Genomic DNA, 72089 nt, shown 5'->3' with positions numbered 1-72089 from the left:
TGTTGTTTACTCATGTTTACTTACGCGACAATAGCCAACAACACAGACATTTGAAGCACTTTTACTCACCGCCTGCTTCCAAAGCAGGACCGTAAACCTTTATTGTTGGGACCGTTCCATCAAAAACACACTTCTTTGGTGACATTGTTGATTGCCATTTATGGGTGTCCGTTTGCTCTCTTGCTCAGGTCGCTCTCACCCTTCCGGGAGAAGAGCCCGTACGGCCCATACAAGGACATTCCGCCCCATCTACGTCACACAGACCCATACTCTGAAAAAAACTTTACGAAACTTGTGAGAAACTGGAAGGAGTATTTTTGACACAGAAAAACTCCATCAAGCGTCCAACTTATTTTTTGAAACGTTGTCTATGTTTAGGATGGGAATCCAAGTCTCCCCGACCCCCCCAATCTATATAATCAACCAATCACATGGCAATTGCTTCAATGCATTTAGGGCTGTGGTCCTGGTCAAGACAACCTCCTGAACTCCAAACTGAATGTCAGAATGGGAAAGGTTGTTGGTGCCAGACGGGCCAGTCTGAGTATTTCACAATCTGCTCAGTAACTGGGATTTTCATGCACAACCATTTCTAGGGTTTACAAAGAATGGTGTGAAAAGGGAAAAACATCCAGTATGCGGCAGTCCTGTAGGCGAAAATGCCTTTTTGATGCGAAAGGTCAGAGGAGAATGGGCCGACTGATTCAAGCTGATAGAAGAGCAACTTTGACTGAAATAACCACTCGTTACAACCGAGGTATGCAGCAAAGCATTTGTGAAGCCACAACACACACAACCTTGAGGCGGATGGGCTACAACAGCAGAAGACCCCACCGGGTACCACTCATCTCCACTACAAATAGGAAAAAGAGGCTACAATTTGCACGAGCTCACCAAAACTGGACAGTGACTGGAAGACTGGAAAAATGTTGCCTGGTCTGAGGACTCTCGATTTCTGTTGAGACATTCAGATGGTAGAGTCAGAATTTGGCACAAACAGAATGAGAAAATGGATCAATCATGCCTTGTTACCACTGTGCAGGCTGGTGGTGGTGGTGCAATGGTGTGGGGGATGTTTTCTTGTCACACTTTAGGCCCCTTAGTGCCAATTGGGCATTGTTTAAATGCCACGGCTCGAATCATTTCAAATTGGTTTCTTGAACATGACAATGAGTTGACTGTACTAAAATGGCCCCCACAGTCACCAGATCTCAACCCAATAGAGCATCTTTGGCATGTGGTTGAATGGGAGCTTCGTGCCCACGATGTGTATCCCACAAATATCCATCAACTGCAAGAAGCTCTCCTATCAATATGGGCCAACATTTCTAAAGAATGCTTTCAGCACCTTGTTGAATTAAAGCCACATGAAGACGAAAGGGGATCAAACACAGTATTAGTGGTGTTCCTAATAATCCTTTTGGTGAGTGTATATACGTATATATATGACATTTTCTGGCAGTGTATTTTGCACAGTAAACAGTGTGCTAGTACACCATTCTTAACACAGACACATTTTCTATGTTATTAAATGGATATTGGACAAATCAAACACCAGAGTCTAACACATTATATATCTGACTGCTGGTGGCCCTGCAGCGAAGGCGTGAAACATATATGCGAGTGAGTGTTTGTTGATTGATCTGACCTCTCGCGCTAGCTTTAGAATTTGCTCTAGCAGAGAAATTGGACACAACCCACTTTACTCTTCACGCCTGTGAATTCAGGAACTGGATCAGGCAACAAATACACACAGATGGACAGATAGAGGCACAGAACACCCAAACACTTGAAACTGCACACAGGTCATGACTGGACCACACACACAGCACATGATGAACTGCAACAGGATGGACGGTCATAGATGGCTCACATGACTCAAACACAACTGGATGACAGACATGTTCAATTAATGATCCGAATAAAGTAATTATTATTGGGTATGGCGTTAGGTGGAAATTTCATCATGCACACAGATCTCCTTATAGATATCAGGAGCAAAGAGGGGGTAGTGGTTTAAACAGCACGATTTCTTCTATGTCACTGTATTTCCTGAGCCATCCGACCAACAGCTGTTTCCTCCAGAACTTCACCTCTGTCTCTCTTTTTCTCTCTGCCACTCTTTCTCCACCTGTAAAAGTGTGAGCACCCTTCATCATCACGTCTGGCTTCCTGTTCACACACACACACACACACACACACACACACACACACACACACACAGCCCCTGCCACTAAACCTACCCATTACAGGAAATATTCTGCATTTTTACTTTCTAAAAAAAACCTCATTCTGTGTGATTTATAAGCATTTTAAAATGTGGGGATATGGCCAATGTCCTCATATCTCACCCTCTTCTTGTAATACCTGTGTCATACCCATGTCATTATACACATTTGTGTCCTCATATGTCACAAAAACACAGAGTAAGTGAATAGTGACTGAAGCCTTCGGTCTCTTTTGTATTTCACAAAGAGTTTGATGTATGAGTTTGGAACGACGTGAGGGTGAGTAAATGATGACAGATTTAGGATGAACTGTTTCTTTAAGGACACAAACTGCAAAACCGTAATGGTTTTAAGTCCGTGGTTTTGCTTAAATACACATTCAGTGGGAAATCGTTTTTTAAGGAGGCAAACGGTCTGATTTGTTGGCACACTATACTTGAATGTATCCACCTGCACACTGCGTTTCAACACCTGCTCAACACGCCGGAGAAATGTAAGGACACTTCTCTCCTCCTTCTAATGCCACTGGGCAGTAACATTTACTCATTTTTACTTTTGTAAGTTTTTGCACACAGATAAATCTATAAAATCATATCAAATAAGTAAAATATACACTTTAAAAAAATTGTGGTGGTTTTTGTTGGTTTAACTTTAAAAAGTAAGTATCCTGGTTGCCTTAAAATTTTGAGTTTATTGAAATTAAAAATTTGAGTTGATACAATGAAGGAAATGAGTTTAATAACTAGAAACTCAAAATATTTTTGTATCTGAACCACATAAAAAATGTGATAAATCATGAAAATAACACAATTTGGCATGCTTCACTGTGTCATCAATATACACACAGATAATTACCCAATATGCTTACAAAATCTTTTAATAATCTTTTAATAAAGGTTGTCGAATCTCAAAAAATGTTCATTGTATTAACTAAAAAATTTAATTTCAATGAACTCAAAATTTTAAGGCAACCAGGTAACTTTTTTTCTAAATAATCTTTTACAGTGTACTTAACCAACAAAAATTGTCCATAAAGTTCAAATAATTTTGACTAAGTTGAAGTTTACCTTGTAATAATCTGTTTCAAGCACATTTTATTTGCTGAATTAAGCCATGCTTTTAAAGTTTATGCTTTGCTTATAATATAAGTAAATAAAACAGTGAATATTGTGTAGACTACATATCTATAAAATAGAAGTAATGTACTTGCTCAAACAGAGACCTCAATGCTAGGTACACAATACACAAAAACACTTAATAGCAACATCCGTCGGACCATTTCTGAGATTGAATGTGTCATTTTGAGCAGAAAATGAACTCCAGATGCCACGAAATAGCAAGTTACTAAACCTAACAAAAAATGCAATAATAAAACAATAAATACAGCTGCACTGTAAACACTAACGCTCAAAATAATGAACTGGTTTCAGTAGAGCCAACTCAAATAAAACAAATTGGTTCAAACAAATGATCTTTTATGAGTATTTAATCTGACTTTAATTTGAACTGTTTCATTGTTTTGAGTTTTATGAACTTTTTTCTTTCCATTTAGACAAACTTACATTTATCTAAAACTGTGCTGAGATTTCTATCTCCCAGCATGCTTTGCCGTGACATTCAAAAGGGACGGTAAATGCCGAAATTAAAGTGGGTTGTTTTTGTAGTTATTTACTTGACCACAGAATCAACCATCATGTTATTTCTGTACAGTATCAGATGACCTATAGACTTGTAAAGCATGGAAGTAAGCTATTTCTTGTGAATGTGCAAGTCTTCACATTGAAAAACTAGAGTAGTATTGCATCCTTCATATCTCCGAAAAGTCTTTAGTTTTATTATATGTATAAAAGAAAGATAGGCTGTACCGAGTCTTTCCGAAAAAAACGAGCGGATGGAGGCGTATCTTGTGGGCGGAGCTAAAGAATCACGAGGCGTGTCGTGTGGCGGGGCTAAAGAATCACGAGGCGTGTTGTGTGGCGGGGCTAAAGAATCACGAGGCGTGTCGTGTGGCGGGGCTAAAGAATCACGAGGCGTGTCGTGTGGCGGGGCTAAAGAATCACGAGGCGTGTCGTGTGGCGGGGCTAAAGAATCACGAGGCGTGTCGTGTGGGCGGAGCTAAAGAATCACGAGGCGTGTCGTGAGGGCGGAGCTAAAGAATCACGAGGCGTGTCGTGAGGGCGGAGCTAAAGAATCACGAGGCGTGTCGTGTGGCGGGGCTAAAGAATCACGAGGCGTGTCGTGTGGCGGGGCTAAAGAATCACGAGGCGTGTCGTGTGGGCGGAGCTAAAGAATCACGAGGCGTGTCGTGTGGGCGGAGCTAAAGAATCACGAGGCGTGTCGTGTGGCGGGGCTAAAGAATCACGAGGCGTGTTGTGTGGGCGGAGCTAAAGAATCACGAGGCGTGTCGTGTGACGGGGCTAAAGAATCACGAGGCGTGTCGTGAGGGCGGAGCTAAAGAATCACGAGGCGTGTCGTGTGGCGGGGCTAAAGAATCACGAGGCATGTTGTGTGGCGGGGCTAAAGAATCACGAGCCGTGTCGTGTGGCGGGGCTAAAGAATCACGAGGCGTGTCGTGTGGCGGGGCTAAAGAATCACGAGGCGTGTCGTGAGGGCGGAGCTAAAGAATCACGAGGCGTGTCGTGTGGCGGGGCTAAAGAATCACGAGGCGTGTCGTGTGGCGGGGCTAAAGAATCACGAGGCGTGTCGTGTGGCGGGGCTAAAGAATCACGAGGCGTGTTGTGTGGGCGGAGCTAAAGAATCACGAGGCGTGTCGTGTGGGCGGAGCTAAAGAATCACGAGGCTTGTTGTGTGGCGGGGCTAAAGAATCACGAGGCGTGTCGTGTGGCAGGGCTAAAGAATCACGAGGCGTGTCGTGTGGGCGGAGCTAAAGAATCACGAGGCGTGTCGTGTGGGCGGACCTAAAGAATCACGAGGCGTGTCGTGTGGGCGGAGCTAAAGAATCACAAGGCGTGTCGTGTGGCGGGGCTAAAGAATCACGAGGCATGTCGTGTGGGCGGAGCTAAAGAATCACGAGGCGTGTCGTGTGGGCGGAGCTAAAGAATCACGAGGCGTGTCGTGTGGCGGGGCTAAAGAATCACGAGGCGTGTTGTGTGGGCGGAGCTAAAGAATCACGAGGCGTGTCGTGTGACGGGGCTAAAGAATCACGAGGCGTGTCGTGAGGGCGGAGCTAAAGAATCACGAGGCGTGTCGTGTGGCGGGGCTAAAGAATCACGAGGCATGTTGTGTGGCGGGGCTAAAGAATCACGAGCCGTGTCGTGTGGCGGGGCTAAAGAATCACGAGGCGTGTCGTGTGGCGGGGCTAAAGAATCACGAGGCGTGTCGTGAGGGCGGAGCTAAAGAATCACGAGGCGTGTCGTGTGGCGGGGCTAAAGAATCACGAGGCGTGTCGTGTGGCGGGGCTAAAGAATCACGAGGCGTGTCGTGTGGCGGGGCTAAAGAATCACGAGGCGTGTTGTGTGGGCGGAGCTAAAGAATCACGAGGCGTGTCGTGTGGGCGGAGCTAAAGAATCACGAGGCTTGTTGTGTGGCGGGGCTAAAGAATCACGAGGCGTGTCGTGTGGCAGGGCTAAAGAATCACGAGGCGTGTCGTGTGGGCGGAGCTAAAGAATCACGAGGCGTGTCGTGTGGGCGGACCTAAAGAATCACGAGGCGTGTCGTGTGGCGGGGCTAAAGAATCACGAGGCGTGTCGTGTGGGCGGAGCTAAAGAATCACGAGGCGTGTCGTGTGGGCGGAGCTAAAGAATCACAAGGCGTGTCGTGTGGCGGGGCTAAAGAATCACGAGGCATGTCGTGTGGCGGGGCTAAAGAATCACGAGGCGTGTCGTGTGGGCGGAGCTAAAGAATCACGAGGTGTATCACAAGCGCGCGCAGCTGTTGCATGAGAGCGTCTGAAAGCTGACATCCTCAAGTGTGGAGTAGAAAACATTACCCTAATAAACCATGGCTATCAATCAGATTCAACTAATACAGATATGATCCAGAATCAGATCCGGAGGCTGAAATAAATTGAACAGGAGAAACAGCAGCAGCAGGACGTCCGTCTCGGTGGTATGTGCTGTATTTAGTGGCCTATCAACATTTATGTGTGTTTACTCGCAGTTTATGAGGACATGATTTGGTTTATGGACTATTTTATGCAAATAAACTTTAGCAGTAGCAAGCAAAACGGTTTTCCACGTCAGACTAGTGTAACGTTATACATAGAAAAACAATGGAGAAGTGCATTTGAATGAAGAAGCACGCTTTGTGTGAAAAATAGCCTAATGTGAACTAGGTTTATGTTTGGGTGGTTTTACAATAAACAAACTGACACCTATAGTGGTCAGCTAAACAAATGTATTTAAACACACACCGTAGATCGCATGCTCCACTGATAAATTAACTACACGATCGTGTTGTTTACTCATGTTTACTTACGCGACAATAGCCAACAACACAGACATTTGAAGCACTTTTACTCACCGCCTGCTTCCAAAGCAGGACCGTAAACCTTTATTGTTGGGACCGTTCCATCAAAAACACACTTCTTTGGTGACATTGTTGATTGCCATTTATGGGTGTCCGTTTGCTCTCTTGCTCAGGTCGCTCTCACCCTTCCGGGAGAAGAGCCCGTACGGCCCATACAAGGACATTCCGCCCCATCTACGTCACACAGACCCATACTCTGAAAAAAACTTTACGAAACTTGTGAGAAACTGGAAGGAGTATTTTTGACACAGAAAAACTCCATCAAGCGTCCAACTTATTTTTTGAAACGTTGTCTATGTTTAGGATGGGAATCCAAGTCTCCCCGACCCCCCCAATCTATATAATCAACCAATCACATGGCAATTGCTTCAATGCATTTAGGGCTGTGGTCCTGGTCAAGACAACCTCCTGAACTCCAAACTGAATGTCAGAATGGGAAAGGTTGTTGGTGCCAGACGGGCCAGTCTGAGTATTTCACAATCTGCTCAGTAACTGGGATTTTCATGCACAACCATTTCTAGGGTTTACAAAGAATGGTGTGAAAAGGGAAAAACATCCAGTATGCGGCAGTCCTGTAGGCGAAAATGCCTTTTTGATGCGAAAGGTCAGAGGAGAATGGGCCGACTGATTCAAGCTGATAGAAGAGCAACTTTGACTGAAATAACCACTCGTTACAACCGAGGTATGCAGCAAAGCATTTGTGAAGCCACAACACACACAACCTTGAGGCGGATGGGCTACAACAGCAGAAGACCCCACCGGGTACCACTCATCTCCACTACAAATAGGAAAAAGAGGCTACAATTTGCACGAGCTCACCAAAACTGGACAGTGACTGGAAGACTGGAAAAATGTTGCCTGGTCTGAGGACTCTCGATTTCTGTTGAGACATTCAGATGGTAGAGTCAGAATTTGGCACAAACAGAATGAGAAAATGGATCAATCATGCCTTGTTACCACTGTGCAGGCTGGTGGTGGTGGTGCAATGGTGTGGGGGATGTTTTCTTGTCACACTTTAGGCCCCTTAGTGCCAATTGGGCATTGTTTAAATGCCACGGCTCGAATCATTTCAAATTGGTTTCTTGAACATGACAATGAGTTGACTGTACTAAAATGGCCCCCACAGTCACCAGATCTCAACCCAATAGAGCATCTTTGGCATGTGGTTGAATGGGAGCTTCGTGCCCACGATGTGTATCCCACAAATATCCATCAACTGCAAGAAGCTCTCCTATCAATATGGGCCAACATTTCTAAAGAATGCTTTCAGCACCTTGTTGAATTAAAGCCACATGAAGACGAAAGGGGATCAAACACAGTATTAGTGGTGTTCCTAATAATCCTTTTGGTGAGTGTATATACGTATATATATGACATTTTCTGGCAGTGTATTTTGCACAGTAAACAGTGTGCTAGTACACCATTCTTAACACAGACACATTTTCTATGTTATTAAATGGATATTGGACAAATCAAACACCAGAGTCTAACACATTATATATCTGACTGCTGGTGGCCCTGCAGCGAAGGCGTGAAACATATATGCGAGTGAGTGTTTGTTGATTGATCTGACCTCTCGCGCTAGCTTTAGAATTTGCTCTAGCAGAGAAATTGGACACAACCCACTTTACTCTTCACGCCTGTGAATTCAGGAACTGGATCAGGCAACAAATACACACAGATGGACAGATAGAGGCACAGAACACCCAAACACTTGAAACTGCACACAGGTCATGACTGGACCACACACACAGCACATGATGAACTGCAACAGGATGGACGGTCATAGATGGCTCACATGACTCAAACACAACTGGATGACAGACATGTTCAATTAATGATCCGAATAAAGTAATTATTATTGGGTATGGCGTTAGGTGGAAATTTCATCATGCACACAGATCTCCTTATAGATATCAGGAGCAAAGAGGGGGTAGTGGTTTAAACAGCACGATTTCTTCTATGTCACTGTATTTCCTGAGCCATCCGACCAACAGCTGTTTCCTCCAGAACTTCACCTCTGTCTCTCTTTTTCTCTCTGCCACTCTTTCTCCACCTGTAAAAGTGTGAGCACCCTTCATCATCACGTCTGGCTTCCTGTTCTCATGCTGTCACATTGTGCTGCTGACTGCTATTTATCTCTAGAAAACCACTGAAATAGCTGTTTGAAACGTCTCCAGACCTCAACAACTTTTTTTTTACTGCGTATTATACTGTGAACACAACCCATTTACTGTAACAGAGCCCAGAGGAAAATTAAGCGGTCTCTTATGAAGCAAGCCGAGCGGTTACTGTCGCTGCGGCTGTCATATGCCCCTTGTCTGGCTATTTTACCAGACCAAGCTCAATTTAAGATTGATCATTGGTCTGGGGAGTCTGCTCTGTATTTTCTACTGCACAAGAGTATGCAATTGGATAATCCTTCAACCAATCAGACCACAAGAGGCATGATCAACGGGCAACGACACCTTGCTTCTCCATCTGTCATCGTTTTAAACCTGTCAATAGCGCACAAGGTGGATATGCCAGTCTGTGACTGATTCCCACAAAATTGTAACAGAAGCAGTAGAAATGAATGTACAGTTTCCAGACTGAGTTCCCGGGCGAAATCAAATCACCGGCAGATCAGGCTGGGTTTACCCAGTCTAATATGCCCCAAGCCGCCGTCCTGCCTGTGAATGTATTCAAGCAGTTCAGCACCAACTGAGAACGTGCCTCTGTGAGGAGTGCTGCCTGATCGACTGAATCCAACTCCAAACAGAGAAAAGAGATCCTCTGCAAAGAGGAGAGTTTGCTCTTTTCCTAATTGACCCGAAGACCCAATTGGCTGAAGTGGCTGAGCACCAGGTCCCAGTCTTCCCATAACTGATCCCTGGACTGTGCTAGTATGAGCTAGTCATTAAGATAGTTGAGAATGTGAACGCCGTGTTCTCTCATGAGAACAAGGGTCCTCTTGACAAGGGTAGACAGGGACAGCCAGAAAGGGCAGGACTTTGTACTGATATGCTTGTCCCTCGGATGCAAATTGCAAAGTGGCTCCAATCTCAGGGCAGGCTGCAGTCAAAAATGCGTTTTTTGTATGAGCATTTTGAACGGTAGCTTGTGAAGGCTCCAATTCACCAAGTGAACTGGATGCCCCTGAATTTGCAGGGATGGCGGGTGAACTGAATCACACAGTTGAGGCTCATGGTCCAAATGAGCCCGCAAGACGGACTGGGGAGCGCTAGCCAGACTTGCAGAGACCATGCAAGCAGGACCACAGGAGTACCAGATCAGTGGGACAGTGAGGTGGAATGCAGGGACCAGGCTCGCTATTGGAGGCAAGGTCTGAGTGTGCTGTGCAACACTTACCTGGTTCCACGGGTGGCCGAGATCAAAAATTATAAAGATAATCAGAATAGCAGCCCCGCCCATCTCTGGGTTGCCATCTCAGGAGTGATGTTTCACCGACCGCTTAAAAAGCAGGACATGGGTGGTGTCATCTTCCTGCAGTGGACACAGTACAGCAGGCTGTGCCAGAGTTATTTTTTTTCCGCTGGGGGCGACGAGCAGAGGGGCGGCCCATGATGGACTCTGACGGTACGTCAGGCTAAGCGCTTGATTACCTCTGCTACTGACTGCGGGGAACTGCTGGGCCCAGTTCTCAACAGTGTTGCCGAAAAGGCCACCTTGTGAGATGGAAGCGTACTTTGACGACTACTCGCACCTCTGCAAGGCAAGCCTAGCCAGAAGGCGTTTCTGGACCACCGAGCTAGACATCACCTGGCCGAGGTCCTGTGCCGTCACTTGGATCACTGTAGGTTAACATGCGTAGCACAAGTCCTGGCTCAGAACTACCCTCGTGCATTAAAGGGTTACTCCACCGTTTTTTTTTCACTTTAAACCATGTTATTCCCTTAACTAAAACGAGTTGATGCATCCCTCTCTAGTCTCAGTGCGTGCACTTAATCGCTCTGAAGCGCGGTGGCATTTTGATAGCACTTAGCTTAGCCCACTAAGCCCAGTTCATTCATTAGGTACCAAACAGAGATCAAGTCAGATATTTCACACCTGAAAAATCCTCCCTCACATCCAGCTCACTCTCTCAGTTTCGTCAATAGGGGGAGATAATTTTTCAGGTGTGACTTTTTACTGTGCTGAGTCGAAGTACTCTCAAAAGTGCTATTCCTCCATACATTATAGTTATCCTTTTTAAGATAAGCGCCACCTTTTATTTTGTGTTATACTTGGCCGTTCAACTATTTGTGTAACTTTATTTGAATAGGGAAACGTGGAGGTGTTTGGTCGCTTCTAATTTGATCTCTGTTTGGTACCATAGTGAATGAACTGGGCTTAGTGGGCTAAGCTAAGTGCTATCAAAATGTCACCGCGCATCAGTGCAATTAAGTGCATGCACTGAGATGAGAAAGGTATGTATCAAATCGTGTTAGTTAAGGGAATAACATAGTTTAATATGAAAAAAACGGTGGAGTATCTCTTTAAGAGGGCTCCTCACACGCAGGGCGGAGGTGGCCATCCAGTTGTTAAGTCACACGGCAGTGCTTCCGGGTCCAAACACTCTCATACCACAAGAAAAACAACAAACGGAACTAATAAACACACACAATGTGGTGTAATACTACAAAAAAATATTATTATCATAACCTTTATTTCCATACCAATATTCCAAATGGTCAGACAATGATTCATATTTTATAAATCATTAAGATATTAATGTCTGTGACGCTGTGAGCACAGACACTGTTGTGTAGACTGTAAGTATTTCAAATATTTAACGTATTAAAATATTTGATGTTTAATATGAATAAATAGCTCTCATAAAACGGCCGTCGATGGCATTTTCAAGTGAAACGAGGTGAGGCTTGGACCCAGAAACAGCGTTCCTTACATCCCAACTTAACAAGCGAATAGCAACCGTCGAGGATAGTGAAAGAGTAAAAACCTTGTTATTCAGATTTTGGCACTTTTGGTGATCCACATTTTGACACCAATATAGCTCCATACTGCCAAGTTTTCCATGCACATCTGGGAGAGTATGGCTGTTAACTCTGAATCTGATTCAGCATAAGCACACACCATTACCGTGTGCTCAGCATCATACTCATTTCCAGAGCACAACAGCGCTCTCTCCGATGCAGCGAATGACATCTGATCCTCAGCTGGAGCCCCGAACTAAATGCTAGGTTCCCAAATAAGAAAAAACAGCAATTCCATCCGGAAGCTGCAGAGCTTGCGATGCTCTAGAGGGGGAGCAGCCCTAGGGGGGGTTGGTTCCCCCAAAGAAAAAGCCCTCCCCTTCTCAGGCATAATAATAACCTAGGAGCGAGAGGTCCGTCCGGGTTTTGCCCGGTGGAAAGTTCTCACTGATCTTTTTGTTCTCCCAGAGTGTCGAGCAGACCGGCGGCTGTGCTTTTACACACAAGCGGCGGCTGGCCAACAGCAGAAGCGACTCAAGCTTGCTATAGAAAGAGGAGTCGACCGACATGCCGATGTGGTTTATGTTCTCATGCGAAAACATGAACCACCCATGAACCTTCTCAGCATGCTTTTGCCCAGGCATGTGAGACCGTGATCGTGGCCGTTGATGAGGACAGCAGACAACTGCATCCAGAAACACACAGGTGAAATGTCATCTTTAAAAAGACTCTACCTGTGTAAGCTCTTTTAGGGAACTGCTCTCACTGGTGCTGAAGCACACATGGGGAATGGTTGAGGCAACACTGACAGGAAAATAGTGCAGCCATGTGCTCTCTCTCTCTCTCTCTCTCTCTCTCTCTCTCTCTCTCTCTCTCTCTCTCTCTCTCTCTCTCTCTCTCTCTCTTGAAGGCACCCTCTTATCCACTGTGAAAACAGCCTTTTTTGACAAAAATTATAGGGATGGTATATTTTAAACATACTCTATATATGAATATATATTAAAACTCAATATACAAAGTGTAAGCATCGCTAAGCAACTAATATCACCAGTGATAAATGGGGGGATGTATAAAACTTGTACAACAATTTACAATACAGGGAGTGCAGAATTATTAGGCAAGTTGTATTTTTGAGGATTCATTTTATTATTGAACAACAACCATGTTCTCAATGAACACAAAAAACTCATTAATATCAAAGCTGAATATTTTTGGAAGTTTTAGTTTTTAGTTTTTAGTTTTAGCTATTTTAGGGGGATATCTGTGTGTGCAGGTGACTATCACTGTGCATAATTATTAGGCAACTTAACAAAAAACAAATTTATACCCAATTATTTCAATTATTTATTTTTACCAGTGAAACCAATATAACATCTCAACATTCACAAATATACATTTCTGACATTCAAAAACCAAACAAAAACAAATCAGTGGCCAATATAGCCACCTTTCTTTGCAAGGACACTCAAAAGCCTGCCATCCATGGATTCTGTCAGTGTTTTGATCTGTTCACCATCAACATTGCGTGCAGCAGCAACCACAGCCTCCCAGACACTGTTCAGAGAGGTGTACTGTTTTCCCTCCTTGTAAATCGCACATTTGATGATGGACCACAGGTTCTCAATGGGGTTCAGATCAGGTGAACAAGGAGGCCATATCATTAGATTTTCTTCTTTTATACCCTTTCTTGCCAGCCACGCTGTGGAGTACTTGGACGCGTGTGATGGAGCATTGTCCTGCATGAAAATCATGTTTTTCTTGAAGGATGCAGACTTCTTCCTGTACCACTGCTTGAAGAAGGTGTCTTCCAGAAACTGGCAGTAGGACTGGGAGTTGAGCTTGACTCCATCCTCAACCCGAAAAGGCCCCACAAGCTCATCTTTGATGATACCAGCCCAAACCAGTACTCCACCTTGCTGGCTTCTGAGTCGGACTGGAGCTCTCTGGCCTTTACCAATCCAGCCACGGGCCCATCCATCTGGCCCATCAAGACTCACTCTCATTTCATCAGTCCATAAAACCTTAGAAAAATCAGTCTTGAGATATTTCTTGGCCCAGTCTTGACGTTTCAGCTTGTGTGTCTTGTTCAGTGGTGGTCGACTTTCTGCCTTTCTTACTTTGGCCATGTCTCTGAGTATTGCACACCTTGTGCTTTTGGGCACTCCAGTGATGTTGCAGCTCTGAAATATGGCCAAACTGGTGGCAAGTGGCATCTTGGCAGCTGCACGCTTGACTTTTCTCAGTTCACGGGCAGTTATTTTGCGCCTTGGTTTTTCCACACGCTTCTTGCGACCCTGTTGACTATTTTGAATGAAACGCTTGATTGTTCGATGATCACGCTTCAGAAGCTTGGCTATTTTAAGACTGCTGCATCCCTCTGCAATATATCTCACTATTTTTCATCTCACTATGTCAAGTCCTTCTTTTGACCCATTTTGCCAAAGGAAAGGAAGTTGCCTAATAATTATGCACACCTGATATAGGGTGTTGATGTCATTAGACCACACCCCTTCTCATTACAGAGATGCACATCACCTAATATGCTTAATTGGTAGTAGGCTTTCCAGCCTATACAGCTTGGAGTAAGACAACATGCATAACGAGGATGATGTGGTCAAAATACTCATTTGCCTAATAATTCTGCACTCCCTGTATTTATAAGCAAGTAATAAGGCCTATGCAAAGGGATGGAAAGGCTGCTCATGTCAGCCTACCAGACATAAAGCTGACTAAACAGATTTAACAACTGGGTGGCTGGACATTTTCTTCTTCTCTCCAAGACAGTGACCTGAAAAAAAGCTTTATAATATCAACACTAAAACAAAACAAAAAGATGTGTGAACAAAAAGAAATGTGATTATTACCTTAAACTGAACACTTTAACCATGTGTTCTTTGATTAAAATCTAACTTTGTGACACAAGAAATTTGGGCCAGTCATTGTCGCTGATCCATGTTGTGGGCTGTTGGAAAATATCCAGGAGCACCTCTAGTGAAAACACTGTTGCGGGTTTCGCATGGTACCTGCCCGTGTCAAATTACTCTAGTTGGAGTACAGTCTTGTGCCTGGAGGAAAGAGATTTTGTCTGATGTTTATAACACAAGCATGTGACTGTACAGGATGCATCTGAGTGAGCAAATGAATGCATAATACATACCACAGTAGGACACAGAATCCTTCATGAGGTCCCCACAGCCGAAGTCGATTAATTTGACCTCCAGCGTGCTCGGGTTCACAAGCAGGTTGTCCTGCTGGATATCAAGATGGAAAACGCCACAGCAAACATTAGCAGCATAAATAACCTGCCGCATAATGTGCCGTGCTCCGTACTCGTCAAGGTACCCTCCGTTGAGTTTCAGAAATGTACTCATATTCATGCTAGGTAAGGGTCCTGCCAGACCAACACCTGAATTATATTGCGACAGCTGGCACCCCTATTGGTAATGAGTGCCAAGGCGATCTACAAAGGAAGAGGTTTGGGGTGAAAAGGCTAAAAGAAAGAAAATAGGATGTAGCCTACAAATTTTCAGTCAAAGACAGTTTGGGAGTTCTGTTGAACTTGAACCACGAATACACAAGAAAAGATTGACTGGATCGCGTGTCAAACTGCTGAAATCACGTGACAATGGCGATCCGAATTATGAATCAATAAGCTGATTCACGACCGCTTGAATCTTTATTTGAGGATTGAAAACAAAGCGGAAGAGAAGACAATGCTGAATAAAGTCGTAGTTTTTGTTATTTTTGGACCAAAATGTTTTGTCGACGCTTCAGAAGAGTCTGACTAACCAACTGATGTCACATATGGACTACTGTGATGATGTTTTCATTCCCTTTCTGGACATGGACAGCAAGTGGGCATACACTTACATTCAAAGGACAGAAAGGACTCGGACTTAATCCAAAATATATTAAACTGTGTCTAAAGATGAACGGAGGTCTTACGGGTGTGGAGTGACATTAGGGTGAGCCATTAATGAAAAAATGTTCATTTTTGGGTGAACTAACCCTTTAAGCATTAAGACACTACTCACAAAAAACAAGTAATCCCGCAAGTAAACTAGAGCGAGTAACCCAACGCAAATGTTCACTACACTTTTGGTTTCCACACTCCATTAGATTAAAGAGAGTGCTATCGTCCACTGGTGTGTACTAATATAGTTATCCTTCTTAATGTGAACAGGCCTTAAGAACGAGTCTGAGTGTGTGCGGCCCAGCCTGAGACATCAGCACCCTTATTCAACAGCCTGACAAATATATACAGAGATCTGACGGTGATCTGACACCCCATTGGTCCGCCTGTCTGCACAAGAAGGAAGTAGTAAACTGAAGAAGGTCCCAGAGCAGGAAGGGCCTGTCCAGAGAGGCCAAATCTCTCAGTGAAAACTCCCAAGCCGCAAACTACAGCCAAATGAAACACTGGGGTTTCCTTATGACCTCGCATCACTAAATCATAATCTCAAATAGACAAGAAGCAGCTCAGATCCCTTCATCCTGCCCTGAAACTGTCTGTCAGAAGGAGAACTGGTCATAAACAGATGGGGACATGCAATTATCAGAGTCTCAGATGAAGCTGTAACTGTTTTATTGTTTGATAAATAAGCAGTCTTTTTCAACAAGTCTTCTATTCACGTTAAACTATGTGTGTTCCCAGCTGGGAATCAAACCCATGACCTTGGAGTTGCCAGCGCCAGGCTCTAGCAGCTGAGCTACAAGAAAACAAAGAGATATACAGCAAATATACAATAAGCCCTCACAAACAGATACACACACAACCCCTCAGACGCACACACAAGTAGTGTGAAACTGGCTGCCTGTGGCTCTGTTTATGTCGGGCTGTAAAACCAGGGCTATAAAAGACCAGCAGAGAATGAGGCAGAAATCCGTCTAGACGGGACAATGCTTTCTGCAGAGGTGTAGTTCACCAGCATTCAGAACAACCCTAAAACCCCCACAAAGATACACACACAACACCCCCGCCATGTGTGTCTAAGACGCCTTTATTCAGATGCATACCTTCACGGTGCGCAAAAGGTTAGGCTAATAATCATTACAGATTATACACTGGTGAATTAGACCCACCGCAGGGACAGAGCTCCTTCATTAATAACAGAGCCAGCGAGTTCCTGCGCCGTAAACATTACCTGCTGTCACCAGCCAACACACCTCGATTATATCACACTGATCAGATACTCTACAGGGGGATTTATTTCCAAAGCAAACATGTTGAGCAGTCAAACAGTCATCTGTCTTTCTGCCATCGCGGAGCCACAGTCACCGTAATAAATGCAAGCGTTGCAGTCAAGTGCATTCACATAAAACAGGATAAATTCTCTCTTTTTTGGCATCTGTACTCATGACATTGTTATGGATTTCCTCACGCGGTCCCAGGGCAGAGGCCCTAGCCAGCCGTTTGATTGTTTGGGACGGAGGGGTGTGAAATACGGACCAGGAGAGGAAGGAAGAGGTGCAGGCTGGCTGACGAGAGAGAGAGAGAGAGAGAGAGAGAGAGAGAGAGAGAGAGAGAGAGAGAGAGAGAGAGAGAGAGAGAGAGAGAGAGAGAGAGAGAGAGAGAGAGAGAGAGAGAGAGAGAGAGAGAGGGATGAAAGAAGGGTGGAGGTCTCATTCTATTCTAGCTGATGGGTTTCACTGCCCCCCGCATTGTTCTGTCTCATTCCTGCCCCATCCCTTCGGAGAGCCCTACAGCAGTACACATCCTGTCGTTTTATCGCACATAGAGCACACACACACACACACACATGCAGTATGAGCGGGCAAGCTATTATCTTTGTTTGGCCATGAGGAGTCTTGCGTTGCACAGAGAAATCACCAGAGTCCTTGTGGCAGTAGGTAAAGCGGACTTGGGTAATGAGGAAACATAAAGCTGTAGGAGATTCCCAAGCTCAAATATATAAGGGCAGGATGTGTGAACACTGCAGGTTTAAAGGAACACACACACACCTCCCCCACAACCATCATCATCGTCACTAAAACTCTTCACACAGCACCATCTAGTGGTCACCGACGGTCATTCACTCTGCAATTACTGATGTGTGCCGGGAAAAGCTCAATAAAGGGCTTTGGTGCTTACAAACAATAATTATGGTATTATTAAATGTATATAATGTAAAAAAATATATATATATATATATAATACCATGGGAGTTGCTGATGTATCTTACAGAACCATTTAAATACCATGTCACAAGATGTCGCAATACAAATATGCAGCAATATGTATTGTGGATAGGTCACCCAAAGTGAAAACTACTATGTGAGGAAAAAATTCAAGTTTACTTGAATCGTCTTAGTATACATTAAACTACTATATATAATGTTGAATGTGTATAATGTATGATATTGCAATGGGGGGAATATTTGTGGGTCCTGTGTTATCAGTAAAAAGTGGCCTACATTATTTAAAAAAATAGTGCAAGCATATTCGTCTAAAATAAGTCTGTATTGGCAGTTGTACTGTATTGCAATAATATTGTACTGCGAGTTATGTCTCATGATACTTATCAAATCGTGACATGATCGTACTGAAATCATAAAGTACTATAAAGTACGTTCAAGAAAACCACAGTACTGAACAATGGCAATAGTGGATATTAGTGAGTGGATATTTTTTACAAATTTTTGCAAATATATCAGAAATGTTTCCATAATAAGTTATAGTGTAAGTCACTTTATTTTATCAAAGTCTTATCATAAAATCTTTAAAAAAAAAAAAAAAAGACATGTTTATCTTTACAGAACATGATGAAAATCACTGGTTTCTGTTGCTGCTGGTTGACCTCAGCTAAATTTGATAGATAGATAGATAGATAGATAGATAGATAGATAGATAGATAGATAGATAGATAGATAGATAGATAGATAGATGGATGGATGGATGGATGGATGGATGGATGGATGGATGGATGGATGGATGGATGGATGGATGGATGATGGATGGATGGATGGATGGATGGATGGATGGATAGATAGATAGATAGATAGATAGATAGATAGATAGATAGATAGATAGATAGATAGATAGATAGATAGATAGATAGATAGATAGATAGATAGATAGATAGATAGATAGATAGATATAGATAGTATACTGACTCCATATAGTTTTATTTGAGGTATTATAAAATACAGTAAGTATTGCCTACTGCAGTGCCGTGTTAATATGATATACTGTAGACTATAGCATGACACTGAAATGATTGGTATGCCTGTAGAAGACCATCGTAAACACCCAAACACATGGCAGTACCACTGTAGCTTTGGTGCGTTTTTGTAAGCTTGGTACTTTTTTGAATATGTCATGAATTAACAAAATTATGTAAATAGCATGGTAATTTTCGAAGGACCGTATAACATCATTAAAATGATGTATGAATATGGAAATCAAACAGCACCATAGTTAACATTCATCAGTCAAGCTAGTGTTTTTGCACTTTGGTCAATATTTGCCAAAGCCTTATCATAAAAATCTCAAGATAGAAGTTTCCATGGTTACATAATATAATGTAACTCATTGGTTTCCATCACTGCTCAATGAGCTAATGTAAATTACAGAGCGTGAGCGAAGAACTGCAGGCTTTCCCCCTCACTGCTCTTCACATACACCGGCTTTCTTTCAACTAATGATTGTGACAGACGGATACGTGTTTATGGGTTCATGGCGAATTAACACATTTATATTGCTATGAGATTTAGCTCAGCTGCCATACAGTATAAGTGTGTTTCAGTGCATGTGTAATTAGCAGAACTGCGCCCTCTGGTGGAAGGGGAATAATCATGTTGTTTGCATAGATGTCAATAACTGAATCATTGTTCATCAATTCAACAAGAGCAAATTTGAAATGTGTCATATAGCCTATATTCTGCCTGTAAATGTAGGCCTACAATCATATGCATGCAATGTGGAAGTGCTAAAGGATGAACATCCTCCTAAATTAAATGTCAAAAAACCAGCAACAGAAGAGACATAGTGTATTTCAAAGCGCCTGTGTTTAAGCTGACCACAACCCAGTAGCTGTTGGACTAATTCAGACATACCGAGGTAAAAACATCTCATAAATCATGGCTCGGTGGGCTGCTGGCCTCCACAGCCTTCAGATGTGGAATGAGATGCGTTATATGTGTGAGACGAAACCATTAAAGGTGTTTCTCACCTGAGCAAACCCCAGCGCGGAGGTCACGCGCGCCCACACAGTGTGTGTGTGTGTGTGTGTGTGTGTGTACACAGCGCGCGTGATAAATGTGTGTACATACATCCTTCATTTCACTACATTAATTCACAGAGAACTTCACCAGTTGCGGTAGCACACCGTCTGCAACTTAAACAGCGTGCGCCCAGTGGGAAAAGTGGAGACGGACGCTTTGAGTATCAGGTGAGCTATTTCGAAAACGGACACAATAAAAGCACGGTGGCATCGTTTTATTCACCAAAATACCGTGGCAACACCCTTTTTCTTAGAAATACCCTTCACCCTTAGAAATCCACTAAAGTCCCTATATGGAAACCCTCTGTGTGCACGTGCATGCGTGCGTGTGTGCGCGTGCGCGCGCCCGTAGAAGGTTAATAATGAGCTTGTGTACATTTCTTGTGAATAACAATTATGTGCTTAGGTTTGAACAGCATGTACACACACACACACACACACACACACACACACACTAGCAGAATATCACAAACAGTGGGGGTAAATTTGCCCCAAAATTTAACAAACATATTTTTTGAAGACAAGTTATTTTTATGCTTAAAACATCACATTAGGCTCTAGTCATCGAAATAGCTTTACAGAAGGAAGTCCTTTATTTATACAATTACGTAAATGTGTGTGTGTGTGTGTGTGTGTGTGTGTGTGTGTGTGTGTGTGTGTGTGTGTGTGTGTGTGTGTGTGTGTGTGTGTGTGTGTGTGTGTGTGTGTGTGTGTGTGTGTGTGTGTGTGTGATGGGTAGGTTTAGTGGCAGGAGCAGTGTAGGGGGATAGAAAATACAGTTTGTACAGTATAAAAACCATTACGCCTATGGAGTCCCCACAAAGTGAACCAGACATGTGTTTGTGTGTATATGTGTGTGTGTGTGTGTGTGTGCATGCACGCATGTGTGTTTTTGTGTGTGTGTGTGTGTGTGTGTTTGTGTGTGTGTGTTTGTGTTTGTGTGTGTGTGTGTGTGTGTGTGTGTGTGTGTGTGTGTCTGTGTGTGTGTGTGTGTGTGTGTTTGGAGGCAGGTCAATGCCCTGTGCTTGAGCTTATTAATAATGCAGCATTTGAATAGACATTAAAAGGCATTTATTGTAGGCAAGGAAAAGGCGAACGCGGGAGTTTGTCACATGCGTTTGCTTTTCATTAGTAAAGCAAATTTATGTTTTTCATCACATACGTGCAGAAAAGCTTCCATCATGAGGTCAACACATTAGCCTTCCACCCGCATCTGCAGCTGCATTTAACACAGAAACAGACAGAGTACCTATGTATGTGACGGTGTGTGTGTGTGTGTGTGTGTGTGTGTGTGTGTGTGTGTGTGTGTGTGTGTGTGTGTGTGTGTGTGTGTGTGTGTGTGTGTGTGTGTGTGTGTGTATGGAAGGTTTCACAGAAGGGGGTAAAGGAGGACTTCCTGTGAGAGGAATGATGTTTGTGTGGACCTCTGTGAATGTAGGTTTTGTTCAGTGCATGCAAGGCTAATGAGAGCCAGCTAAATGCAACAACACTGCAGTTATGCGAAGGTGTCTAGAAGGCTCCCAAATAAAGTCTCATTTGTAGGCAGTATTGTTGATTATGGTAGCATTCAAGATTTCTAGCTTAGCATGTTGCTTGCTTGAAAGTTATGCGTATGATTTGAAAGGAAGAAACACAACAAAGCTACGTTTGAATCAAATCTAAGTGGATTTTATGCATGGATGTGATCTGGTTTTGAACATGAAATTGATTTAAATGTTTCCCTGTCTGCTGCCTTTGTCATCTCAGGATAGTCTGATCAGCTTAATGACGCCATTTCCTGCGGCTCCAGAGTGGTTAGTCACATGACACGTACAGCTCAGGTTATTGGCTCAAAACAACAGCAGCAGAGCCAAGGACCCGTGAGCCAAGATGGCAGATGTCAAATCACGCACTTACACAGGTTTCTGCCAGCCAAGCAAGTGCCTTGGAGGTGAACGCGAATGCTGACAGAAAGCTTTCTCAATGTGTTTTAGACCTAATTGGTGTGGCTATGTTCACAAGTGTAAGCATTAATTATACTACTATTATGCACTAATTTATTTTTCTGACTTATGATTTTTTTATCATTTTCTTTTTTCAGTCAGAAGTATTTTTAACATTACAATAAATGGATATTGGTACTGTAACTCAACACTTTTGTTATTTATTAGGCGGAGTAAGAAGCCCCCCCCCCCCTTTATTTTTTAATTTATTAGATTTAAGATAATTTATTTTTGTCTCCTGACCATGGATGACACAAAACAAATTAATATTAATATCATAATATCAAAATTTGTGAGATTTGGTCAGTCAAAACAGTTTTGAGTCTCTCTAATTTTGTGTCTCTGGAAAATTGTAATCTACGACGTTGTATTATGTTGAACGTAAATGGATGTAGTGTCTGTTTGTTAATTAGGGATTTGTGGAGTAAAAATAAATTATTTAAAAGTAAAAAGATAAAATTAGACCCTAAGATGGGCCTCCAGAATTGGCACAGAAGGCCCTGAGTATCATGTTGTGTCATTATGTATCATATTATTTTTAAATTTACTTATTATTGTAATTAATGGAGTTATTATTCAGTTTTTCCATGAATTAGATTAGTACATTTCAGACATTTTTGTTTTCATTAAACCTACAGGATACAATATGTATTCATAGTGTTGCTATTATGAGATATATTCAGTTTAAACATGGGCGATTAAACATGGAAATATTAATATGCACATTTTAAACCACAGAATGATTTTAATTGAATGAATTAATGTCTTTTACTGCTTTGGATTCTGCTTTGTCTGTCCTTGTTATTCGATTATTCAACCAAATTGTCAAAATTACATTTTAATTAGAATAGTTTGATAGAATAGATAATTTTTACATTAATGAAACTTGTAATCATAAAAATTAAAATTAGAATGGTGAGAGAATATTTAGCTTGGTACGTTATAACCTGGGTCTTCAGCCAACAAAGTGTAAATCCGTCTGGCTACCGCTCTTCCCATAATGCATCATCGAATATGTTTTCCACTACCTCTGTAAGTAGTTGACAAGCTCAAACCTTTTAGACCCTGTTAACACCTGTATCCAGCAAAACTTATCTGATTAACAAATCTGATCCATGGAAGATCCGCCTTACAACCTGCAGGACTTGCATCTTCTGCTAATGTATTGGTGCCAGAAACCACAGGACAGCTTCAGAGGTTGACGCATCAGTTTTTGTGGCAGAATGAGGAGGATCTACACAATATTAGGCGGGTGGTTTTAATGCTGTGGCTTGATCAGAGTAAGCAGACAGCCCTAGAGGTTTGGCTCTATGCCCTGACTGAGACAAAGTCAAATAGCAGAAGTAGAAGTATAGCCCTGTTTACACCTGGTATTAAGATGGATTGATCAGATCACAAGTGGATGATGCTAAATACAGGTGTAAATGGGTCTAAAATGTTCTGAGCTTGTCCACTTTTGACCACTTCCAGAGGTAGTAAAACACATTCAGGATTGCTTTATTAGTGTAAACGCTCATGTGGTCGAATGCGTTCAAACAGCCACAAAAGACATTATGGTACACGCAGACGGATTTAAATGTTGTCGGCTGAAGACCCACATTTGGTTTGAAGATGAAAAACGTACCAACGAACGGCGGTCTTTCGAATCAGCTTTGACCGCGACTCTGAAGACTTGGAGTTAAGCTTTTCTCTAAAAAAAAGAACAAAGAACGGCACTGAAGTCATTCTTAAGAAGGGAAGATGTGTTCGGAGTTTAGCCGACCGGATACGGCGAATGTTTAATCTGTCAGCGAGCTCTGCTTCACCTTCGTTGCTCTGGTTGGTGTAGCGCTATCCTATCGCGTGCAGAGGGAGTTTGAAAGACAACCGTTTATCCCGCCCCTCGGATTGAGCTGTCAATGGTGAGTTTCCAGACCAAACATCTTGATGTGGGTCTGGCTTGTTAGGCTATGTTTTTCCATCATCTCCAGGCTCATTCATATGTAAATTGCATAAGCTTATTTTGTCCATTAGATCAGAAGATCTGAAAAAGCCTGTACAGTCACCCGCACATAGATCCTCTCCTTGAAAAAAATCAGGACAGAAGGGGTTGAAAGTGGACTAAAGAGACAGATTAAAACACCAGGTGTAAACGGGGATGTACAGGTGATCATATCGACCTAAACATATCTTAATACCAGCTGTGAACAGGGCCTGCAGACTACTAACATAAAATGCAGTGAAATATTAGCTGTCACTAAATATATCCTAATAACTTAATACAATGTAATTTTTACATGATGTAAAATGATGTATGGATTAATCAAAAGGAGACAACCCAAATATTAATCTGAAAATCATGTTAATTTTCAGCTTTTCACTCAATTTTTTTTTTTTTTTTTTTTTTGTGGTGATAATATAATTTGTGATGAAAAAGTGTTAAATTAAAAAATTAGAGGTATTTTCACTGGTGGTCTCAGACAAGCCCCACCCTATAAACAGGGCTGGAGTGTTTTTCCAGATCATCATTACACAACAAATCCATAAATGACAGACACGGACTCCATCTGAGGCTGTCTCCACATGGACCATCAAGTGTAAATGGGTTTGAAATGGAGCAGCGGTTAGCAGAAAACCTTCCAGATGATGGCATGACGTCTGTGAATGCGATGAACACAACTCTGCGGTTCTGGAAAACGACCGATTAAAATCACATTCGAGTTTACGTAAAAAGCTTCCAAATTAGCAGCTTTACATCATTACGACCGGTTGTCTGGAATGGAAACTGTTCCAAAGGTTACAGGAAAACACTCCTATGCAGAAAGTGTACCAAACTTTTGTGCAATAGGGTTGTTGTGAATGAGTCTGCCCCATTTATTGAAGGCATCTTCTGTGTATTTTGGTCCCCAGCACTGCAGCATACGGAGGAGCTGAAAGAGCAGGATTGTGTGGCCTCCTCTGGGGCTGCACACTCCAAACAATCCACCACGGACAGAGGAAACATATTAAGCTAAACTGCAGGAACAATGCATCCAGTTTAAAAGTGTTTTACTCAACAATATAACAGGCCACTGGAGACGGGGGATACGTGTTGGAGAGAGACAAGAGGAAGAGAGAAACTGAGAGAGCGAGAATGAAACAACTGATGATGAAATGAGAGATATTGGGATTTTCTTAGCGCCCTGAACATTTAATGAGAGCGAAGAACAGCTCTGATCTGAACATTTAACCACTGCATAGCATCAATACAGGCACAAATAATGATGGAGATGCTTTGATCATGCAAACATCAGCTGCACTCCAAAACCAAGTCTCTTGCCTAATCTTATCACACCTGTGGTCAGAGGAACTGTACTGGCCATAAAACATTCTTACCAGCCCTGAAACATGAAAATGTACACTGTAAAAATAAAAATTGTTGTTTTTTGTTGGTTTAACTTAAAAAGTAAGTAGGCCTAACCTGGTTGCCTTAAAATGTTGTGTTTATTGAAATAAAAAATTTGAGTTGATACAATTAAATTTGTTTAATAAATAGAAACTCAAAATATGATTGTATCTGAACCACATAAAAAAAAATTGATAAATCATGAAAATAGCACAATTTGGCATGCTTCAGTGCGTCGTCAGAAATAAAACACATCTTTTTATAGTATTGTAATAAAGGTTGTCGAATCTCAAAAAATGTTCATTGTATTAACTCAAAATTTTAATTTCAATGAACTAAAATTTTTAAGGCAACCAAGTAACTTAATTTCAAAGTAATTTTTTACAGTGTAGCATTATTTCGTTAAAAAAGGCACTCGTGGCAATTTGTCACTATTTAACTTTTTGACGAATTAGGGGTTAACTCGTATGATGTGTTTACGTCCTGACGGTTAGGTTTAGGGGTGGACCTTCATGTTTACTTTTCAAAAAGTCATACATTTATGTATGAATCATATTGTAAAAAATTAAGGTTGTACAACAACAAAAATCTCAGTACCAATTTCCACTGGCTTTTTTGTAAATCACAGTTATACGAAATGAAAATAAGTTGTCTGTTACATTTTTTCTTTAGTTGTGTCAACTAGACATTATTTGTTTTCTGGAGACATGCAACTATTCAGTGACAAATCTTTTGTAGTTGAGCCAATTCAAGAAATTTTGTCCATTGGAAATGTTGATTTTTAAATTGAAAATCATTTGGTCATCACCATTTTGGTGATGAGTGTTTCCTTTTGTTGGGCAGTTAGCCTCATTGTGTGAGTTTGTGGCCGCTGTAACGGTGTTTAGCAAAAAAGCATTATTTTTGCTAAGAAAGAAACCAAGATGATCAAGATTTCAGCCTCATAAACTCTAATAAATCAATAACCTGTTCAGTCTTAATAAGAACTTCTGTTTCCAAAAGACACAAAATGTTGAATTGGCTCAACTACAAAAGATTTGTTACGCATCTCTCCAGAAAACAAATAATGTCACGTTGACTCTACTGTTATACTCTAGTTATACTCTACACGTTGACTCTACTTGACATTGAACTAAACATTTTTTTGTGTGTCACAGACAACTTATTTTCAGTTCGTATAACTGTTATTTACAAAAGTTAGCTATAGGGGAAATTAGTACTAAGATTTTTTTTGTTGTACGAGATTTGTACAGTATGGATTTTTGCTGAACCAACAAATCAAAATCAGTCTTCTCAACTTTTTTCAAGTTGTGTTTTTTACAGTGCACCTTACAAAATAGTTCAGGTTGAGATCAGATTGAGGGTTAAAGGGTTAGTTCACCTGAAAAAATAAAAATTATGTCATTAATGACACCCGTAAGACACAAACACAGTTTAAGATATTTTATATTTAGTCCGAGAGCTTTTTGCCTCTCCATTGAAAATGTTTGTACGGTATACTGTCCCTTTTCAGAAAGGTAATGAATTAAAAACATAATCACAGTAGTCCATATGAGACATTAGTGGGTTAATTAGAATCTCTTGAAGCATCGAAAATACATTTTGGTCCAAAAATAACAAAAACTACGACTTTATTCAGCATTGTCTTCTCTTCGGGGTTCACACGCTGCTGACGTGTTATCTGGTGCGTGCGAGCTTCATTTATAGTCTGAGGGAGGCGCTGAACACAAAACAACCTTCGCAAACATGCGTCTTTCGTCAGCAGTGTCACTGCGGAGTCGTGAACGCGGATTGACAATCAAAGCATCTCTTGTTGACAACAGATTGATGAACCATTTTCATTGCCGTTAGAAGCTGGTTGGCAAGTGTTGCATTTTAAAAAGCATAAAGCAACCCAAAATCACAGCACTTGAAGAGATGAAGTTTGCATTTAATGCCAAACAAAAGAGACTGAATGCATGAGCTGCTCAAATGCAATTGAACACCGCTCCACGCTTTGCTCTGAAACACGCAGAGCACCATTCATCCCAGTGGCAGCTGCTCATTTAATTTTATCAGAATACAATGCTACTTATGAGTTGACTCTTTGTTTTTGCCACCTGAATGGTGTAGTTACGACATCTAGCAGTAGGGACTAAGTTCCCGCTTTCTTCATCTTCTCTCCCTCGTCCATAAATGCTGTTAATTGCACTTGCATGATTTATTATTAATGCATGTGTATTATTAATGCACCAAATTTTAATGACGGAAGGGAAGATTTTCAGTGCTCTTTGGTCTGTTACTCACGCAAAGCTATCAAATGACTTCAGAAGACTATGCAACACTAAGTTAGTACAGTTTGACTCTGGGCCTTGTTTATCCATTTCCTGAGCTGCCATGTTTCTTTCATTCCCAGTTTTACAATTGTCTTATAATTGTTACTGCCCCAGCTGGAGGGCAGGAAGCTGATCCAAGACCAGCTGTTATAAGCGGATTGCATGTGTGTGCGCGTGTGTGTTCGTATGTGTGTGTGTGTGTGTGTGTGTGTGTGTGTGTGTGTGTGTGTGTGTGTGTGTGTGTGAGTTGGTCCTCTCCTCCAGCCCTCTGCGGGAGAGGGGGCGAGTAAGTGGACCCACAATTGTATTTTCTCTCTTGCCAGGGGGTCTCAATCTGGCAACCTGAGTGAGAGCTGTGTCTTCTGCCCAGCAGGGCGTTTATGGTGCTCGATTATAATTAATACAGGAATCTAATTCCACCTACTCTGTGTCAGAGTAAGATAATTATAGAGACGCTGATGGACGTCATCTGGCTCACAGTGGGCTGCAGAGAGAGAGGGTCAAATCTGTACTGTAGAGGTGTGTGTGTGTGTGTGTGTGTGTGTGTGTGTGTGTGTGTGTGTGTGTGTGTGTGTGTGTGTGTGTGTGTGTGTGTGTGTGTGTGTGTGTGTGTGTGTGTGTGTGTGTGTGTGTGTGTGTGTGTGTGTGTGTGTGTGTGTGTGTGTGTGTGTGTGTGCGTGTGTGTGTGTGTAACAGGTACAGGTAGAGAAGGAACAGAACATAAATAAAAACTGAAACTCAAGCCTTATTCTGAACATGTGTGTATGCATGCATTCCTTATTAAAACACTTGCGCAAACGCACACCATCCAAGGTGCAGGCCTACGAAAATAAATCTGCATGAAGGAGATGTGACCGCACATTTACCTTATTTAACCACCGATGTTTCAGCAACAAGCCTTTGTCAAGGTGGGATCGAACACATGCATTCCTGCTGAGACTGTGTCAGCGTTTGATGGGTGCAACAAACTTATGTGAGTAAAACGTCTTTTTTATATGCAGGCCTAATAGTAGCCCCGGGGCTGTGTGTTTTCTAGACGGGCTACCAAAACGTACGCCCGTCGGCAGAAATTCTTTTTTGATCTGGGCGAGCACGTGTGTGTGTGTGTGTTTGTGTGTGTGTTCGTGCTTATATCGACCAATCATGCGGGCAATGTAATACAGAAATAATATTCCAATCAATCGCGTGTGGACAAGAAATAAATCATTGTGTTTGTTTGTATGAAGATGTTTATGAGCCCTGTGATCGAGAGAATCATTCCGGTTGCCACTTTCAAAACAATCCCTCCCTCATGTGAACTGGACGGGGAACTGAAGCTCATTTAATATGCAAATCTTCTCCAATCCTAGCCGTGGGCATTTACTTCCAAGTCTCCAGTGACACGCCCATCAAAACCCAGCGGTATGGGATCCGATTCCCGCCAATTGAATTGCGGTCACGCGTAAAAAAATAAGCGTGAATCAAAATTTTAAAAACATGGAAAATATAATGCGCAAAACTGAAAAATCAATACAAAGTTACCCAGAGTCACAAACAACGTGATCATAGAAATACAAATAATAAGCGTGAGTCAAACATTTAAACAAGTTTAAAATTATATTGCTCAAAACTGAATCATGAATTCAACATGATCTGAATCGCACACAAAACCATGTTTTCTGCTCTTATTTTCATTTTTTGTATGCCCATTCTCTTTTCTCCTTTGCTCTTGTTTCCACATTCTGCGCTTGCGTTTCCAAATGTTGCAGTTCGAGTTTCATGTAAATCAGGGACGGGTCTTAGCATCACCATTGGTCCACTAGTTCTAGATTGACAGCTCATCCCGTAGCCAATCAATCGAAGAGAGAAGCTGACGTCACCATTATTTTCACATGCCTTTTTAAAATTTAGATTCATGCTTATTATTTTTTTATGCGTGACCACAATTCAATTGGCGGGAATCTGATCCCATACCAGCGTTCAGAAGAGAAAGAGCCTCAAAACCAGTGTAGAAAATAGCCTATTACTTATTACTTATGATGTTTTCGAATGTAAAAACCACACAAACGTCCAGTGTTGGGCAAGCTACTTGTAAAATGTAGTGAGCTAAGCTACCAGTTACTCTACATTAAATTAAGCTTCACTACACTAAAGCAGCAAGCTAAGCTACAGCAACTTGACAAAAGTAGTTTACTACATCTAAGCTACTTTTTATTTATTTAATTTTATATTGAACCCACTTCACTCCAATCAATGCTATTTCAGTGATCAATAAAAGTCAAGCATATAGACACACATTTTTTTTAGTTATTCAAAAACTGTCCGAAATCAATTCGGCAACAAAAACATGTAATCCAAAATATTAACAAAACCAGGGGCCTATTGCACAAAACTAGGATACGGGATTAAGCCGGGATATCTTGGTGATCTTGTCATTTTTATGCAAAATTTAGTACACAGCTGTCATCTAAACATACCCTGATGGCAAACTCACACCAAGAACGATAACGATAATGAAAGATAACTGTATATTAGCGGATCAATTGAGCCAGGATCACCAAAATATCCCGGCTTAATCCCTTATCCTAGTATTGTGAAATAGGCCCCTGGTGTCGAGTGTGTGTGTGTGTGTGTGTGTGTGTGTGTGTGTGTGTGTGTGTGTGTGTGTGTGTGTGTGTGTGTGTGTGTGTGTGTGTGTGTGTGTGTGTGTGTGTGTGTGTGTGTGTGTGTGTGTGTGTGTGTGAGCCTGTTTATGTGGTTTATGAGGACACAAATTTGTATAACTACATGGGTATTACACTGGTATTACGCTATAAATGTGGTTTATGAGGACATATCAAATGTCCCCATAATTCAAATGGCCTTAAAAACATACTAAATGATGTTTTTTTGAGAAAGTAAAAATGCAGAATGTTTCCTGTGATGGGTAGGTTTAGGGGCAGGGACGATGCGCGTGCAACAGCGAATTGAGCGCTAGGAGAAAAAAAACCGTCAACTACATCCCCTATCCCGTCTTTACGCGCTCACTGCCAAAGGAGTACTTTGAAAGGCTCGCGCGTGCATCTGTGCGTGTCTTTGAAAGGCTTGCGCGCGCGTCTGCGCGGGGCAGAAAGGAACGTAGAAAGTGAAGTATATCGCGTTCTTATCAGTTGTGTTTCCAATTTGAGCTTGATCCTCAGAAATGCTTGGGAAAATGTAACGTTAGCTTGTGTGGACGCTACCGCACTACTCTATCAACAGAAGAGCTTCGCTACTGAAAAGCTATTTCATTGAGAAAACAGCGACGCTACCACCACGCTACTGAAAAATGTAGTTAAGCTAGTAGCGTCACTACTTGTAGCGACGCTACTGCCCAACACTGCAAACGTCATTAGTTGACCTCAGAACAGTATAACAAAATTAAAAAAAGCCAGTTCATGACACCTTTAAGTAGCCTAAAAGCAAATTTAGATACAACTCCTTTTTTTTACATAATAAATTGAATTGTAAAAATAATGAATATGGGATTATGAATTTGGTGATATTTTCAAATGAAATCAAACTAAAAATAAAAAAGTATGCTTTGAATGAATCTGTTTGCTTTACATATTACATACTTGAGACTACAGTTTCTTGAGAGGCCCGGGTGAAGGGGTTACACGTGATTTTACACACATGTTTAACAGGGGAAAGAGGGCCGATTCGGTCCTGAGAGGAACAATCAAAGGCCTGTGTGTGTTTCAGTCAGACGGCTCTGTCACCACTTGTATTACATCCAACACACGAGTGACAAGATGTCCTGTGGACCATGATATAGTATGTTGCATCTGTTAGTGTAAAGAACACACACACACACACACACACACACACACACACACACACAGACATCAGCTTTCATTTCCTGAGCTGGGCTGGGTCCAGATGAAGCGCTGTCATACTCTCTCTCTCTCTGATGGAGTGTTTTATTAAGTCACTGTCTGGTATGTGCTCTGCACCGGCTCTGCTGTGCAGGTCAGTATATTGTCCAGACAGGGATGTTACTGTAAGACTGATGTGCAGAATATTTCACTGTTATGGTCTTTTATTGTCATCCATTTGTTAAAGTGACTGCCCATGGGATAATGCATCTGTCTATATCCATCCACACAGACCTCAAACATCGCTTGGCTTACTTTTAAATATGGATTTTGAAAGTAGCTTTCAATAACTGACTTAAATATATGAAAGGTTGTTTTTGGTTTATTTGAGATCGATGAATTACAACTGCAGTTTGCCATTAAGTCCTGATGTCATAAGAGTCTTAAAGCGTAGAAACATAACATCAAACATCACATCAAAGTCAGTGTGATTTTTTTAATGGGTTTTTGGTTAAATGCCTAAAAGAAGGCCTGTGGTTAACACAACCTTAAAGGGTTAGTTCACCCAAAAATGAACATTATTTCATTAATTACTCACCCTCATGTCGTTGGACACCCGTAAGACCTTCGTTCATCTTCAGGACAAAAATTAAGATATTTTTGTTGAAAGCTGATGGCTGAGAAAGGCTTCAGATACATCCGCCGTGCTGTCATTATCAGTTGCATCGCTTCATCAAATCCTCTCCCGTTGCCTCATGGGATAGTAAAGTGTCCATCTTCAGAATCTTAACAGAAGTAGTAGGTCATCCGGGGATTTGTTTGCCTATACGGTTTTATGAGAACTGTGAATTCAGACATAATTCCGTTGTCACATACTGTATTTTGCCACTATAAAATAGGGAAGTATGCAATTTCGGATGCAGCAATTGTCTTGACTTATGTTACGCTGTTGTGTGTCGTCATTGCCATGTGGATTCGTCCTATTTTGCCTTACCTGTGTGGATCATCTGAGTATGGATACACTCTAAAAAATGCTGGACTAAAAACAACCCAAGTTGGGTTGAAAATGGACTAACCCAGCGATTGGGTTGTTTTAACCCAGCAATTGGGTTGTCTTAAGCAACATTTAACCCAACCATTGGGTTAAAACAACCCAATTGCAGGGTTAAAACAACTCAACCGTTGGGTTAAAACAACCCAATTGCAGGGTTAAAACAACTCAACCGTTGGGTTAAAACAACTCAATTGCAGGGTTAAAACAACTCAACCGTTGGGTTAAAACAACCCAATTGCTGGGTTAGTCCATTTTCAACTTGGGTTGTTTTTAGTCCAGCATTTTTTAGAGTGTATGAGTGAGTTGCTGTGTCCACCTATCTGCAGCTTTCACCACTCATCTATCAATAATGCCCCATTTTTATAATGTAATATATATATATATATTATTTTATTTTATTTTATTTTATTTTATTTTATTAAAGCGGTCACTACAAGTTTCTAAATGGGACTATGTCAAGCCCTTTTTACTTTTATTAATTCCCAGAATATTAATTATTGATATCAACACTTCAATTTTCACTAGTTAAAATAATAATTCTTGATATCAGGAATTACATTTCCAATTAAAATTATTATTATTGATATCAACAATCAAATATTACTGACCCCTTCACTCACAGAAATATGAATGCTTGATATAAAAATTTAATTTCAACTAGTACAAACTGAAATTATTGACAAATTATTGATATCAAAAATTACAATTTTTACTAGTAGCAATTAAATTGTTGATATTAAGAATAGACATTTGCATTGGTTGCCTTAAAATTCTGAGTTCTTTGAAATTAAAAATGTGAGTTAATACAAATACATTTTTCTAGAGAATCGCCTTTATTCAAATATTATTAAAAGATTTTGTAAGCTTATTGAGCATTTGTGCGTGTTTTATTTGTGACGACGCAGAAGAATGATTTATCAAATTTTTTTATGTGGTTCAGATACAATAATATTTTGAGTCTCTATTTATTAAACCAATTTTGATCATTGTATCATTGTAACTCAATTTTTTTATTTCAATAAACTCAAAATTTTAAGTCAACCAGGTTACGTACTTTTATTAAGTTAAACCAACAAAAAAAATTGTACAGTGTAGTAAAGAATTTAATCATTGAAATTAAAAATTCATATCTGTGAATGATTCAAAGTCAAAAAGGCCTGCCAAACTACATATTCAGGCGGGAACATTAAACAGCCCGCAAACAGGTAAACTGGTCTCTTTCACCTCATCGTGTTTATAATCACACTCTTGCAAACTAACTGTTTTCAAACTAAAAATGTTTTTAAAGACTGAAAGAGTTGTCGACTGAAAGATTTTTTCACGCTGTAAAAAATGATATGTTCAATAAGATATCCCAACATATGTTTTTACATTGTTTTAACTCATCAAAATAAGGTAAGAAATGTAAAACTTTTTTTATAAGTTATACAAGATTTTTAAAGGCAGTTCAACATAGTTGAAATAACTTAAACATCCAAGTCGATTGTACTTAAAAATGTCAGGCTTTGACCTTTTTTTACAGTGTACATTTAAATTTTTACTTCTGGTGATTGCATTTAGGATTTAAAATTCATAAGACTTGTGTTCATTTGTATCTATTATCATCATGATGAACAAAACGTGTAAGTATCATAAACTTTTGTCGGTCACAGAGATTATTTTCTCCAAAAACTCACAAGCCAATGGAAATATTTGATGTGATGTTTACGGGTTTGCCTATAAAATGCGCTGTTTGTTTTTTGCCCAAGAAAACACTTAAGAAAATATAAAAATCTAGTTTATCAGATGGTTAAGATGTTGGCCCTGATGTAGTAATGTATGTAAACTATTACAAAATGTATCAGATATAACGTCAGTACAACTCAGAGGATGAGATCAGAGTGTAAGAGTAAACATTTGGTCATTTATTATTGTGAGCGAGAGCCATGAGTTGTTGTTGATGGTGACGGTGTGTATGGTTGTTTAAATCATATGGTGTATGGATGTCACGTCATAGATCATCATGTACTTTAGTGCTTTATATAGTGATGTGAATGCACAGTGCAATGGTGAAAATGAGAATCCGCATCTTTGTTTGTTCTATATAGCCTGAGAAATGTGTTGGCTCAGCTCTTTACTGCGATCTGTACACATGGGCATTGAGCTCGCTGTAGAGGAGAAGGATGTCATGCTGATGGATGTCATGTGTTTGAGAAGAACCTCTCTCTCTCTCTCTCTCTCTCTCTCTCTCTCTCTCTCTCTCTCTCTCTCTCTCTCTCTCTCTCTCTCTCTCTCTCTCTCTCTCTCTCTCTCTCTCTCTCTCTCTCTCTCTCTCTCTCTCTCTCTCATTTGCAGTGTCCTTTGGTCAGTTGTCTAGTTTTCAGCCAATTGTGTATAATGGCAATTACTACACTGTAAAAAAATATTGTTGGTTTAACTTAAAAAAAAGTAAGTAACCTGGTTGCCTTAAAATGTTGAGTTCATTGAAATAAAAAATTTGAGTTAATACAATGAAGGAAATTTGTTTAAAGGTCCCGTTCTTCGCGATTCCATCTTTCAAACTTTAGTCAGTGTGTAATGTTGCTGTTAGAGCATAAATAATACCTGTAATATTATAAAGCTCAAAGTTCAATGCCAAGCGAGATATTTTATTTAACAGAAGTTCCCTTTCAAAGCCAACAGTGAACGGCCGGTTTGGTCTACACCGCTGCACTTCCTGCTGTAATGACGTTACTAGAACCGTTTGTTGACTAACCCTCCGCCCACAAGAACACGCAAAATAGGGGGCGTGGTCTCGTTGCTCTCCCGGGTGGAGAAGAGCGCGCATTCAGCGCTAGCATCTCCCCGTTATGGTAAGAGGCGGGACCTTTCCAGGCAAAGTGCGCTAAGCTGCTGTCCAATCACAACACGGGAAGCGCTGGCCCAATCAGAACTCGTTACGTGTTTCTGAAGGAGGGACTTCATAGAACAAGGAAATCATCAGGCCGTTTTTAGGACAGAGGAAACAGCGCTGTACAGATCAAGTCAATTGTGTGAAAAATACTGTGTTTTTTTACACGCGAAACATGAACTCATGTTATATTGCACACTGTAAACATAATCAAAGCTTCGAAAACACGCGAAAAATGGGACCTTAATATATAGAAACTCAAAATATTATTGTATCTGAATCACATAATTAAAAAAAAAAAAAAAGATAAATCATGTAAATCTGAGCCCGATCTCAAATGCGTATAAATAGTAAGAGTGTGCAATCTCGTGGAATGTATACGCCAAAATGAGTTTTGCTGTTCATTATATGCGCATTTTGGCGTATACATTCCATGACATTTCACTCTCGTAATATTGATACACATGTTTTTGAATTTGTTTTTAAATTTGGCATGAATTTGGCATGTTTTACTGCATTATTACAAATAAAACAATCACGCAAACTATGCTTAAAAAAATATTTGAATGCTATTTCAATAAAGGGTGATGTCAATTCTCTAAAATGTTTATTGTATTAACTAAAAAATTTAATTTCAATGAACTCAAAATTTGGCAACCAGGTAACTTACTTTTTAAATATTTCTGTACAGTGCACAGTATATATTGTATAATGGTAAAGCACCAGAGTAAAGAGAGGAAGCAGATGCAGGTTGCGCTCTGAGGACCATTTTCAACCTTGATGATTCATGAATCTGGAGTTTTAATTACTGTAAGATTCGCTTATAAGCAGATTTAACACTTAATATCAACAGCAAAATCAAGTCTAATTATGAGCTTGCACAGATACCTGCCTGCACCGCTATAGAGGCTAGTTTTATACTCACTAAGAAAGGCTTTAGAGAAATCCCAACTGCAAATAGCAATCCTCTTCATGGTTTTAATGCCTGCGGCTGTTGTAGGATTTTTATATTACAGATTTTGTTTTGTTTTTCAGTTGCTACCAATCATAGTTCAATACTAAAACCACATTTTCAAAACTCTTCATACAGTTGGCATTACCAGGATTCATTTTGGCCAAACAGTTAATCTAACCTCCAAAACTCACTCCAACCAACACAACACTTCATATATGTCTCAAAATAAGCTCGTTCCACCAATCACTGGACACAGATTCTCATTCAGAAAACGTGCTTGTCACTCGCAACACACTGACCTAAAAAACACTAGCAACAGGGAGCATTACATAAATGATTTTGACCTTCTATTTTTAATGTTTGAATGAATTTTCACATAAACAGTATTTCACTAAGAGATTTTTTATTTTTTTATTGAATTTGCTAATGATTACGTATGTAACAAGAATGAATCTGTTTTCTTTGAATATAGTAAAAAACAAACAAATCAACACTAATCACTCGTTGTAAAGCCCTGTGAAGGTTCCTCCGTCTCTCTTGCATTAGGCCACACGTTCTCATCAACATCACATATGATGCCTTGGTAACACTTTAGTTTAAGGTTCAGTTATTAACTATTAACTAATTGCTTATTAGCATGCATATTACTAGGATATTGGCTGTTTATTAGAACTTATAAAGCACATGTTAATGCCTTATTCTGCATGACCTTATTCTACATCCCTTGATCCTACCCAATACCTAAACTTAAATACTACAAAAACTACCTTATTAACTATTAATAAGCAGTAAATTAGAAGTTTATTGAGGCAAAAGTCGTAGTTAATAGTGAATATATGTTCCCTATACTAAAGTATTAACATTGTCTTCTCTGGCAATCTTGGAAAGTATCTTCTAGAATATCGAATCCACCCCTGTCAGTCTTCAGGAGAAATGCCTCCACACCCCGCATTCATTGCCTCCAGTAAAGTCATCTGGTCATGTGGATGGTGGTCATAAACCTTTCACCTCCATACAGAGAAATACTCCTCTGAGGTTTAAGAAGAGGGGGTATGGAGGCAGGAATAACACTGATATCCTGGGATGTGCTGCGAACCCGTCTGTGACTGCAGCGGAGTGGTGCAATGCCACATTATCCCACACAACAGCGAAGGTTGGGCAGTTTTATTCCCCCTCGCCTTCTCTCTGCTGGCACAAGTTGATTATGCAGGTCATTCGGAAAAGAAATAAGCCTCTCTGTATTGTAGGGGCCAGTGAGTGGTTTGTGTTACAGCAAACCATCACTGGAAAGTGCTGCACACACCATGTACATTTACATTTATGCATTTAGCAGACGCTTTTATCCAAAGCGACTTACAACTCAGGAGTACAGGAGCAATCTGTCAAGAAGAGGCAAAGAAACGCAAAAAGTGCCCTAAATACCAAGATTTGTGTAGTACTCAGAGTAGCAAAACCCAGAAAAAGGGAAGAAAAAATAAAAGTAGTGGAGGAATAGTTTTTTTTGTTTGTTTGTTTGTTTGTTTGTTTTTTACATCTAACATCATGATGTTAGCTTCTCTATGGCCTGGACCAGAGGTGGACAAAGTACACAACTTCATTACTTGAGTAAAAGTAAAAGTACTTGTAATACAGTTCGTAGATGGGAAGGAAGGAGGCGGGAACCGGCGAACATTCAACAACTTTATTCTAAATAAATAAACAAAACGAAAGTAAAACCGCGGGCAGCCCCTCACGGACTACTGCCCACAAACACATAAACAAAACATAACATAAAGTCCAGGCCTGGTCCTCTCTCGTTTTCCGCAGCCCTTGCTCCTCCTTATATGCTCCCGTCACATGGCCGCGAGACGAGACCGGTGTGCCACGCAGCTGGCACTCGTCAACATTAATCACCGGCCCGCTCTCGCGGTCCCTCGCCCCGCTGCCTGTCACACCACAGTACTGCTGGTCCAATATTACTACGTTACAAGTGAAAGTTGTAAAAAAAAAAATTACTTTATTAACAGTACAGAAGTATTTGTTTTCAGAAGAACTTAAGTATTAAAAGTAAATTTCCTTTATGTCAATGCCTTATTATTTTATTATTGTTGTATAAATGCACATTATGTGATGCTCCATCCAACATACGACTAACTTAAACTCATTTAAACACTTGAATATAAGTTATAAAGCTCTTTACAAAGCGGCACTTTAGGAACGAATGCACGGATCCAATACACTGATACACATCTGATATTCTCCAACTGTTCACCTTCACTTAAGACATAATCAACTTTGTTTATGTGAATACTCGACAAAATTAGCATTTTGACATCCGTCTTCTTCCATTTTGCTATTAACTGATCAGTGTTGAAAAAATGCTGTGAAATCATTGAACTTCACTTGAACCTACACAAATGATTCCTGAAAGGTTTTCTGCAAAAACCCAAACACCTTTTAAAGAAGGAAAAAAATCATCCACTGACGCAAAGCTGCTACAGAAACGACTTTCGACTTTGAGAACCTTGATAGAAAAATAGTGGAGTAAACAGTACGATATTTGTCTTTCAAATGTAGTGAAGTTAAAGTCATAAGTTTCCTAGTAAAGTTACATAAGTAAAGTACAGATACTCAAAAAGTGTACTAAAGAACAGTCCTCAAGCAAATGTGCTTAGTTACTGTCCACCTCTGCCTGGGACATCCACGCTTGGTCTCTGTCCAATCACATTTTTTCTCCTGCGTCGCGTTTTTGCCAAGTTGAATCCAGCTTCATCCACAGAGATAAAAGTATGTGGAGTTCGGCTGGCTTCCATCTCCATTACTCTCTAAATTACAGACAGTTCTACAATCATTTACAGTATGCATATGTTTGGTTACACTGAACAGACATCTTACCTGGACAGACTGATGCCGGAGTTCTTTCACTCGATCAAAGTTTCTCTCAAACGGTACAATTGCTTCATCCTTATTTTATGTTTCTCTAGGACTCTGGCCTTTGTCGTTGTGCTGCCCATATTCACATTACCAATAGTGGTATATCTGCCAGCACTCTATCCCGAATTTCCCGCAGTTTTATTGCATTGTTGGCAGCTACCATGATTCTGTCTCTCCCTCCTCTCTGAGGCAACCGTTGGATCCTAAAACACATCAATTACTGCATTGTAAAAGGTTTCGAAATTTGGACATATTATATTGTACTGTAATATTTGCTAATTCGTACTATTGACGCAATTGTTGAGCGGTACAGATTTGGTTGCACCCTAAGCCACTTAAACTCTTAAACTCCTGTAAAGCGTCATGTATACTTTCAATTTTAAATGTCTGTGGAGGAGCTGTGATGTCATATGAGGTACCATTTGAAAGCTTAGAGATTTGTTTTACACAAAGTAATGTATTTACACTAATTACTCTGGTGCCATTTCCGCCTGGATTTGGCCTATATTGGAAAGCCTCCTATACACACATACAGTGGTCTAAGTTCAAAATGTTGTTGTCATTTTACAGGAAACTCTTTTAAAGTTACATAAAACACTGCTAAAAGTCATACACATGTAAGTATATGTTGTCTAAGATGTTATAACATATAACATCCCCCCCCCCCCAAAAAAAATGGCGCTTTTTGATTTTTTATATATATATAAAGTCTTTTTTGAAAGTGTTTAACTCAGGCCCTGTGAGCTCTAGGACCCTGCAGACACTTTAGGTTGTTTCCAGCATGTATAATTAATTTAATGACACTGGAATATTGCATTTATATCACTGTATATGGTGGAGGGAGGGGGGTAGCAGGGTCGGGGGCGGGGGGTCATCCCTTCAGACCCATTTGATTAAATCTGTCAGACAACATGACACAGACAAACTTCTTTTTTCCACTGTTTTCTGTAATTTAGTGGAAGCAGCCCAAACTGTCTGCAGGGTCCTAGAGCACACAGGGCCTGAGTTACACACTTTCAAAAATGAATTTATAAAAAAAAAAAAAAATCAAAAGCGCCTACTTTTTGGGGGGCTTATAACAGCTTAAGCCGGGTGCAAACAGTGCAATTTTGCCCACAATTTGGCCATCTGAGACAGATTTAGCAAATCCTAAAAGATTCCTCTGATCCTTGGCTAAAATCTGAAGTCTTTGAACGTTAGATGGACATGTTTCCCGGCAGCCGATTAATGAGCGCAATCAAATTTGACCTCAGACGAAATTCTGGCCGTGTCAGAAGATTTGGCGCACAATCCTGCAGTGTGACTTCTCCTATGACGACAGTCAAGTATCTCGATTTTTCAATATAAACTATGACCAAAATGAGAGCTAGAGATTTCTTTGTGGCCGTCATTTCAGTCCCGCGTGTAATGCAGCTCACTGTCACCGAACACTTCATTCATTGATGATATAAATCTCCAGGCGAGTTTTCGCGCGCGCCTCCATTTTTATCGCGCCTTGACTATCGTGCAGTCTGACATTACAGCTGAGATCTTACAGTGTGACATGGCTTACATCAGGGATCATGTCCGTACAGTCTGACAGGGGACATTCACAAAGGATTTGCGCAGGACCCTTTAGACAACACATTCTTACGTGTTTCACTTTTAGCAGTGTTTTATATAACTTTAAAGGGTTTCCTGTAAAATTACACCAAAATTGCGAACTTAGACCACTATGTGTGTGTGGGAGGCTTTTCAATTTGGGTTGGCCAAATCCAGGCGGAAATCCCAAAAAATGATCCGGGAGTTTAAGCGGTTAGACCGGCCTCTCTCAAAGTGAGACCATGGCTCATGGTCAATAATTGTGGCCCTTATTTCATCAGATATCACCACTCTTGGTCTTCCCCCTCTCCCTCGTAAGATCCCTCGATCCTCTGGGATCCATATTTCCTTTTATAAGCTATCCCATTTTACTTAAACATGGTAATGCGGCTAAAGCAGGACACCTGGATTGGCTTTGAACTGAAATTGCAATTAGCTTGGAATGCTTATTATTTCAATTTTCTGCTAAGATTTTCTAGATTTCAAAATAATAACTGCAGAAATGCTTGAAATGTGCCATCATTCTGATTTAAATGTGCTTTTATCAGTTTTGAAAGCAGGGTGTTAGCATATGAAAAATATCCTGCAAATATATACCGTAGTTTTTTGCTTGCAGTCTGTGGAGCATGAATGACAAAAGTGTTGGTTCAATGACAAACAGTTTGGTCCCTAAACACTTGTGTGTCGCTGAATGTGTAAAGAGTCGTGAAAATGTGGTTTCAGTATTAAACAAAGCTTGTTAGTTATTGAAAAAAAACTGTAATGGCATGTGTGGCATTAAAATCTGTCCATCATAGAACATATCAAAACAAGCTAAGCCTAAGAATATCACATTACAGTATTTGAAGGAATTACTGTAATTTAACGCTTATAAAATATGAAAAACGCTAGAGGACTATCTGTAATATTGTGTGTGTGTGTGTGTGTGTGTGTGTGTGTGTGTGTGTGTGTGTGTGTGTGTGTGTGTGTGTGTGTGTGTGTGTGTGTGTGTGTGTGTGTGTGTGTGTGTGTGTGTGTGTGACCTGGTTCGTAACTGGTTCGGTTTAATAGCTTGTATAGTTGTTTTGCCTAATTTTTGTTACAATATATTTTCTATTTTTTTATGATTTTTGTTTTTTTTTCTTATTTGTTTATTATTTGAAGGATTTTTTTTGTACAGCATCTTCCAAAATACTTTTCCTTTTGGACACGCTTCTTTCTGATTTAAAATAAAAATAAAAAAATAAAACATACTCTAATGCTGATAAAATGCTTGTGGTCGTCCTCATTTCAATAAGAGTCCGCTTTGAATAAAGGTTTTTGACAGTTTAACAGATGAAATATAAATGTAAAACATATCTGGTGGTGACTCTTGTAATAATCACTGTGTAGCTTGTACAGTTTTTAAGAGTCTTATACAGTATATAGGACAACTAAACCGAAACAAGACAGAGTTAAAGTCATTACCGGGCCTCTGTTCGCTCCATACAGATGAAGTGCATTTGGCTGATCTGATCCTGTGGCGCGCTTTGATGTGTGTGTCCTGGTCTTCCTCATTTGCTCCTCATAAGGACAAGCTAATTTCCTTTCATGTGAGTGACTGTAATCTGTCACACACACACACACACACACACACACACACACACACACACACACACACACACACACACACACACACACACACACACACACACACACTTACACATACACACACACTCAGAGTGAGTTCTGATAGATGGCCTTTAGGCTCAGTGTCACACACTAAGGCAAGCCCCAAACCGCACTACTGTTGCTCATACTCAAGGCGAACTATTTCCAAATTCCAGACATGTCCAAAAATCAACCAACACTTTGCTTTTACACTGTAAAATTTCTTCTTTTTTTCTTCTTTATTTTCTAAATACAAGCTTATAATTGGAGTATGAGTAAGAACATACTTACAATGTTATGGGTTACGTGCCGTTTCTTTGTGATTATTTTCTGTGAAAATAGTTTCTACAGCATTGTCCCCCACTGTAACAAATACTCAAAGAAGAAGAAGATGGAAAATACCAATAAAAACAGCAGAAGACGAATGTGGAAACGACACACACACTACCATTCAAAAGATTGGGGTTGAAAAGATTTTTTAATATTTTTGAAAGAAGTCGCCTCTGCTCACCAAGACTGCGTTTATTTGATCAAAAATACAGTAAAATAGTAATACTGTTTTTTTTTAATTGTTTTTTTTTTAATTGCCCCAGTTATGCTATTTTAAAGGTTTGTTTTGGAGTCTCTTACAACAGGTTTATATGCATCCAAGATCAATAAACACTTGAACTTTCTCATAATAATATAATTAAACATAATAACTAATTTCTCAAAGAGTCTGAACCGGTTCATTCGAAGATTCAAGTCTCTCGAAACCCCGCCTTACAGAGAACCGACTCTGCTCTGATTGGTCAGATGGCCCAGTCTGTTGTGATTGGTCTACTCTGCTCTGATTGGTCAGATGGCCCAGTCTGTTGTGATTGGTCTACTCTGCTCTGATTGGTCAGATGGCCCAGTCTGTTGTGATTGGTCTACTCTGCTCTGATTGGTCAGATGGCCCAGTCTGTTGTGATTGGTCTACTCTGCTCTGATTGGTCAGATGGCCCAGTCTGTTGTGATTGGTCTACTCTGCTCTGATTGGTCAGATGGCCCAGTCTGTTGTGATTGGTCTACTCTGCTCTGATTGGTCAGACGGGCACATTTGTTACATTGCTGATTACTCGTTTCGGACAGTTTCTTTCCTTTAGGAGACATTAACCTTATTTGCCGTGCACATTGAACTTTAAAACTTTGCAGACCTTTTAGATTCACAAACCGCTATATTACACACTACATGAAAGATGATATCTGGAAAGCATAATAGCGGTACTTTAAAATAGCTTTTTTCTGTTTCAAAATATTTTAAAATGTAATTTATTCCTATGATGATAAATCTGAATTTGTCCAGGAGTAGCATAACTTTTTACGTGACAAGTTAACTAGAAACAAAGATTTTAGCGCATGATGAACATATACAGTTTGATTTATTATGCGCACAGTTCAAACACACAACATTGCACAAATGCATGTAGAACAACAACTGAATGACTATGAACACCCACTCCTAACACACACACACACACACTCTCTCTCTCTCTCTCAGTGGTGGGCCGTGTGTTAACGACTGATTCTCTTTCAGTAAGCCTACCGCCCGCAGGCCCCTGAAACGCTTCATTATTCTCTTCTCTTCTGTTTCCTGTTATTGATACACTCTAGATTTCTCCGCTCCATTGATCCCATGGAGCTCGCAGATTAAACGAAACAACAGTGTGTGATGAGAACAAACCAAGAGCTGCCTGAGGACCTCACCACCTAAATCAACACGATCAAACCATCTATTCAAATCTATAAATAAAATGACTAAGGCTTGGGCAAGAAGTTGATTTAGTGTACATCTGCCAATACTGCGAGAAGAAAGTGCCATGCCAGCGGGACTCGAGACCAAGCATATCTTCCGGATCATGCTGCATTCGGGCTGAATTCTGATGCGGTCATTGCCAGCCCATTTGGAGAGATGGCATCAACATTAGCCATTAGTCGTGCCCCATGGCAGGACAACAGCAGCCCCATTTTCAGAACGAGCGTCTCGCGGCCTCTCGGCTCTGTTCCTTCATAATGAGGATTTAGAGGTTTAGGTTAATGAAGGCCTGGGCTGGCAAAACTGAAGCCCTGAAGCTCGGCACTGCTGTTTAAAAACCTGCTTGCATGATCTGAGAACTCTTTCAGAGATAGTATCGCTGTTCTTCTCCGTCCCCCATCTCCTCTTGTTACACTTTTATTTTTCTCAGACTAAGTCTAAGTGTGAGAAGCTACAGTGGCAATATTAACAGAACTAGAAAGTGTATGTTATCAACTAGCTGATGGGCTGGTCCTGTCCTGCAGAGTTTAGCTCCAACCCGGATAAAAACTCAACTGCAAGTTTACATCTCACAATTATAATCATTGCAAAAAGTCAGAATTGTGAGATATATTAGATTATATTGTGAGGGTCTTATTTTAGCGATCTGAGCGTATGGTCTGAAGCACACGGCGCAGGTGCACTTAGGGTGTGTCCGAATCCACTTTTGCTAGTTTAACAAATCGGTTGGTGCTCCAGGCTCATGGTCTAAAGGGGTCGTCCCTAGTCTCTTAATGAGTCATGGGTGTGTTTTGAACGTAACATCCAATAAACCAATCAGAGTCTCATCTCCCATTCCCTTTAAAAGCCAGTTGTGCTCGCACCATGACGGATTACATGGAGGAATTTGCGAGCAGAAAAACTGATCACTTCTCTAGCGAGGAAACGGATCTGCTCATCATTACTGCAAATAGGAAATTCTCATACATGCGATGAGTATCCATTATGACATGTACAGTGCAAATAAATTATTTAGAAATCAGAAAACAAAGATGTGATTTTCTGGATTTCTTCTCATTCTGTCTCTCATAGTTGAAGTGTACCTATGAAAATTATAGGCTCTCATCTTTTCAATTGAGAGAACTTGCACAATTGGTGGCTGACTAAATACTTTTTTGCCCCACTGTAGGCATTTTTATATTTCTGTACGCAATAATAGTTTTACATTTTAATCCTTTAATTTTTAATATTTAAAAATGTGTGTGTGCTGCTGCGCCCGCTATAGGCTCATGTTAATAACACGGCCTTTAAATAACACTAAAAATACTGCGCTGTTGACTTTAGAGCAGGTTTGTGTTGGTCAATGGTCAGTCGTTTTCAGTTTCTCAGAATAGCAACACACCAACAGTGCTCCTGAACACACCTGGTGTTCAGACCAAACGCCCATGGCTGAGCAGATGAGAGAGTGCATTTGATATTTAAACAACGTGGAGCTGGACGTGAAAATGAGAACTGCGTCGAGCTGAAACTAGCAAAAAACGCCTGCCGTTACATTGCGCCGGGTGCATGATAAGGCCCATAAACTCACAATTGCAAGAGTAACTGACGTTAGAATTGCGACTTTCTCAGAATTGCAGGTTTATATCTCGTAATTCTCATTTTTCTCGCAATTGCGAATTTATATCTCACAATTCTGACATTATAACTTGCATTTGTGAGTTTATATCTCGTAATTCTACCTTTATTTGTTTTTAGTTCCATATTGCAATTCTAAAAGCTTCACAACCAGCTTTTTTATTTATTCCAGAATTTTTATTTTATTTTATTTACGACAGAAACAAACTTGCATAGCATGGCAGAAACAAGCTTGCTTAAAGCCTGGTTTATACTTCCCGTAAGAGCGCAAAAGTGAAAAAATATTATCACAGTGTGGGCGAGACCAACCCTTTCTTACGGGAAAACGTTGTAAAAGTATTTTACAAGGTGGTGGTTTTGTGTGAATTCCTACGATTTGATTTGTACAAAAAGTTCGATTATCACTAACCTTATCTAATTTTGAAGGACCGCGCCGAAATGCACCCGTCACTGGGGTTTAAACAGAACGTACGGAAACATACGAAAGAGATCGTATGAGTTTATACGAATTCACACCAATTCAGCAGAACGTAAAATAGTTACAAATTGCTGTGAGATTGTCTAAGTATAGACACGTATGGGGAAGAGAGCGTGCAGTCTGCCGGGGTCAGGCAAAAGTATCCTCTTAACACCACCTCAGATTTTCTTTACGATCAAGCTCAGTTTGATCAATCGAGATGTTTGCATGAAGGATTTTCAGTCTGATTGAGCCATCAGTCTGATTATAAACAGGTTATTTTGGTGTATGTAGCTACTGTAGCATAATATTTCTGCATGTGTTTATCATCTCCTGCAAAGTCATAGGGCCTGAGACTTTGTATGGGTGTGACTGTCCCGATGAGTCGGCTACAGCACAGAGGACCGTATGGACGCCCTCATCACGAGTCTGCGGAAGGCTAATGCTTCAGTTCTTCGCCCCGGTGTGGAGTAAGCACATTTTCTGTATGCATGGAATATCTAGATGATCTACTGCATTGCCAACATGTGCAGTATAAAACAGTGCACGTTGCATGAAATGCTGCAAACCACAATGCATTGCGCTCAACTTGACGAATGAACAGGAAGTAATATCAACCAACATTTCTTTGCTTCTTCTGATCCTTTCGAGGAAAAAACAAGAACTGTATTGAACGTGCACTTGCAATCTACCTAAAATCGTAAAATATATCTATTTTAAACACTGTTCTTGTAGATAATTTCATGTTAATGAAATAAAAGGTGACTTAAGTGTACTTAAAGAGATCTTGTTTCTCAGGCAGGGCTTAGATTAAGCCAGGATTACATTTAATTAAAGCTTTTATTCCTTTTTTAAGCTTTTATAGAGTATTTGCCTTTGCATGGTGTGCATCTTAAGGCAAAACAATGGCACTGATATATTTTAAGATACAGTTAAAACATCTCAAACTTGTAATTTAGTTTGGGACTAGCTTAAGGCTCGTCTGTGAACCCAGGGGTTAAAGTTGTATTTTAAAGTCATTTTTAAAATCATAATGTTGTGATAGTCTTTTGCTCTGAAGTGTCGACTACTAACATACTAAAGCACATGTAAAGTACTTGATCATAATTTTAACAGTAGTGTGTTATTGAATGTCACAATTAAAATTAATTTTAAGATTTTAAATGTAAGGAATTGCAACTTCATAGTTAGGAATGTGTAATTACAATACATAACGCACGTTTAAATAGAAATTACATTGAAGTATAGCCTGAATGCCAGCCGAACTTAGCCCCGCCCACAACATTTTTAGGTCGGGCAGTTCGGTATGGCCTTGCACCATAGAGGAGTGATTATCTCTGAACAGAAACTTTTCAGACCAATGAAATCATCAGGACGGGCTTTAGCCGATGATGGACAGATGATCAACAGTACCGTAATCATCACGTCATCAAAGGGGCTTGGGTTATATTTGTTCAAATCCTAAACGGAGAGCTTGTTTGTATCTGCATTCACCTTCACTATTTCTCTCAGTAATGATGATCATGTTGGGTAAGTACTCTGTGTATTATTATATTATTTTATTTTTTTACAACAATAAGCAAAAATCGTTTATTCCAGCGCGTGTGCAGACAGGGATGCCAAGTTTTTACAACAAAACCCGCCAACTACTAGCCCTAAACCATAGCTTCTCGGGGGATAAAAATTTTCGTTTGGGGGGTAAAATGTGTGTTATTTTGGCAAGGTTGCTGCTAAAATTCACACTCATGGGTCTATATATCACATAATAGTCGCTGCAGCCTGCGGACATAGAAAACACAGTGCAGTTGAGCTCTGTTGACGTCGCTCCGTTGCTCTGATTGGTTGTTAGTCTGTCCAATTGATGTCTTTCCTGGTTGGGTTGAAACACGCCCCATAATCACAGCCCAATGGAGCAGCAGACTCATATTCTGACTAGAACTGAGTGTGACCACGTCAGGCTAATTAAAGTACATTCTGCAGTAGACTTTAACCATATTTGAAAGACATAATGATGAAATAACATATAAAGATGCACTTGAGTCCTGCTTAAGGGTCAAAAAGCACTCTCGAGTTCAGCTAATTGCATTTAATAAAAATGTTATCTTAAATGTAATTGCAAATAACATGCAATTAAGTGTCAGAAAACATTCAGTTAACACTTAAAGGGTTAGTTCACCCAAAAATGAATTGATGTCATTAACTCCTCACCCTAATGTCGCTCCACACCCGTAAGACCTCCGTTCATCTTCACACACAGTTTAAGATATTTTATATTTAGTCCGAGAGCGTATACAACTGTATGCACACTATACTGTCCATGTCCAGAAAGGGAATAAAAACATCATCACAGTAGTCCATATGGGACATCAGTGGGTTAATCTGAGTCTCTTGAAGCGTCGAAAATACATTTTGGTCCAAAAATAACAAAAACTACAACTTTATTTAGCATTGTCTTCTCTTCTGTGTTTGTGTTCAAACCTCAAATAAAGATTCAAATGGTTGTGAATCAGTGAATCGATCAAAGATTCAGATCGCGTGTCAAACTGCTGAAATCACGTGACACTGGCGATCCGAATCATTGATCGATTCACTGATTCATGAACTGTTTGAATCTTTATTTGAGGTTTGAACAGAAGATGAACGGAGGTCTTACGGGTGTGGAACGACATTAGGGAGAGTCATTAATGACATCAATTTCATTTTTGGGTGAACTAACCCTTTAAATGTATTCTTTTAAAGTATATCATTTCTGTCTGACGTGCTAAAATGTGCTTGTTTTTCACAAGGGATTTTGCTCCTTTGCTCGCTATTTTGATCAGACTTTACTATGTCTGAAAAGAGTCAAAATAACAGTCCACAGAAATCTGCTGAATTTGTCATGCAGTGTACAGTACAGTCATGTGTGAGTGTTAATGATTTTGGATGTGTGTATACCATTAAAAAGAGAGGAGTGTTGCTTCATACATAGCAATACAATCTGCATAAATTATACTGTGCGTGTGTGTGTGTTTGTGTGTGTGTGTGTGTGTGTGTGTGTGTGTGTGTGTGTGTGTGTGTGTGTGTGTGTGTGTGTGTGTGTGTGTGTGTGTGTGTGTGTGTGTGTGTGTGTGTGTGTGTGTGTGTGTGTGGCGTGAGGGGTATCTTATGCAAATAAGGCTGTTGGTTTTTATCTTGTAAATTATGGGTTTGGTCCTCTTGTTTCCTTGCTTACATAAATCCCAGAGTGTTAAATCAATGCGAGCTCCAAACACAAAGCAGCGCGGAGGAGCTCATTAGAATTTTGCGTATGTGACAGTAATCAACTTTTTTTTGTTTTCTTACATGGCTTTTATTTTACATTTGCAAACCCGTCAGAGAAACGCAAACTCATCACATACAGCTGTTTATTGAGAACAGAATCATTCACACATTCACACACTTCTGACATGTGCAGAAAACGTGAACCGTAGAGCAACAGGATGAGAGCGAGCTCTTTGGTATCGATACGTTTCAGCTGGCTGGAATTTCCAGCTGCAGCCAATCAAAACAAGCAAATCACTCCAGCCCCGAGCAGCTTTACATCACACATAAATCATGTGCTGCATCCCATAAAGCCCTGGCACTTCTCCAGACCCAATCACCTCAAAGTTACAGTCGAACACGTGGGTGCTCTTCACATGTTACCCCTGGGTTTGTGACCGAGGATTTCCCCTTGCTCCTCAGTGATGAGAAAAGTGTGTGCCAAAGAGGCAATGGAAGGCCGCATTTAGGCCCCGTCCACACAGAGACACATTCAGCTGTATACAGTATTGTTCAAAATAATAGCAGTACAATGTGACTAAGCAGAATAATCAAGGTTTTTAGTATATTTTTTATTGCTACGTGGCAAACAAGTTACCAGTAGGTTCAGTAGATTCTCAGAAAACAAACAAGACCCAGCATTCATGATATGCACGCTCTTAAGGCTGTGCAATTGGGCCATTAGTTGAATTAGTTGAAAGGGGTGTGTTCAAAAAAATAGCAGTGTGGCATTCAATCACTGAGGTCATCAATTTTGTGAAGAAACAGGTGTGAATCAGGTGGCCCCTATTTAAGGATGAAGCCAACACTTGTTGAACATGCATTTGAAAGCTGAGGAAAATGGGTCGTTCAAGACATTGTTCAGAAGAACAGCGTACTTTGATTAAAAAGTTGATTAGAGAGGGGAAAACCTATAAAGAGGTGCAAAAAATGATAGGCTGTTCAGCTTAAATGATCTCCAATGCCTTAAAATGGAGAGCAAAACCAGAGAGACATGGAAGAAAACGGAAGACAACCATCAAAATGGATAGAAGAATAACCAGAATGGCAAAGGCTCAGCCAATGATCACCTCCAGGATGATCAAAGACAGTCTGGAGTTACCTGTAAGTACTGTGACAGTTAGAAGACGTCTGTGTGAAGCTAATCTATTTTCAAGAATCCCCCGCAAAGTCCCTCTGTTAAAAAAAAGGCATGTGCAGAAGAGGTTACAATTTGCCAAAGAACACATCAACTGGCCTAAAGAGAAATGGAGGAACATTTTGTGGACTGATGAGAGTAAAATTGTTCTTTTTGGGTCCAAGGGCCACAGGCAGTTTGTGAGACGACCCACAAACTCTGAATTCAAGCCACAGTACACAGTGAAGACAGTGAAGCATGGAGGTGCAAGCATCATGATATGGGCATGTTTCTCCTACTATGGTGTTGGGCCTATTTATCGCATACCAGGGATCATGGATCAGTTTGCATATGTTAAAATACTTGAAGAGGTCATGTTGCCCTATGCTGAAGAGGACATGCCCTTGAAACGGTTGTTTCAACAAGACAATGACCCAAAACACACTAGTAAACGGGCAAAGTCTTGGTTCCAAACCAACAAAATTAATGTTATGGAGTGGCCAGCCCAATCTCCAGACCTTAATCCAATTGAGAACTTGTGGGGTGATATCAAAAATGCTGTTTCTGAAGCAAAACCAAGAAATGTGAATGAATTGTGGAATGTTGTTAAAGAATCATGGAGTGGAATAACAGCTGAGAGGTGCCACAAGTTGGTTGACTCCATGCCACACAGATGTCAAGCAGTTTAAAAAAACTGTGGTCATACAACTAAATATTAGTTTAGTGATTCACAGGATTGCTAAATCCCAGAAAAAAAATGTTTGTACAAAATAGTTTTGAGTTTGTACAGTCAAAGGTAGACACTGCTATTTTTTTGAACACACCCCTTTCAACTAATTGCCCAATTGCACAGCCTTAAGAGCGTGCATATCATGAATGCTGGGTCTTGTTTGTTTTCTGACAATCTACTGAACCTACTGGTAACTTGTTTGCCACGTAGCAATAAAAAATAAACTAAAAACCTTGATTATTCTGGTTAGTCACATTGTACTGCTATTATTTTGAACAAGACGAAACGCGGATACGGTACAAAATGTATACGTATCCGCGTTTCGTCCACACGGATCCGGCGTTTTGGAAGCATGAGTCCCATATTTTCTGAAACCGGGTCCCAAAGAGGATAAATCTGAAATCGTTTTCATGTGTACAGCCAATCCGTATATTTTGTGAAACATGATGTCTTATGTCCAGCACGGTGAAAGAGTTAGGGATACAACTACGGGCACTGGGCATGCGTACATCAATATCGCGTCATTTAATTAGCGTATCTGCATTATTGTAAGGGTAGGTTTAGGGCTGGGGTAGGTGTAGGCGTTAATAAAACACATCGGTTAAGTAGCTAATTGATTTTTTGTTATTTTATCGTGAGATTTTGCCTCACCTCTCCTAACACTGCCATACCCCTTCTAGCCACAACTCTTCTTCTCTGTTTTTAGTGTGTTTCTGTGGCAGAATTACAGTGACACACACTGGCCTGGCATGTATACTACAATTGTTTGGGTCGGTTTCGGTGATCTCGTGTTTACGCAGATATTTCTTGAAACAAGGAGAAAAAAAAGATTGGATTGGGAAAGCTCTGGATTTGTGTGGACGGGGCCTTAGTTGCCAAGGTTTTGCTGGTCCTGGTTTCTGTAATTAATAAAATGTTAAATTCACAAATAAATACATGACATTAATTAAGCATTGCATATAGCAGGGCCGTAACCACCATAGACATTGAGGAGCCCAATAATCAATGAAATGGCCAAATATATGTTTTTAATTTTAGGATGGCAGACGGTTTAAAAATGTAAATTTTTTAAGATGGTCTGTCTAAGCGGCCTAACAGAGCTCGTCAGATGACAAAATGATGGCCAATCAGATCAAAGAAGGCGGGGCTTATGCTGCCTTCATGTGCTATCAGAAATTTTATCATTTCAACTTCTGAAGTCATGATTACGAGCTCATTGCATTCAAGTTTCTAAACGTGAGGGCGTCCATGTGCAATTTTTACCTTGGAAACTCATATTTACGATAATCCCGAGAGCATGTGAAGGCAGCATTAAAGGTCCCGTTCGCGTGTTTTCGAAGCTTTGATTATGTTTACAGTGTGCAATATAACATGAGTTCATGTTTCGCGTGTAAAAAAACACAGTATTTTTCACACAATTTTCTTATCTGTACAGCGCTGTTTCCTCTGTCCTAAAAACGGCCTGATGATTTCCTTGTTCTGTGAAGTCTCTCCTTCAGACACACGTAATGAGTTCTGATTGGGCCAGCGCTTCCCGTGTTGTGATTGGACAGCAGCTTAGCTTTGGAAAAGTCCCGCACTTTGCCCGGAAAGGTCCCGCCTCTTACCATAACGGGGAGATGCAAGCGCTGAATGCGCGCTCTTCTCCACGTGGGAGAGCAGCGAGACCACGCCGCTATTTTGCGCGTTCTTGTGGGCGGAGGGTTAGTCAACAAACGGTTCTAGTGACGTCATTACAGCAGGAAGTGCAGCGGTGTAGTCCAAACCGGCCGTTCGCTGTAGGCTTCGAAAGGGAACTTCTGTTAAATAAAATATCTCCCAATATAACTTTGAGCTTTATAATTTTACAGGTATTATTTATGCTCTAAGAGCAACATTACACACTAACTAAAGTTTGAAAGATGGAATCGCGAAGAACGGGACCTTTAATGTTCACTAAAGATGAATGTGAATCTCAACATGGCACGTTTAGTTTTTCCAGAGAAAGAGCAGATGCATGGAAAGATATAAGTAGCTAAACATTTAATATTTGACAACTGTTTTACGATGGATAGATTTAACGACCCACAGTATCTTAACATACAGTGATACAAAATACTCAACTATTTTATGTAATTTCGCCATTTTACATAGTAAACAAGAGTGAATGTGTCCATATTTTTAAATAAAATATTATTTGCAAAGAGTTGCAAACTATATTGGCTATAATAAGACCCAGAACTTATTTTACTGTTCTTATTTCTTCTTTATTCAATTACATCTCAAAGACATATCGTCTTTAAATAAAAGTCAACATGAAATGTGTAAAATTTTAAGGCAGCACTTACCTTTTTTTAAGTTGAAACAACAGATTTAGTTTTACAGTGTATTTCAGATGGACATTACTTTGATACACTCATCTTTGCAATAAGCATTTCTGTATAGCTGTTTGGAAACAACATGTATTGTAGAAAGCACTATTCAAATAAACTTTATTTACACTATTAAATAGGGGTGTCTCCGACTAAGGATTTACACATTCGAATCAGAATCGTCGAATCTTTCTATAGTCGACTGATGGTTGAATCATTTATGTGTGCGTGTGAATGGGTCGGGAGGGGCACGACACGAGTCAGCAGATTCTACAAGGTGTGTAAACTTTTTTTGTAAAAGAACATTTTAAAAATGCTCACACAAGATACAGGGTGATAGGGTTGAATGTTTTATTCGAGCTCCTGCAGCAAAAATTTAAGCAAATGTCTCTGTAATCTTGAATTATCTGACCACATCAGCATACAATCCATACAAACAGGACGCCTCTCATTCTAAACAACGGGCCACGGCAAATACACAGCCTTGATTAAACACGCGAAACCCAGCATTAGAGCGGAGTAACACATTACACACGTGTGTGAGGAAGGACAGAGGTCAATGACTTCAATCTGCGGCTCCGCACATGCCCAGGAGATTACTGAGTGTGTGCTTCACTTTTGTTTGGTTTTTCTGGATGTGGTCCAGTTGTATCAGACGTAATTCATGCGATTAGTGTCGGAATAAAATCTGAATGCATTTGTTATTCTTGGCTGAGCTGTAACAGATAGCTTGAAGGATTATCAAAGTGTTCTGTTATTAAAACATGGGCTTATGGCTGTGAATATTTGGCAGATGGAAAGACTCTCTTCAAAATGAATACTGACTGTATAATATTTGTGCTGAAAACATATCGGATCATCACAAACCACTGACAACAATTCAGCAAAAATCATACAAATAACCTAAAACAGGCCGCATTTCTCTCCGGCGGCCCCTCAAACTACAGAGAGTTTATGGAAGCTGCTCTTATCAAATTGTTAAGGTCTTTAATATAACATTCAATATCCTGGGTGAATTATTTTAATAGAATAAGTCATATTTCAGGTAGCCCGGCTTTCAGATGCTATCACTACCACACATTTGTCACCTGTCAAATTATTATCCGCTGTCTGTCGCGTTCATTTGTCAAAAGGAAGCCGCTCAGAGACACCGACTATTTGAACCCAGCAAAATCAGATTTGAATTTTGATTTAAATTTGGACTTCATATTTATGCTAATGTTAAGCTAATAAAACGCTGCAATCGTGATGCCCATTTATTTACAACTAGGAGTGTAGAAATGTCCACTTTTCTATATATGGGTCTGGTCAGAATGAACGAAAGAAACACACAAGATACTATGTAGTGTAGTGTAGTGTAGTGTGTACTGTTTGACATACTAGGCTCTTTAAAACAACAGTATGTTTCATTTTCATAATAGGAACCCTTGAAATTGATGTTGAATGCAATGAATCGTTGGATATTTCACAAAGTGTGTTCAGGTTGCATCCTGCATATTTTGAGATACACTGTAAAATACTGTAATTTAAATGGAAAAACCCATGGTAAAAAACGAATATTTTCATGAAATATCTATTTTTCTTCATTTTTTCTCAGGGTTTTATGCTACATACATCTTGTTAAATCAAAGTTTAATGCATTATTTAGTGTCATGTGTGTTACCATGATGGTGTTTTGTATTTGTGTGTATGACACCTTCGATATTTTAGTATTATCAACTTCCTCATTCCTCATTCCTGTTATTTTAAAGGTGCTTGCTAGTATATGGCTACATTCACATTGTCAGTCAGAAATCAGTTTTTTTTCTGTATCCGATTGAAATGTGATCTACAATGATTGATTGTCCACACTGCGTATCCCAACTGTTCAGATCTGATTTGTGTGTCCACGCTATCGTTTTGGTTTCACTGCATTGGATTCTATCGCATTGACGTTGAGTTGGTAGGCATATGCCAAAAACAGGAACATGGAGGTGCTCGCAATACAGATGTTGTCTTATTTACAAAATGACAATGTGTATCCGCCGCTCTGGACTATTGTGTCTTCTGAGGCAGCTGCAGAACCGTAGGAGGCTGGTATGAGTGACTTTACTCTGTGCTGTCGTCTCTGCCGGTCGCAAGACATGTCTCTGTCATATTGTCATTCACTGCTGTGCACTGTGCAACAACACATTTGATTTGCCACGCCACATTTTCACTGGCCACAGACATTTGGGGAGAAACTGCCATATAGATATTTGTAATATTATCTCATAATTAGTCAGCAGGTTTAATAGGCTACTGTCACTTTAACACCTGACGCACAGATTCATTACACTGTTACTCATGTGTTTTCTTTCTCAACGTAACTGACTGTTCACATGAATACTTGGCAAGACATCATTTTATGTGTGCCATATTGTTCAAATATAAGATGACCCTGGTTATAAGACCCTTTTTCAAGATGTACCTTTTGGAAAAAGGCTTTTTGAAGACAAACTCATTGATATACCCAATACATTTTTATAAAGAAAATGCTTTTATTTGAAATTAATTTTCATATTGAATATTTTTCGCATTTACATTTTGGTATTGAAAGTATGGTAAATACTGGTAAAATGTAAAAACGATCACATTAAAAAAATAATAAACACATTAAAAATAACCTGTAGCCCGACAATTAGGCTGTGCATCTCATAGTGAAAACCATGTAGCCAGCATATCATTAACCGTGGAAGAGAACTCTTATTGAAATCTGGGTACCGTCTTACATTTTAAAATCACGTACGGGGGAAGTTCGCTCCCGTCAGCGAGGCTCTCAAACATCACAGCTCTCAGACGCAAAGCTTTTCTTTTGACTGTTTGCGTTTTGAATACTGTCTTTTTGTACTCTCACACTATTTCTTGGCATGCTCGCTTTACGCGTATTTTCCGCCACCTATTTTTGCGGGTCTATTATTGGCATGTAAAAGTCTAGACCCTGAATATAAAACCCATTCTTTCAGATGTATTTCTAAGAAAACAAATTAAATTTATATTCTGAACAATACTGTATTTGACTGTTTAAGCGTAATAAACAGCGTAAAATAACTCAAATTAGTCCTGAGGGGCGCTTTATGTGCCGCACTTTGGTTGTGAGCATAAAATCTGCGGGAATGAGTAAAATTATGTGCAACACACGCAATCCCAAACCGAAATTCAAGCCCAGGAACAGCAACAATGTTCACCCAGAGCAAATGAAACGAGTGAGTGAGGGGAGGCGGGTTTATGTGTCACTCGCTGTCGGAGAGATGAGAGAGAGAGAGAAAGAGACGCTCGTATCGTGTGTCTATTCTGTGGAAAATAATTTCAGATTTTACAGTATCGATATCGAAAAATCTATAATCTTTATAAAAAGAAAAATCTTTTTGACAACACTACATTGCACATTGTTTATTATTTCAGATACATTTTTAAAAGACTGCAATTGAAAAAAATATATATTATATGTAAAATTCAACCTGCCAGAGTATTTGTGTTACACCCCACTGCTGACACACACACATTTGGTGGGTGTTAATGTCAAGCCCTGGTTGTTTCTAGCCAATAGTAACATATTTTTGTCATTTGATATATTAAAGGAGCACTATGTAAAACATTTTCAGTAAAATATCCAAAAAACACTAGGCCAGTGTTATATATTTTGTTCAGTTGAGTTCTTACAATATCCCAAATGTTTCCAACTATTTGTAAGTCGTGAGAAAATTGCTATTTTAACCATTGAACCAGGACGTGTGAGGGAGAACGCACAGAGTAACATCATAACATCATTAACACACTCAAATGTATCTAATACGATAAACAGAGCCGCATTACCGGAAAAGCGGAAATGGCGCCGGCGACTGTGTCAAAATAAAAGTCCAGTTGCTCGCGAGGCGTGTGTTTGTGTAACAATCGCTCCAGCAGCCTTGCTCAGCTCCACAACACTCGCTCCTGCTCTGCTTCACTACAGGAACGTTAATAACTGCATCCATGAACATAATTTCTGCCCGAGTCCTATCCTGATTCCACCGGCTGTGAGGTGAAGACCACATGTCCCATGATACTGAGCTCAAACTTGGCGTCATCAAACTACGCCTCTGTTTTGAACAGGCGCCCTCTAGCGGACGGAAAAGTTACATAGTGCACCTTTAACTTTTTTTTTTCCAGTAAATAAAAATATAGCCCTAAATATTATACTCTAAATTTAATTGCAGTCTATTAAGCTAATCAGTCTATTGGGTTTTTACAATAAATGTAATAGATTTTTTACAGTGTAATTTATTTAGAATTCATATATTCATATGGAAAAAGTGCATATTGTGCACAGTTTACAAACATTCTGACATTACACACTCACCCATTGACACTTTTCTCTTCAATCTCATCAAATCTCTTATTTTTTTAACTGAAGTGTAAGTCATGAAGTGTATTTCAGTAGCAGACATTATTCCTGGAGAAGTTAACCTGGCAGGCCTCATAAAGCAAGCAGAACTTGGCCAAGCCCCAAAGACACACACACACACACAGAGAGAGAGAGAAAGAGAGTTACTGCAGGCATTTACCAGGTTTTTAACACACTAATATTTCTGTGGTGCCCCTGATCAATGTGAAAGAAAAGCATTTCTTATAATTCTTCACACTGCTTAGAGGGGGCAGGGTGAGTAACGGCGGACACATCCTGCCCACATTAATCCACCTGTCTGATGGCTTTATGGAGCTCATTATCTGCGTGACACTCAGACTGAGCGCTGTGTGTGTGTGTGTGTGTGTGTGTGTGTGTGTGTGTGTGTGTGTGTGTGTGTGTGTGTGTGTGTGTGTGTGTGTGTGTGTGTGTGTGTGTGTGTGTGTGTGTGTGTGTGTGTGTGTGCCACAAACTTTACAGCGCTGAGCAAACAGAGAGCGAGGGAGGGAAAGAAACAGATAAAAGCAGAAGAGAAAGGATGTTTGAATGTTCGGCAGCTTCATCTTAGGTGTTGAGCATGTGGACGCCAGATGGGAACTATTGTTGGAAATAAGAGTGAGTGACTATTTTCAGAGTAGACCGCTTGCAATAGCGTCAGGCAACAATAAGCATTTAAATCATGCTGTATTATTGTCACATTCCTCGCATTAATAAAAAACAGCTGTTATTTTGCCATTCATTTTTTGTAAGAATGTGGAACAAAGTATGCTTATTATTTTTTTTATTATTTTTATTATTATACACTTGGTATTGACTGAGTAGACTAAGAAGTAGGCTATTTATAAAGTTGATATATTTTAAATGCATTAAATAATAATGTGTAATTACAAATATATTTAAATATATGACATACACATTTGTAATGAAACTATTTTAGTTTGTCTTAGATGCCTGTTAGTATATTCAACCATACTTCAAAGATAGTAGTAGACTTATGAAATTACATATAAAGATGTACTTAAGTCCGACTAAAGGATAAAAAAAAATCACTCTTAACATATATATATAACATCTGCCGAAGTATATTATTTCTGTAATCAACACTCTTTATAAAGGTATACTGCTACTTCTCTTTCACTAATGGATGCGTATTGCACATTTTGGCTAAAAAGTCATCAGGCTACTCTTTTTCACAAATTCACACACAGTGCACAGTATACAAACGTACTGCGGAAATAGTCAAAGATATGCAGTATATCATGTGTGTGTTTGGTCGAAGCAATGATCATGTCCCAGGACCCTCATGTGAGTCTGTTCATTATGAGTGTGTTAATGGGTTGTGTGTGTGTGTGTGTGTGTGTGTGTGTGTGTGTGTGTGTGTGTGTGTGTGTGTGTGTGTGTGTGTGTGTGATCGGTAGGTTTAGGGGCAGTGTTGGGGGAAATAATGTACAGTTTGTACAGTGTAAAATCCATTACGCCTATGAAAAGTTCCCAAAATTCACAAAAACATAACGTGTGTGTAGGCTCTCTGCAGGGTGAGCAGTGTCTGGTTGGGGGAGGGGTAATTTTAAAGTGGGCGTGTCCGAGAGGATCAGGTCCAGGCTCTGATTGGTGCATTTTCTCGCTGGAGAGCAAAGATGCCAATTTACAAGCCTGCAGCAGACTGAGCATACTTCTCTCTCTGCTCGCTCACACACACACACACCTAATGCCACAATTACTGTAATAGTGCTTACTCCCACACTTCCTACCGGACACATTGTCTCCCCTGCATGCACACTCAGTATGATCCTATGCTGTATGAAATTAGTCATGGCTAACTGTAGACTCTGCAGGTTTAGATATACAGTGGCCATCTTGACAGATTGACTGATTTACACCAGACCCAAACAGTGACAGTTCAGGTGCACTTACAAAAATGCCTGAATGCTTTTAAATTAGACAACAAAATACAGGGTTGCCAACTCTCACGCATCTGGCGTGATACTCACGCTTTCAGGCTCTGTCTCACGCTCTCACTCCGCCCAACTCAATCTCACGCCAAATTGCCAAACCTGCTTTTGATATTAAACAAAGCTATAAGCTTTAATTTTTTTTAAATGTGTTTTAATGAAATTCAAACAATAAATAGCGTTTTGGCGCTAATGTGGCATAATGTTAAAGCCAGAGGCGTTGAAAAGCGGAGTTGCATGCTCTCGTCTCCCTGCGGTGCGCGCTGGTCACGTGGCGCATGAGCGCTCAATACTTCTAGCGCCGTGCCAATGAATTTAAATGGCTTAAGCGGATACACAACAGTTTCACCATATAGATGTTTGCTGCAAGTTTTGGTAAACAGTACAGCATAGTGTTAGTGTTTATTGATTATTAAGTCAGCCATATTTACAGGATCGTTTTATTATGGAGAGTGATAGAGATTCAACATTGTTAACATTAATGTTATTCTTGTATTTAGCCCTCAGGTATTCCTTACTAATAGGTCACACTCATACTCATTAAATTATATTTATTGAATATTTTGAGGAGATCTTTTGGTACTAAATACTATTTGTGCAACAATTATTGTCAATAAATGACCACTTAAAATATTTTTCTTCTAATATTTGTATTTCTTCTAAAATGTATATTACAATTAGTGTAGTAATTAATATTAAAATAGAGAATTCCAATTCAAAGAGGCAAATTAGAGTCATTTTGTGGCTAAAAAATATTAACGTTTATTTGTAATGCTATTAGGTGCCTTATGGCTCTTTAATAAATATACATGTATCTAATCTAGCTGCTCAAAAATATATTGCAGTCTTTGCATTCTAATAAATATTTAGATATGATGATCAAACACTAGATTTCTTTAAATGTGAAATTTCAAAACTTAAATAACTTGCATCCTAATCTTTTTAATGAATAATGATACTTATATAAGCAGTCACAAGTGAATATTAAGGAATGGCACATATAATTTGACCCAAGAAATGTTTAAACTAGTGCCAAAACAAACATATTATTATGTACAGTATATATACTAGATATAAACTGATACTGAATCAAGATCAAAAGCTTTACACCCCCCCCCCCACCCCCCACCCGGCCCGCAAAAAATCTCACTCCAACCTGAACTTAAAAGTTGGCAACCCTGCAAAATATCAGAGCATGTGTCTGTATCTGGGCTGAAAGGAACTGCTGCGGGAACTTTTTCACTCACTTCACTGTTTTTAACCTTTTTGCTAATGACTTTTAATCATCTGGCAGTGATGTAAAAAATCAGTTTCCATCAAGTGTTAGCTATCAAATGTTTTCTCATACTAAACGCACTATATCTATTGCTTACTTAATGAAAACGTCTCAGGTTACGTATGTAACCCTAGTTCCCTGAGGGAACGAGACGCTGCGTCGAAACGCTGTGAGAACGCCTCTGCGTTAATGCGTCGTGAAGCGCCTGTAGAACCATTCCATCGGAAAAAAGATCGATCGTCGCCGACGTGATGACGTCGCCGACGTGATGACGTCATCAACCGGAGACTATAAAAGGTCCGCGATCACAAACAGGAACTAGCTTCTGATAAAGCCTGAAGTAAGTGATCACGGACACGCCGGGAGTATGGCAGAGCGACGCAGCGTCTCGTTCCCTCAGGGAACTAGGGTTACATACGTAACCTGAGACGTTCCCTTTCGGGGAACTCGAGCTGCGTCGAAACGCTGTGAGAACGCTTATACCCACATCGCCATAGGACCAAGTGTCTCGTATGTGTGAAGCCGAAGCGCACACGGTTACGAGAGTACCTGTGCCCCAACTGTAGATGCCAGGTCTAGTTCATAGAACCTGACGAAAGTTAAAGGAGACGACCATCCGGCCGCGTTTACAAATATCGTGGAGGGAAGCCCCCGAAAAAAGTGCTTAGGAAGCAGCCATACCCCTGGTTGAATGCGTCCGGACAGCCAGTGGAGACTGCTGCCCGGCCGCCTCATAAGCAAGTGAGATGGCCTCGACCACTCACTTGCTCATCCTCTGCTTAGATACTGGGGCCCCTTCTTAGGGGGCCCGAAACAGACAAACAGCTGATCAGTTTTCCTCCACAGGGCAGCTCTGTGGACATAGTATCTAGTGCTCTAACAGGGCACAGCAGATTAATCTTCCTGGTCTGACGTCGTGAAAGGAGGAGGACAGAATGCTTGAAGAGTAATGGGGCCCCGTGGGCTCGTAGGAACCTTGGGGACATAACCCGGCCTGGGATGAGAAATCCCCGGCGCAAACTCTAGACATGAGGGCCCTACAGACAGGGACTGAATATCTCTTATTCTTTTGAGAGATGAAATAGCCAAAAGGAATATAGTCCTGAGGTGAGGAACTTATCCGACACCTCCTACAAGGGTTCAAACGGAGGCTCGGACAAGCCCCGCAAAACACAGGCTAAGTCCCATGCTGGGACCCTCGAGTGCATAACAGGCCTCAACCTTAAAGTGCCACGGAGGAAACGTGTAATCAGAGGGTGTCTTCCCAAGACACTCCACCCAAAGGGACGTGGACGGCACCCAAGGCCGCCACGTACGCCTCTATTGTGGAGGGGGTCAACCCTGCCGAGAACCTTGCCTGCAGAAACTCCAGCACTGTACCAACCGGGCAGTTAACTGGGTCCCACTGGCGTTCTCTGCACCATGCTGAGAAAAGTTTCCCTTTCAGAGCGTACAGTTTCCTCGTGGACGGAGCTCTGGAGTGAAGGATGGTCTCTACGACCTCGGCCGAGAGACCTTCCTCTATGAGCCTAGCCCCCTCAGAGGCCAGGCCCACAGTTTCCACATCTCTGGGCGTGGGTGCAGGAATCTCCCGCCCGCCTGAGAGAGAAGATCCCTCCTGGTCGGAATCTCCATCGGAGAGCCTTCCAGGAAAGATATCAGGTCCGAAAACCATACTCGGGTCGGCCAGTACGGAGCCACTAGGAGTACCTGGGCCCCGTCCCGGCGTACCCTCTCCAGAACTCCTGGAAGCAAGACAATCGGGGGGAAGGCGTACAGAGGTAGCCTCGGCCACCCCTGTACCATGGCATCCAACCCCAGCGGGGCTGGATGGGTCAGAGAAACCACTGCGGGCAGTGAGAACTCTCCGCCGAAGCAAATAGCTCCCATATACCTTCCATAGGAGCTCCACCACTTCTGGGTGGAGTCTCCATTCCCGGGCCTCGGCCCCTGCCTCGACAGGCTGTCTGCTTCCTGATTCAGGACCCCCGGGATATATACTGCTCTGACTGACAGCAATTTCCCTTGGGCCCACAGGAGGATCCGATGTGCCAATTGTCCAACGGACGGGACCTCAGACCCCCCTGGTGATTTATATAGACGACCACCGATGTGTTGTCTGCACATGGTGGCCCCTTGAGGTCGGGCAGGAACTGTTTCAATGCAAGAAACACTGCGAGCATCTCTAGCCGATTTATGTGCCAGTGCCGCTGATGTTCCTGCCATAGACCCTGGGATGAGCGACCACTCATGGTCGCCCCCCCAGCCCGTGAGAGAGGCATCTGTCGTTAGCGTTACGCGACGAACATGAGCCCCCAACACGGGACCCTGAGATAAAAACCCCGGGTTTTTCCACATGACAAGAGCACGTAGGCATCGCCGCGTGACTTTGATCGTGCGGAGCGGATTTCCCCTCGGGGAGAACCCTTTTGTTTTGAGCCACCACTGCAGTGGCCTCATGTACAGTAGGCCAAAAGGTATCACGTTGGACGCTGCTGCCATGAGACCTAACAGTTTCTGGAACCGTTTCACAGTGACGGCTCGGCCTAGCTTCTGTTCTTTGGCGGCTGCCAGGATCGATGCTATGCGTGTTGGCGATAATTGCGCCCGCATAATTACCGAGTCCCAGTTCACACCTAGAAAAGTGGTTCTCTGAGCCGGAGAAAGCACACTCTTCTTGGCGTTCAGCCTCAACCCCCGCTTCGACATATGGGCGAGAACAGCATCTCGATGCTGAACCGCCATCTGCTCTGTATTCGCTAGAATCAGCCAGTCGTCGATATAGTTCAGTATGCGGATGCCCTGTAGACGCAGCGGCGCCAGAGCTGCATCCACACACTTGGTGAACGTGCGGGGTGACAGTGCTAGACCGAAGGGAAGTACACGATATTGGTATGCCTCTCCCCCGAAGGCAAACCTCAGGAACTTCCTGTGATGTGGAAGGATGGAGACATGAAAATACGCATCTTTGAGGTCTATGGTGACAAACCAATCCTCCGATTTGACCTGCGCTACAATCTGTCTGAGTGTAAGCATCTTGAATTTGAGCTTGGCCACCGAGCGATTCAATAGCCGCAGATCTAATATCGGGCGTAAGCCCCCATCCTTCTTCGGCACGATGAAGTAACGGCTGTAAAAGCCAGACTCCCTGCTGGGAGGGGGAACCCTCTCTATAGCCCCTTTTTGCAGGAGTGTCTCTACTTCCTGTGCCATTACCAGAGCCTGCTCCGGGCCCACCTCTGTAGGTAGGACACCGCAGAAAGGAGGTGGCCGACTTCTGAACTGAATGGCGTACCCCTTTTCTATTATCTGCAGGACCCACTGAGATATATTTGATAGACGTTTCCACTCATCTAGAAAATCTACTAAGGGAACCAGCCTCTCGAGGCTGGCCTCTGGTGTATTTTGAGCAACAAGCACAGTGCCCTGAAGCGGCGGACCGGCAGGGAACGACTGACTTGACTGCTCGGGAGCCCCCCGAAGGGGGAGCGGACCACCCTCGAGTGGCCCGCGGGGACCGTCTGCGCCCCGGCATTGCGGCGGGGTTGGCAGCGCGGCCCCCAGAGGGCGCTGCAGGACAACGGGTACCGTAGGCAGAGGTAAACACCGTTTCCCTTCGGAGGGGACTACCCTCAGCGTCCTTTTGTTTCCCCTGCCCTCCGAGGAGGGGGCGGACCACCCTCAGGTGGCCCGCGGAGACCCTCTGCGCCCCGACATTGCGGCGGGGTTGGCAGCGCGGCCCCTTGAGGGTACCGAAGGAAGACGGGTACCGTATGCTGAGGTAAGCACCGTCTTCCCACGGAGGGGAAACTAAGGGAACCAGCCTCTCGAGGCTGGCCTCTGGTGTAATTTGAGCAGCGAGTGCAGTGCCCTGAAACGGCGAACCGGCAGGGAACACCTGACCTGACTGCTCGCATGCCCTCCGAGGAGGGGGCGGACCACCCTCAGGTGGCCCGCGGAGACCCTCTGCGCCCTGACATTGCGGCGGGGTTAGCAGCGCGGCCCCCTGTGGGCACCGAAGGAAGACGGGTACCGTGTGCTGAGGTAAGCACCGATTTCCTTCGGAGGGGAAATGCCAGGGACGATGCAGCTGAAGGCGAGAGATAGCTCGCAAGCGTCTCTTCGATCTTCGGCATCGCCCCATAACCATAGTGTCTCAGCCCAAATACATTACTATATGCAGATGTATGTGGGCTGAACACTCTATATGATACCGCTTGTTTCCTCCATGACCTAGACACCTCGGTGTGCAGGTCAGGGAAGAATGGCAGGACGTTGATGCTTTGCACGAGAGGGCAGGAATCGCTCATCTAATTTCGTTCTCTCTGATTTCGATGGGATTCAGATATTTCAGCCAGCCAGTCATTTCTTATTTTTATATTTAACCTGGCCACAGCTCTCGTGAGAACCTCAACTCACTAGCGGGTGACTGAAGTGGCGAGTCTTCAGTCGCGATGCTCTCAACGTCCACCTCCTCAGAGCTGGATAGTTGGAGCACCGGTGCCCCGCCCAGGGAGGAAGAGACCGCAGAGCAGGCTTCCAAACCCCGAGACGAGACACTGGACGATACAGGTGAGGGCTGAGATAAGGCTGGGCCCGTCTCAAACCCCTCTGTAAAGTCCGTGTGTGAACCCCACGACTGAAGCCACCGCTCTGCCTCGGCAGCAGCGGGACCAGAGCCGCGGGGAACACGAGCCGAGGCACCCTCCTCGAAGAGTGCCCGGCGGGAGCGCAGCGTTCTCAGTGGCATACGCTCACAGTGCTCGCAAGCAGCCCCCTCGAGGGCTGCCTGGGCATGCTGCGCTCCCAAGCAGGCTACACAAAGAGAGTGCGTATCCCCGCTCGTGATGTAGCGTGGGCAGGGATGAACACACCTCTTAAAGCTGCTTTCACTCGCCATTTTACTCTATCTATTTTATTTTCTCTTTGTTTGTTAATATATACTGCAATATTTAACAAAAGGGTGGAAAATCTCTGGATATAGACAGACAAAAACACCGAATAGACAGACAGGTTCACACAGATCGCTTGCTGAAGGCTCAGAAGCTAGTTCCTGTTTGTGATCGCGGACCTTTTATAGTCTCCGGTTGATGACGTCATCACGTCGGCGACGTCATCACGTCGGCGACGATCGATCTTTTTTCCGATGGAATGGTTCTACAGGCGCTTCACGACGCATTAACGCAGAGGCGTTCTCACAGCGTTTCGACGCAGCTCGAGTTCCCCGAAAGGGAACCTATTTTGTGAAATGTAGTTTTGCTTGAAAAGTGTACTTTCTTGAAACTAACAAACGTTTTGCTTTGATATTCATTGTTAAATTCAGTGGTGTTAATTAGCTAATTTTGTTTTAAATGACAAATAACCAAACATATTTAATATTTTCTGACATTTTATGCGAAAGTAGTAGAATAATTTTAAAGAGAGTACTTATGTAGAAATAATATACTTAAGTGTAATGTGATGTTTTCAGACACTTGGTTGCATGTTAATTGCAATTAAATGAAAATGTATTAAAGTTTAAATGTATATTGAATGCAAGTATTTTTGACACACTCAACTGGGACTTTAATCATTATTACTTCCGTTGTCATTGAAATACTGTAGGTTAAAGTGTACTGATGAATGTACTGGGACCAAAACACCTTATGTCCGGTATTTAAATATATTTGTAATTACACATTTATAATGAGGAAGTTGCGATTCAGCAAATTTAACATATATTTACTCTGATTGTAATATGCATTCATGCATGTGTAGTCTAGATGGACATGACTTATGGCTGTTTGTGCTGCTCAACAGCTTCATCTCAGCTCGTGTTCTGTGTATCAGTGAGTTCATCTGAGGCAGGACAGTGTTAAAGAGCAGAACTTGTGTCTCATGAGTAGGCAATAAGCACTGCCATCGCCTTCACTCCAGACTCATAACAGTAACGATGACGACGCAGACTTGAATTGGCGTATCTCTATGCTTTCAGGTGGTTGGCCTTCCCCCAAATACTGTAGCAAATGTAGGCAATCAACCAAAACAGTTAGCGAGCTCAGATAAATTTGACCTTGTGTCTGTTGAAAACTGCTCAAAATGTATTCAAATCAACATAAAACAGCAACACATTTTACTTTTTTGTAATTTGACAAGTGAAACAGAATATTGGATGATAAAAAGAATTGAGGGCGTAAATCGATTTTATCCATATAGGAAAATAAAAGGGCTTGACGATGGCCACAGCTCAAAAATGATTGTCTGTTATCACTTTTTAAGCTTATCCTCAACAAGTGATGATAAAAGTGAAAAGGCAACCTCTCTTGCAAAAAAGAAGGACATCCCTTTCAGTCGGTCACTTCGACGTACGTCAGAAGGACCGACGAATTGGGATCACTTCTGGGAGCCCCTATCAGCTTCGAGATATAGAAAACAGGCCAATGAACCCCCCCCTTTTTTTATAAATCGAAAGCGATCGCCACAAACTGTTGTCATTCACTTCGGAGCCGAACAGCATTGATGAAGCATCTGACTCCCTATCATTCATCGAGAGAGAGAGAGAGAGAAAGCGTGTGCCGGGGGAAATCGCTTTTGTGTTGGCCAGACGGCACAAGACAGCGCGCCGGCGATCTCACTGCTGCTGAGAGAGCTGCTGTTTTAACAGCAAAAGAGAAACTGAGCAATTTGCACTACACACACACAACACACAGTTGGTTCGGTGGGCGTGTTCCATATTGGTGAGCGCAGATACAGGCTGCACTATTCTCCTGTATTTCTGCCGCGGTTGATCCCTGGGTGCTTCAGCACTAAAAGAGCAGATTTCCTCACAAAAAGAGCTACATGGGTGACATTGCGTCTTTTTCAAGATGGCATTCCACCCGTGCGTTTCTGGATGCGGTGGTTCCCTGTCGTCCGCTGACAGTCACAAACGCTGTATCACGTGTCTGGGCTTAGAACACGCTGAGGCGGCGTTTGTGGATAGTTCATATTCCCACTGCGGGAACATGACTATCTCGGCACTTAGGTCGAGACTCACCTACCTTTGGGAGGGTGGAGTCCCCCTACCCATAGCTTGATTTAAGTCTATTCCTGCACAGCAGAATAGGCCTACTTCGACGGATGGCCAGGGTGACCTGAGGATTACGTTTAGGGCAAACTAATGGGATCCTCCCCGGGACGCTATTCCCTCACAAGCGCTGCAACCGGTGGTGCTTCCGGAGGATTCCGCCGGCCCCTCTCATGGGCGTCTGATGGTGTCCTTTGGGGCACCCGCGGACGAGCAGATGTCAATCGCTGCATCGGAGGAGGAGTTTCAGTCCTCGGGGGATGAAGATTCGGCTGAACTGCCTCCCTCTGGGAGAATGGCAACGGTCGAGTCGGACCCTGAGTTGACGGCTATGCTTTCCCGGGCCGCCGAAAAGGTCGGGCTTGAGTGGAACCCTCCACCACGTCCCGAACCTTCTAGGTTGGATGATTGGTTTCTCGGTGCCTTTCTTCCCGGAGGTGCATGAGGAGCTTACTAGGTCGAGGAAAACACAGTTTAGCGCCCGAGGGCGACCTAGTGGCTCCTCCCTCCTCACTACCCTTGACAGCGGGCAAGCCAGGGGGTATGAAGGTCTCCCGCTGGTGGAGCGGGCCGTCGCGATGCAACTGTGTCCGGCAACCGCTTCCAACTGGCGTGGGGACCCGAAGCTCGCGTCCAAGGCCTTTACGTTCTCTTCCGGTCTGACCGCAAAGGCCTACAGGTCTTGTGGCCAGGCTGTGTCCGCCCTGCATGCCATGGCGTTGCTGCAGGTGCACCAGGTCCAAGCACTCATGGACATGCACAAGGGTAGTCCTGGCCCAGAGCTCCTATTGGCCAGGCGATGTCCACCTTGGTGGTCCAGGAGCGGCATCTCTGGCTCAACCTGACCGACAAGACCCGATTCCTGAACTCCCCTATTTCGTCGGCCGGGTTTTTCGGCGACGCAGTCGAGAGCTTTGCCCAGCAGTTCTTGGCCGCCCAGAAGCAGACGGAGGCTATCCGGCACATCCTGCCCCCGCGGTCCGATGCTGCCACCAAAATTTCAGCCCGTGAATGGACCCTGTATTTTTTATGGGTGGGGGTGCCCCTAGAACAGGTATCCAGGCATGCGATTGTCTCCACGGATGCCTCATCCACCGGCAGGGGTGCCACGTATACAACAGGCTTGCAGTTTTGGGTCTGTGGACGGGGCCTCAACTGCAATAGCACATCAACTGCCTGGAGTTGTTAGCAGTTTGTCTTGCCCTGGGCCGCTTCAAGACGCCGCTCCAGGGCAAGCACGTTCTGGTCCGTACGGACAGCACTGCAGCCGTTGCCTACATGAACAAACAAGGTGGTCTACGCTCCCGTTGCATGTCACTACTCGCCCGCCAACTCCTGCTATGGAGTCAGAAGCATCTGAGGTCCCTTCGTGCCACTCACATTCCGGGCCTGCTCAATCGTGCGGCCAACGAGCTCTCACGACAGCCAGTGCTCCCGGGAGAGTGGAGACTCCATCCCCAGGTGGTCCAGCTGATTTGGCGAGGCAACCTGTCGACTGGTGCTCTTCTAATCGAGATATTTAGTCGGGCCGTGCTTTCCTTCCTAAAAGATGGGTTGGAGAGAAGGCTGTCTCCCTCCACCCTCAGGGTGTACGTTGCCGCAATCGCTACTAATCACGATCTAGTAGAAGGTAAGTCCTTGGGGAAGCACTACCTGATCGTCAGATTCCCGAGGGGGGGGAGGAGGTTAAATCCGCCTCGCCCTCCCTCTATACCCTCTTGGGACCTGTCTCTGGTGCTGACCGCACTCCAGAGACCTCCCTTTGAGCCTTTGCACTCAGCAGAGTTAAAAATCCTGTCTCTAAAGACAGTACTCCTGACTGCATTGGCCTCCATCAAGAGGGTAGGGGATCTGCAGGCATTTTCGGTCGACGAAACGTTTACTCCCCACATAGTAACTCCCTCTGGGATAAAGTGGCTTCTGCAGCGGCCCTCGGGGCACACTTTCCCAGCGTTATCCAATAATCCGCTGAATGGGTCTTGTGGAACGGCAGTGTGACTCTTCCAGCAGGAATTTCCCCACCCGTTCAGACGGGGTCCGAGGGACACCCGCAGGGCGCTGGAGGTGGTTTGGTTATCATCATTTTATTATTTTTAATTCTCTTTACATTGTATTCTTTTTCTTATGTATTTTTATCCCTATTTTAATTCCTTTCTTTGTAAAGCACTTTGAATTGCCATTGTGTATGAAATGTGCAATATAAATAAGCTTGCCTTGTCTTGCCTTGTCTTACCTTGGTACCGATCCTTTTTGTCAGGAGCAGCTTCTTAGCAAAACCTGCTTTATAATGACCATCGTTTATAAAGCAGTCTGGTGAGAAATGATTTGCACAAATATGAAAGCATTGGCATTGATCTGGGGGATATTCCTTTTAAAAACAAAACTCAGCCACTGCGTCTTCAGCGGTTCGGATTTAGGAACATCAAAATGACTGCTGTGTTCATTTTTACACCCAAGAACAAAACACCACAGTCTCTTGGACGCCATTCTGCTCCAGCATATCCACAATGGCGGACTATGATGAGCTCGCTCAGGGCGGGTCTGAGATGGCACGCTGCTGTCAATCAACAGTCGTGGTAGGGGTGTGTGTGACGTCACACAGTCAAACGGCTCGATTTGAGACAGGGGAAACATATAAGGAGCTTTTAAAAAAAAAACACTGGATGGATTTTTATAATTATAGGATGGTTGTGTACAGGCACAGCAAACACACATTTCTGTACAATCAACTTGTAAAAGTGCATGTACCATTATATGACCCCTTTAAATTGCACTTTAGAAATGACACCTTAAAATAAAGTGTAACTAAACTCGGAAAGTGTCCCTTCTTTAACTTAAGTTGTCTTTTATCTCATTCATATATTATATATTAGAATTAAAGTGCATAGTAAACTGTTAAGTGCAGTTTTTTCACAAAGGGTTCATGCTTCATCATGCTGAGCACACACTAACCCAGGACATGTTTCCTGTCCCGCTCTGCTTGTGCATCCAGTCGGAGTATGTGTGTCAAAAAGAGTGACCTCACTTCCTCCTCTTGCGAACGAAACACATACACTCACACTCTCTGCACCAGATCATCCATCTCATTTGACTTAACGAAATTCATCCATAAGGCTGAGAGACATGCTGTAATAGTGTTATTGCTCTAAATTGTTAAAAGTAAAAAATGTGTAGGTGCGATTACATCCCGGGCGATCTTCAGTCATCCGCTCTCTTTAGAGGCAGAACCCTGCCGAGAGGCATTAAAGAGATAAATAGGTGACTTCCCTTCGGTGACAGAGTCCTCATGTGTCTCTGCTTGCATCCATTGATCAGAGTTTATTGTATTTGTGTTGTTGAATTATTAGGCTACAGTAATACATACGAAGTTAAAAGGAAATGCAACAAAGCCACAAAGAAAACATTTATTGGCCATCAGCATGTCTGCATTTTTACTCTTTCTGACCACACATATGTTCTCCTTTAAGATTTGAGAGTTGTTCTTGCATTAGTACTATGAGTTCCAGGTTAAACTAATGGGTCAAACTGCCATGAATTCGCAGCTTCTGCTCTGAATCTGATGTTGAGGTTTAATCATGTGGGAACCTCTGCAGGCTCAAGATGGACGCTTGAGACATGTAGCTGGTGTTTGGCTCATTTGTTGCTCATAGCTCATGTCTAAGACAGCTCTGTGCCGTAGACTAGATTACAGGTGCACCTGTGTGATGAGTTCCCAAAGTTTCAGTGTCCTTACCGGACTGACCTTAAAAGCACAGCTG

The sequence above is a fragment of the Pseudorasbora parva genome, chromosome 5 (genome assembly GCF_024679245.1).
Source record: "Pseudorasbora parva isolate DD20220531a chromosome 5, ASM2467924v1, whole genome shotgun sequence".
Taxonomy (NCBI): domain Eukaryota; kingdom Metazoa; phylum Chordata; class Actinopteri; order Cypriniformes; family Gobionidae; genus Pseudorasbora; species Pseudorasbora parva.
Note: the sequence above shows the minus strand (reverse complement) of the source record.